Source organism: Nuphar pumila, chromosome 17 (genome assembly GCF_984573655.1).
Source record: "Nuphar pumila chromosome 17, dmNupPumi1.hap1.1, whole genome shotgun sequence".
Taxonomy (NCBI): domain Eukaryota; kingdom Viridiplantae; phylum Streptophyta; class Magnoliopsida; order Nymphaeales; family Nymphaeaceae; genus Nuphar; species Nuphar pumila.
This window is the reverse complement of record NC_143265.1, coordinates 44,692,078-44,764,166: the sequence shown is the minus strand read 5'-3', so window position 1 is coordinate 44,764,166 and position 72,089 is coordinate 44,692,078.

The following is a 72,089-nucleotide window of genomic DNA, read 5'->3' as shown; positions in this document are numbered from 1 at the left end:
AGAGGATGCATCCGAATATGGGCCTAGTAGGATTCTCCCAGTTGAAACACACTGCCCTACTATGGATAGGGTCAACAGGCCTCTGGGGTATCTAAAATACATAGAATAATCAACCCCCAGAACGTCGCGTTGATGCCCGGACAATAGCTCTACCTGCGTACCAAAGGCGGGAGCGGTTAATTATCAAACAATGCATTAGTTCTAGGTACAGCGATGCTTTGAATGTATGAGTGGATGACGTGTTGAGTCAGTCCTGCATAACCTTTGTGAAGGTGTCATGTTCGGTATACTACTGGACCGACTGGGCAAAGACCCGTGTTGTATCCGCACGACTAAGCGAAGCTCGAGGAGTTGTCCTTAGATGCGTGGGATACGGATGTGCCAAGTATGAAGACTTGAGCTAGACATCACTTTGAGACCCGGAAGAGGTCATGGCTAAGTCGTGGAGACTTATGCGGCTATTCAAATCACAGCCCTGAAAAGGCTTGCTCTAAGTCATGAAGACTCGAGCGGATGTTCAACTCATAGCCCTGAGGAGGCTCCTGCGATATACGCTAAGTCTTGGAGGCTTGAGCGTCGTTATTGCGCATTGCGACCCTGAGTGGTCATTATCGTGCTTGAGTTGAATGGTTACATGATTGCATGCTTACCAGACCATCAGTGGTTCTGACCCCGTTTTATGGGGATTTCAGGTGTTGGACCTGCGTGGCGATATGCGGAGCAAGACGGTATCGAGTTCCAGGATTTCTCTAGACAGAGTTGTACTGCTTCCTTTTTATTGAACCTACACTGCTCTCCTAAGCAGTAGTGTTGTAATAAACATATGTTTTCGATAAAATGGAACACTTTGGTGGTCAATGAGTTGCTTGGCCACATACCTGCAACGTGCTCGGAGTTTTCTAAAACTGACGACTCATTATCGTCTGATTCCGCTGCTAAAAGCTTTTCTAAGTTCCGCTGCAAAGAAAAAAAAAAGAAATTCATGAAAATTTTAACTTAGCTTTGTTTTGGAAATCCGGGGCGTTACAGAATTGGTATCAGAGCATGAGTCTGAGAAACCTGGTTCAAGATCCGTCATGGTCCCGATATCGCACTGTAAGTATATGTTTTTATACTTTTGTTCTGATCTGGGTGCATCTTTGTATAGATGGCAACTCATGACTCGCGTGGATATTGCTATCGCTGCATGGTCATGCACGATGAGTGGATATGCCCGTATGAAGTCCAAGACTGCCAATATTGTGGCGAAGATAGGCATTCTGCCAACGAATGCCAAAGGAAATATACCGCCGATATGGGTCGGCGGGCTTCAAAGGGTCTCAGGGATGAGACTTCGCGTGTCAGTGGACCGCATCACTCTAGTGTTGGGAGCAACCATACCCCAACATCTTTTGATGAATTACCAAGGCTGAGGGATTTTGATTTGAACTTCCCTGCAGAAGTCTATCACTCGCCAAGCTACCATCCGGCATCACATATGCCGAGCGTAAATGGCAGGAACAAAAGAGGGGATTCTTTCTGTTCGCCAATCATTATTCCAGACACCCAGAGTCTTGATCTTGCTGACTGGGAAAGTGGACTGGAGTCTCTCATATATCCCCAGTATTCGCTTGCTAGTGCGGAAGTGCCGCCCAAGCCAAAGCTAGTAGTACCTGCACCAAGGCCATGTGGCAATAGATGGACCTTTTGGAGTTCGTCTTCATCAAAGAAATCCAAGTCTTAAAGAGACTGGTGATGTTTTGGAGTCAGTAGACTCATGTATATAGTTTCTCAACGCCTAAAGTCTGCCAGTGCGATGCTTGTGTAAGGCGATGCTTGTGTAAATGTGATGTATATTAAGTAAATAAAGCTTTTTACTTCCTCATATACATCGAGAAACTAAAAACAAGTGCTTGTGTGTACATAGATAAATGGCTCCTACGACGAGGAGAACCATACCAAGCGAGGAGTCCTATACGCAAGGATTCCTATTGGAGACACTCAACAACCTGGTTACCGCCATCCGTGAAACGAGGCCAGAACCAGTCGCACCACGAAATGAGCACCTGGGAGGAGTGACTTATGAGAAGTTCCTCAAGCTTGACCCGCCAGTTTTCATTGGCAAAGCCGATCCTGAGCTCGCGGAGAGTTGGATCGAAGAGACAGAACGTGCCTTCTCAGTACTGGGAGTACCAGAAGAGAAGAAGACCAACTTTGGCACGTATCGATTAAAAGATAATGCACGGAAGTGGTGGGATACCACTAAACTTATCCAGTTCTCACAAGTCGAAGTCATTCCTTGGACTGACTTTCGGAGGACTTTTATGGATAACTACTTCCCATTGCATTCCAGAAACAAGAAAAAGATGGAGTTTCTGGAGTTGGAACAGGGCGGTATGAGTCTAATGGACTATACCACCAAATTTCAGAATCTAGAGCGCTACTGCTCTCGATTGTTCGAAACAGACCAAGAAAGGGCCGACAAATTTGTGAATGGTCTGCGCGAAGGGCTGCGATCTCGAGTGATAACAAGCATGCCTTCGACTTTTCAGGCTGCAGTAGCAGCAGCTTCAAAAATCCAAGAGGATTGGGCGCGATCTAAAGTGATCATAGCAAAGAAGCCCATATTGAATGGTGGGAATCGTAAAAGGACGTTCCCAAGTGGCCAGGGTTCACGACAACCCTTTCAAAAGAAGAAGTTCCAAGGAGGGAACAACACTCAGCAAGTCGTGAGGCCAAGACAGAACACAACTCTGAATGGTCAGCCGTCCAACTTCAGCTGCCCAAGGTGTCGTATTGTAACGCCCCGGATTTTCAAAACAAAGCTAAGTTAAAATTTTCATGGATTTCTTTTTTTTTTCTTTGCAGCGGAACTTAGAAAAGCTTTTAGCAGCGGAATAAGACGATAATGAGTCGTCGGTTTTAGAAAACTCTGAGCATGTTGCAGGTATGTGGCCAAGCAACTCATTGACCACTAAAGTGTTCCATTTTATCGAAAGCATATGTTTATTACAACATTACTGCTTAGAAAAGCAGTGAAGGTTCAATAAAAAGGAAGCAGTACAACTCTGTCTAGAGAAACCCTGGAACTTGATGCCGCCTTGCTCCGCATATTGCCACGCAGGTTCAACACCTGAAATCCCCATTAAACGGGGTCAGAACCACTGATGGTCTGGTAAGTAGGCAAACACCTATCTATTCAACTCAAGTAAATGCATAGACCACTCAGGGTCGCAGTTCGTAATACGACGCTCAAGCCTCCATGACTTAGCGTATATCGCACAAGCCTCATCAGGGCTATGAGTTGAACATCCACGCAAGTCGTCATGACTTCGCATAAGCCTCTTCAGGGCTGTGAGTTAGAATAACCTCTCAAGTCTCTACGACTTAGCCTTGACTTCCTTAGAGTCACGAATGGATGTCTAGCTCAAGCCTTTATGCTTGGCACATCCGTATCCTACGAATCTAAGGACAGCTCTCCGAGCTTCACTTAGTCGTACGGATATCAATGGGGTTCTTTCCCAATCGGTCCAGTAGTATACCGACCATGACACCTTCACAAAGGTTATGCAGGACTGACTCAACAACGTCATCCATTCAAAGTAGCGCTGTACCTAAGCTAATGCTTTGTTTCGATAATTGCACCTCCCCCTGGGCTTAGGGGACTCATATCTGGGCGACAACGCGACGATCTGGGTGTAAGACCCATAATTTTTCAGTATCTTTCTGAAGAAATTCACGAGGCATTTTCAAGTAAAAATAACATCTCAACCCGAAATACAAATCAGATCGATTTGTACGAACCAGTTATACTTGAGATATTCGTCGCTTTGCGAATATATGCTCAAACACTCTGGAAGCCATAACCTCTTAACTAAACAAAAACAAAGGATTTCCTCGAGCCAACTTTCTTAGTTACGTCAATACGAAGAGAATGGCGTACTCAGAATTTTTCGGAAAAAAATCGCCGGAAACCCGAAATTCTTGCGAGACCCACGGAAATATTGGTGGGACCCACAGAAATATTCCTCAGAAAATATCTTGTGGGACCCACAAAATATCCTATGGAAATATCTAGTGGGCCCCATAGTGCTGAAAGCACGGGCTGCCTAAATGGCATGCAGATTCTGTCCAAGTAATTGTAAGACTGGCAGACCCCTTCAGGAATTATGCTCACTGTGGAATGACAGTGATGGTACAGCCTTGAGTGACATGTATTTTACTTTGGACCTGATAGAGTCCACGATGGCCTCAGTCACTCATGGGTTTTGGGGTCGTGGTTATCCTTAAGATCTAAGGATTGAACCCAACTACTGCAAGTAGAGGATGCATCCGAATATGGGCCTAGTAGGATTCTCCCAGTTGAAACACACTGCCCTACTATGGATAGGGTCAACAGGCCTCTGGGGTATCTAAAATACATAGAATAATCAACCCCCAGAACGTCGCGTTGATGCCCGGACAATAGCTCTACCTGCGTACCAAAGGCGGGAGCGGTTAATTATCAAACAATTCATTAGTTCTAGGTACAGCGATGCTTTGAATGTATGAGTGGATGACGTGTTGAGTCAGTCCTGCATAACCTTTGTGAAGGTGTCATGTTCGGTATACGAGTGGACCGACTGGGCAAAGACCCGTGTTGTATCCGCACGACTAAGCGAAGCTCGAGGAGTTGTCCTTAGATGCGTGGGATACGGATGTGCCAAGTATGAAGACTTGAGCTAGACATCACTTTGAGACCCGGAAGAGGTCATGGCTAAGTCGTGGAGACTTATGCGGCTATTCAAATCACACCCCTGAAAAGGCTTGCTCTAAGTCATGAAGACTCGAGCGGATGTTCAACTCATAGCCCTGAGGAGGCTCCTGCGATATACGCTAAGTCTTGGAGGCTTGAGCGTCGTTATTGCGCATTGCGACCCTGAGTGGTCATTATCGTGCTTGAGTTGAATGGTTACATGATTGCATGCTTACCAGACCATCAGTGGTTCTGACCCCGTTTTATGGGGATTTCAGGTGTTGGACCTGCGTGGCGATATGCGGAGCAAGGCGGCATCGAGTTTCAGGGTTTCTCTAGACAGAGTTGTACTGCTTCCTTTTATTGAACCTATACTGCTTTTCTAAGCAGTAGTGTTGTAATAAACATATGTTTTCGAGAAAATGGAACACTTTGGTGGTCAATGAGTTGCTTGGCCACATACCTGCAACGTGCTCGGAGTTTTCTAAAACTGACGACTCATTATCGTCTGATTCCGCTGCTAAAAGCTTTTCTAAGTTCCGCTGCAAAGATAAAAAAAAGAAATTCATGAAAATTTTAACTTAGCTTTGTTTTGGAAATCCGGGGTGTTACAGAATTGGTATCAAAGCATGAGTCTGAGAAACCTGGTTCGAGATCTGTCGTGTTTGCGGTATCGCACTGTAAGTATAAATTTTATACTTTCTTTGATTTGGGTGTATTTGTGTGAATAGATAAAATGGCTCCTAGGACGAGGAGAACCATGCCGAGTGAGGAGTCCCATACACAGGGCTTCCTGCTGGAAACACTCAACAGGCTTGTGTCTGCCATTCATGAATCAAGGCAAGCACCAGCCCCACCTCGCAATGAGAATCTGGGAGGAGTGACTTATGAAAAGTTCCTCAAACTCGACCCACCTGTTTTCGTTGGTAGTGCCGATCCAGAGCTCGCAGAAAGCTGGATCGAGGAGACGGAGCGTGCATTCCTGGTATTGGGAGTACCAGAGGATAGAAAGACTAACTTCGGCACATATAGGCTGAAGGATAATGCACGAAAGTGGTGGGATACCACTAAGATAATCCAGTTCTCTCAGCTTGAAGTCATCCCTTGGGATGATTTTCGGAGAACTTTCTTGGATAATTACTTTCCGATACACTCCAGAAATAAGAAGAAGATGGAGTTTCTGGAATTGGAGCAAGGTGTTATGAGTCTGATGGACTATACCACTAAATTTCAAAACCTTGAACGATATTGCTCCACGTTATTCGATACTGACCAAGAGAGGGCCGATAAATATATCAATGGATTTCGGGAAGGGCTACGATGTCGAGTCATAACTAGCATGCCCCAAACATTTCAAGCCGCTGTGGCAGCAGCTTCAAAGATTAGTGCAGACTGGGAGCGATGCAAAGGGGTCGTAGTAAAGCGACCGGTAGCAAGTAATGGGAACAACAAGAGGACGTTTCCCGGTGGCCAAGAATCACGACCAACTTTTTATAAGAGGGATTTTCAGGAGAACAACTTTACTCCACCGGCCGAGCGGCCATTACAGATGGTAGAAGCCAATCAGCCCTACCGACAGTCTAATTTTCGATGCCCGAGGTGTAGCTCAGATCATCCCGGAGGGGTTTGTCCTCGCGATACAGGGGGTTGCCTGTATTGCGGCAAACCAGGGCATCGTGTAACAGAATGCCGCAAGAAGGCCTCAGATCTTCAACGAAGAAATATGGGATATGGAGGACCCTCTCAACAACAACGTCTGCCATTACCTGGGGCAGAGCAGAAACCCATGGCAGGTCGTGTCTATGCGGTGACAGCCGAACAACTCACGAATGATGACCATATCAAGGAATCTGGATACCTTGATAGATAGAGTTGTAATGGGTAAAAAGCGATTGAAAGACAAGATCCAATGAATGCTTGAGACAAGTGGCTTCTGACCCCGTTTTATGGGGATTTCAGGTGTTGGACCTGCGTGGCGATATGCGGAGCAAGGCGGCATCGAGTTTCAGGGTTTCTCTAGACAGAGTTGTACTGCTTCCTTTTATTGAACCTATACTGCTTTTCTAAGCAGTAGTGTTGTAATAAACATATGTTTTCGATAAAATGGAACACTTTGGTGGTCAATGAGTTGCTTGGCCACATACCTGCAACGTGCTCGGAGTTTTCTAAAACTGACGACTCATTATCGTCTGATTCCGCTGTTAAAAGCTTTTCTAAGTTCCGCTGCAAAGAAAAAAAAAAGAAATTCATGAAAATTTTAACTTAGCTTTGTTTTGGAAATCCGGGGCGTTACACTGGGGGTTGATTATTCTATGTATTTTAGATACCCCAGAGGCCTGTTGACCCCATCCCCCTAGTAGGACGGTACAACATACCGGAAGAGATCCTTACTAGGTATCCGAATGCATTCTGCTACTGCAGTAGTTGGGTTCAATCCTTAGATATTTAAGGATAACCACGACCTCCATACCTCTGAGTGACGAAGGCCATCAATGAACTCTATCAGGTTCGGGTGAAATATATGTCACTCAAGGCTGCGCCATCACCGTCTTCCTCGGTGAGAAATTCTGAAAGGGGCCTGCCGGTCTTACAATTACTTGACGAACATTGCATGCCTATAGGGCAGCCTTTGAGAAGTATGTACCCGACCCCAATCAACCACACGGTTTTCACCGTGGAACAAAGGTTTTATTCATATGCATGCTTAACTCTGCTCTCGGCACTTCGGCCTTGACGAGCACTTCACCTCTTTCGGTGGAAACAACACACTCCGGCTCAGCGGCCCTTACGAGTCTGGTTGTCTGATAATTCTCAATGAGCATGCACATGACTCGATCTCTACGGATCGGCTACTCGGCGTATTTTTACGCAACGAGCTCAGGACCTCGTCAAGGCGCTACCACTACTTTGGCGCAACGGCTCTTACAAGTATGATGCCCTTGCAGGTGTCAGGGAGACGAGTCATTCTGACATCGTTCCAACAAAGGACATCATTGTGCCACTTAACTGGTTTTGGCAGCTCTTCTGCCAACCATTCTGTCAACACCTTCTCTGCTCTACCGGCAGTGGTGCGACGAACCTTTCTACATTGTAGAAGGCGTTCCATAACTGGGTAGCACTTCTGCTACGTTCTTTCTGAGCCATTCTTAGCTCCTTCAGGAATTTTAGCAGCACTTCCTCTCTTTTACGGAGAAAGCGTGCGTTTCTTTTATCCGTTTCAGCGGCATCTCCCCTCTTTGGTGGGAAATCGCTACGCTTAACTCGGGAAATGGATGCGCACCGTTGTGCGTACTTTGCATCCATCAAGGTTGCAGGAACCTTGGGCCATAGCCAGGCCATACGTAATTGATTTAGTCTTTACGTAAAGAGCATTTTGCCAAAAGGCGAAGCCTTTCCAATAGGGGCTTCATTCGTCAAGCAGAATCTTGTACGAGAAGCGGTAAGGGAATCGCATGGGCGATTTTGGAGTTGATCTCCGTTTGAACGCTCACTTACGCGCCATATATGTAATATAAGCAGAAGCCTGTGCTTTATACAGCGGCGGCGTAAAGGAAATGCATATACTATTGTTCACGGTGTGTAACTGAACGAAATATTCTACATATATAACAAAACAGGAGCCTTGGCATCGTTCGACGCGACGGCGTAAGTAAATACATTGCAGAAAGCAGGAGCCTTGGCATCGTTCGACGCGACGGCGTAAGTAAATGCATAATCGGAAGTGCAGTAATCGGAAGTACAGAAAGCAGGGAGCCTTGGCATCATACGACGCGACGGCAAAGCTAAATTACATGGCCTGTGTGATATAAGACGCGTCGGCAGTATCAGCAGATATACACCTAGATCTGTATCCAACGATAGTTACAAGGCGAGCGAGTGAACACCGAAGTGTCCTAGAGGGCTCAACCAAGAACTAGGGTGAGATACTATTTTGAAGAACGCATATACTGCGTATTCGAACATATATATCCGACGATAGTTACGAGGCGAGCGCGTGAACACCGAAGTGTCCTAGAGGGCTCAACCGAGAACTAAAGCAAGATACTACTTCAGAAAGTATATGCTATATACAAACAATCAAATACTTGAGAGAGATGGTTTAATGAAGCGAACTTACTTCAATTTGAGGAAGAAACGACTCCGATTGCTTCAAACGCTTCGAACGAGGCTCGACTTCGAAAAAGGATCAACTTCGAACTTCGGACGAAAAAGGACTTGGACTTTGACTTTGAACCAAACCAGGTTCAAGTCAAGTCAACTGGGTTCAGACTTAGGTCAAGTAGGTTCAGACCTAGGTCAGGTGGGTTAGGACCAGGTCAGGCAGGCTCAGACCAGGTCAAGCAGGCTCAGGCTAAGTCAGGCAGGCTCAGACCAGGTCAGGTGGGCTAGGCTAGGTAGGGGAGGTTTGGAAAAGGAGGAGAGAGAGAGGGGTTGGCGATTTTCTAAAGGAGGGGGGGTCCTCTATTTATAGGTTCTGAAACTTGGGCCCCAAGTTTCAGAATCCCCTCTTTACCCTTGGGCTTTTCTGAGAATCCCTTCCATGGAAGGTGCTGGAAGGAGCTGGAAGGCTCTGGAAGGTGCTGGAAGGTGCTGGAATATTCTAGAATCTTCTAGAATATTTTCTGAGAAATATTTCTGTGGGTCCCACCCATATTTCTGTGGGTCCCGCAAGAATTTCGGGTTTTGGGCGATTTTTTCCGAAAAATTCTGAGTACGCCATTATCTTCGTATTGATGCCACTAAGAAAGTTGGCTCGCAGGAATCCTTTGATTTTGTTCAGATAGGAAGTTATGGCTTCCAGAGTGTTTGAGCATATATTCACGATTTGACGAATATCCTAAGTGTAACTGGCTCGCAGGAATTGATTCGTTTCGCATTCTGAGAAAAATGCCATTTTTACCGGTAAATGCCTCATGAATTTTATTCAGATATTTTCTGAAAAATTGCGGGTCTTACATCATTACCCCCTTAAAGGAATTTCGTCCGCGAAATTCAGCTAAGAGTACAAGGTGAAGAGTTCAGGATATTTATCCCGCATATCCGATTCGGGCTCCCAAGTGCAATCATCGACTCCGTGATGTTGCCATCTTACTTTGACAAGTGGAATGACCTTTGTCCTTAGCACTTGCTCCCGTCGGTCCATGATCTCTACTGGCCTTTCTTCCACCGTCATATCCTCCTGGATGTCAATATCTTCATGTTGGATGATGTGGGAAGGGTTGTGAACGTATTTTCTAAGCATTGACACATGAAATACATTGTGTATCTGTGTATACTGCAGTGGCAATGCTACTCTGTAGGCGGTCTCTCCTATCCGGCTCAAAACCTCGAAGGGACCAACGAATCTGGGGCTGAGCTTCCCCTTCTTTCCGAAACGAAACACACTCTTGGTTGGGGAGACCTTGATAAAAACCTTATCTCCAACCGCAAAAGTGAGTTCCCTACGCCGCTGATCAGCGTAGCTCTTCTGTCGACTCTGAGCAGTCAGTAGCTTCTTCCTGATCATGTGGACCTGCTCAGTATAATGCTGCAACACTATGGGCGAGTCCAAGGTTCGCTCACCCACTTCACCCCAATGGATTGGTGATCTACAGGGTCGCCCGTACAAGGCTTCATACGGTGCCATCCCAATGCTAGCGTGGTGGCTATTATTATAAGCAAATTCAGCCAACGCTAGGTGGGAATCCCAATCACCTTTCCATTCTAGCATACAGGCTCTTAGCATATCTTCGAGAGTCTGTATGGTTCGTTCTGATTGCCCATCTGTTTGGGGATGGAATGCTGTACTGAACTTGAGTTTCGTCCCCAGGGCTCTTTGAAGCTGCTCCCAAAAGTGAGAGGTAAATTTCGGGTCACGATCGGATATGATCGAAATCGGCACTCCATGGAGTCTAACGATTTCCCGAATGTAGATCTCCGCCAATCGTTCAGTTGAGTATCGAGTGTTGATTGGCAGGAAGTGAGCAGACTTTGTGAGTCTGTCTACGATCACCCATATTGAGTCATGTTGTCTCTTGGACCGAGGCAATCCAACGATGAAATCCATCGTAATGCCCTCCCATTTCCATTCTGGAATCTCGATCCATTGCATTTTTCCACCAGGTCGTTGATGCTCAATTTTTACTTGCTGGCAGATTAAACACCTTGAGACAAATGTAGCCACATCCCGTTTCATACCCCTCCACCAGTACTTTCTCTGTAAGTCCCGAAACATTTTCGTACCTCCAGGGTGAATGGTGTATTTGCTGTTATGAGCCTCCTGGAGTACTTCCTGTCTTAGCTCAGGGTTATTTGGGACCCAAATCCTTTCTTCCATCCATATTCCTCCATCTTCTTTTAAATGGAAGAAAGTGTCATCTCTTTCGGCACGAGCTTTTAATTCCAAGTACTGGGGGTCCTTGGACTGTTCAGCTACAATGCGATCGAGGATCTCGATATGGATTGTCAGGCATGACAATCGAATCTTTCCTGGGTCAGCCAGGAATGGCTTCCAACTGACAAAATCCTCCATCAGCTTCCATTGTCCGGTGAGGCTGGCCAGAGTGCCAACACTCTTGCGACTAAGGGCATCTGCTACAACATTCGCCTTTCCAGGGTGATAGGAAAGCGTGAATTCATAGTCTTTGAGGAATTCCAGCCATCGCCGTTGCCGCATATTGAGTTCTTTTTGAGAAAAGAGGTATTTTAGGCTTTTATGGTCCGACATGACCTCAAATTTCTCTCCATACAGGTAGTGTCGCCAGATTTTAAGCGCGAACACTACCGCGGCAAGCTCCAGATCGTGGGTTGGATAGTTTTTCTCATGAATTCTTAACTGACGGGATGCATCGGCGATTACTTTGCCATGCTGCATCAATACACAACCCAGACCCGTTCCCGAGGCATCGGTATAAGCAATGAAGCCTCCCTGATCAGAAGGTAAGGTAAGGACAGGGGCAGTGGTAAGCCTCTATTTGAGAACCTCAAAGCATTCCTTACACTGGTCAGTCCATTCAAACTTGACTCCCTTTTTCAGTAATTTCGTCATTGGTACGGCGATTCGGGAGAAGTCCTGTATGAACTTCCGATAATATCCGGCAAGTCCAAGGAAGCTGCGGACCTCAGTGATATTTTCTGGCTGCTTCCAGTCTATCACAGCTTCGACCTTCGCAGGATCTACTGCGATTCCATCTTTTGAGATCTCATGGCCAAGGAACATTACTTTGTCTAGCCAGAATTCACATTTTGAAAACTTGGCATATAACTGATTATCTTGAAGGGTTTTCAAGACGATTCTCAAGTGCTCCTTGTGTTGTTTCTCATTCTCTGAATACACGAGAATGTCATCAATGAAGACGATGACAAAAGTGTCTAAGTATGGTTTGAACATTCGGTTCATCAGGTCCATAAAGACAGCAGGCGCATTTGTAAGTCCGAAGGGCATTACTACGAACTCATAATGGCCATATCTCGTTCTGAAGGCAGTCTTAGGTATATCCTCCTCCTTAACTCTGAGCTGATGGTATCCAGACCTGAGGTCGATCTTGGAGAACACTCTCGCTGTTCTGAGCTGATCGAATAAGTCCTCAATCCGAGGCAACGGGTACTTATTTTTAATGGTTGCCTGGTTAAGCATCCGATAATCGATGCATAACCGAAGGGATCCATCCTTCTTCTTTACAAATAGTACCGGGGCTCCCCATGGTGACATACTTGGTCGGATGAACCCTTGTTCCATCAGTTCTTCCAACTGACACTTCAACTCACTGAGTTCAGCTGGTGCCATACGATAAGGGGCTTTGGATATCGGCGTTGTTCCAGGTAAGGATTGAATTCCAAATTCAACCTCACGAAGTGGCGGAAGTCCTGGCAATTCCTCAGGAAACAGATCGGGAAACTCCCGCACTACTTCCAAACTCTCAAGGGGTTGGTCGTTGGATTTTTCCACCGAGAGACTCAACAGGAAGGCCACACAACCCTTCCTAAGGTATTTTTGTACCTTAAGTGCTGATATGAGCCTTTTTTGTGGGACTGGTTTGGATAACCGGTATTCCATCTTAGGTAATCCGGGTCGAGATAGAATCACTCTGCCCTCGCGGCACAGAATCTTGGCATTATTCTGAGCCAACCAATTCATTCCCAGAATGACATCGTACTGTATCATATCGATCAGGATGGCATCAGTAGGCAAGTGTTGCCCTGCTATCTCAATATCCAAATTTTTCACACACCGGATACATTTGGTGCGTGAACCCAACGGGTTATATACTTCGATCATTTTATCAATCGGTTGCACCGAGGCGTGGAGTTGTTCGGTGAAATCGTCGGAGATAAACGTATGAGTAGCACCACAATCAAACAAGACGTAAGCTGCATGTCCATTAACAGGTACGGTGCCTTCAATGAGGTCACCGGTTTCGACTTGTTCAGTCGTTACAGCGTATACACGACCTGCAGCAGGCCTTTGTTCTACTCTAGGTGGGGGTCGTTGGACTTGTGTTCGTTGTGGTACTTGTTGAGAGGGTCCGGCAGATCCGGCATTCCTCCTCTGCTCATCAATAAGCTTCTTCCTGCATTGTCTTGCAATGTGGCCCACTTTGCCACAGTAGAAGCATCCACCTGTGTCATGTGGACATGGTCCTCTTGCGTGATTAACATGGCATTTTGGGCAGTTTGGGTTGGACTGCAGGTTGTTTGGAGCCGTGTTCTGCCTTGGCCTTACAACTTGTTGAGTGTTGTTCCCACCTTGGAACCTTTTCTTCTGAAAGGGTTGTCGTGAACCCTGGCCACTTGGAAACATTCTCTTCTTGTTCCCACCATCAACTATGGGCCTTTTTGCTATGATCACTTTTGATCGCTCCCAATCCACTTGTATTTTTGAAGCTGCTGCCACAGCCGTTTGAAACGTTTGGGGCATGCTGGTGATAACCGGTGACCTTAGCCCTTCTCGCAGTCCATTGATGTACTTGTCGGCCCTTTCTTGGTCGGTCTCAAATAACCGGGAGCAGTACCGTTCAATATTTTGAAATTTGGTGGTATAGTCAATCAGATTCATGCCACCCTGCTCCAATTCCAGAAACTCCATCTTCTTCTTGTTTCTGGAGTGTAATGGAAAGTAATTATCCATGAAAGCTCTCCGGAAGTCAGTCTAAGGAATGACTTCAACTTCCGAGAACTGGATAATCTTAGTGGTATCCCACCACTTCCGTGCGTTGTCTTTCAGCCTGTACGTGCCAAAGTTGGTCTTCTTTTCTTCTGGTACTCCCAGCACCAGAAAGGCACGTTCAGTCTCTTCGACCCAACTTTCTGCCAGTTCAGGATCGGCTCTACCAGCGAAGACTGGTGGATCGAGCTTGAGGAATTTTTCATAGGTTATTCCACCAAGGTTTTCGCTTCGAGGTGCGACTGGTTCTGGCCTTGTTTCTCGAATGGCAGTAACCAAATTGTTGAGTGTTTCCAGCAGAAATCCTTGAGTATGGGACTCCTCGCTTGGTATGGTTCTCCTCGTCGTAGGAGCCATTTATCTACCACATACAAACAACGTGTTTTAGTTTCACAATGTATATATCGAAGCAAAGTTTTATTTACTTAATATACATCACATTTACACAAGCATCGCCTTAAACAAAACGTCATGCCGCACTGGCAGACTTTTAGGCGTTGAGAAACTAGGTACATGAGTCTATTGACTCCAAAACACTACCAGTCTCTTCTAGGAACTGGATTTCTTTCTTGACCCAAAGAACCCAAAGTATCGTTTACTTCCACATTGCCTTGGTGCAGGCACAACTAGCTTTGGCTTGGGCGGCACTTCCGCACTCTCAAGCGACTCTTGTGGATAGATCAGTGATGCCGGTCCACTTGCCCATTCAGTGGCATCATGGCTCGGAGAATCCGAGACCATAACGGGATGATATAGGTTGTATCCCTCTTCCTGGCCATTCAGACTCGGCGTTGGTGTACCCGCTCTGTTCCCCCATATAATAGTACTTTGATTCGAGGAATCTGAAATCATAATGGGATTATAGAAGGAGTTGTTGCATCCCTCCTCCCAACTGTGCAAGCTAGGCGTACATGATGCCTGTTGATAGCCTTGCGATTGACCAAATCCCTCAAGGAAGTTCAAGTCAAATCCTACCAGAGATGGTAGTTCATCAGAAGTTGCTGGAGTACGGCTACTCTCTCTACTGGAGTAATGTGGCCCACTAACACGCGAGGTCTCATCCCTAAGACCAAGCGATCCCCGCCGACCCATATCGGCGGTATGCTTTATTTGGCATTCGTTGACGGAATGCCCTTCTTCGCCACAATATTGACAGTCTTGGACTTCATATGGGCATACCCACTCATCGTGCATGATCCCGCAACGATAGCAGTATCCTCGGGAGTCGTGAGTTGCCATCTATACAAAGATGCACCCAGATCAGAACAAGAAGTATAAAAACATATACTTACAGTGCGATATCGGGACCATGACGGATCTTAAACCAGGTTTCTCAGACTCATGCTCTGATACCAATTCTGTAACGCCCCGGATTTTCAAAACAAAGCTAAGTTAAAATTTTCATGGATTTCTTTTTTTTTTCTTTGCAGCGGAACTTAGAAAAGCTTTTAGCAGCGGAATAAGACGATAATGAGTCGTCGGTTTTAGAAAACTCCGAGCACGTTGCAGGTATGTGGCCAAGCAACTCATTGACCACTAAAGTGTTCCATTTTATCGAAAGCACATGTTTATTACAACATTACTGCTTAGAAAGCAGTGAAGGTTCAATAAAAAGGAAGCAGTACAACTCTGTCTAGAGAAACCCTGGAACTTGATGCCGCCTTGCTCCGCACATCGCCACGCAGGTTCAACACCTGAAATCCCCATTAAACGGGGTCAGAACCACTGATGGTCTGGTAAGTAGGCAAACACCTATCTATTCAACTCAAGTAAATGCATAGACCACTCAGGGTCGCAGTTCGTAATACGACGCTCAAGCCTCCATGACTTAGCGTATATCGCACAAGCCTCATCAGGGCTATGAGTTGAACATCCACGCAAGTCGTCATGACTTCGCATCTGGAATAATGATTGGCGAACAGAAAGAATCCCCTCTTTTGTTCCTGCCATTTACGCTCGGCATATGTGATGCCGGATGGTAGCTTGGCGAGTGATAGACTTCTGCAGGGAAGTTCAAATCAAAATCCCTCAGCCTTGGTAATTCATCAAAAGATGTTGGGGTATGGTTGCTCCCAACACTAGAGTGATGAGGTCCACTGACACGCGAAGTCTCATCCCTGAGACCCTTTGAAGCCCGCCGACCCATATCGGCGGTATATTTCCTTTGGCATTCGTTGGCGGAATGCCCATCTTCGCCACAATATTGGCAGTCTTGGACTTCATACGGGCATATCCACTCATCGTGCATGACCATGCAGCGATAGCAATATCCACGCGAGTCATGAGTTGCCATCTATACAAAGATGCACCCAGATCAGAACAAAAGTATAAAAACATATACTTACAGTGCGATATCGGGACCATGACGGATCTTGAACCAGGTTTCTCAGACTCATGCTCTGATACAAATTTTGTAACGCCCCGGATTTCCAAAACAAAGCTAAGTTAAAATTTTCATGAATTTCTTTTTTTTTTCTTTGCAGCGGAACTTAGAAAAGCTTTTAGCAGCGGAATCAGACGATAATGAGTCGTCAGTTTTAGAAAACTCCGAGCACGTTGCAGGTATGTGGCCAAGCAACTCATTGACCACCAAAGTGTTCCATTTTATCGAAAACATATGTTTATTACAACACTACTGCTTAGGAGAGCAGTGTAGGTTCAATAAAAAGGAAGCAGTACAACTCTGTCTAGAGAAATCATGGAACTCGATGCCGCCTTGCTCCGCATATCGCCACGCAGGTCCAACACCTGAAATCCCCATAAAACGGGGTCAGAACCACTGATGGTCTGGTAAGCATGCAATCATGTAACCATTCAACTCAAGCACGATAATGACCACTCAGGGTCGCAATGCGCAATAACGACGCTCAAGCCTCCAAGACTTAGCGTATATCGCAGGAGCCTCCTCAGGGCTATGAGTTGAACATCCGCTCGAGTCTTCATGACTTAGAGCAAGCCTTTTTAGGGTTGTGATTTGAATAGCTGCATAAGTCTCCACGACTTAGCCATGACCTCTTCCGGGTCTCAAAGTGATGTCTAGCTCAAGTCTTCATACTTGGCACATCCGTATCCCACGCATCTAAGGACAACTCCTCGAGCTTCGCTTAGTCGTGCGGATACAACACGGGTCTTTGCCCAGTCGGTCCAGTAGTATACCGAACATGACACCTTCACAAAGGTTATGCAGGACTGACTCAACACGTCATCCACTCATACATTCAAAGCATCGCTGTACCTAGAACTAATGCATTGTTTGATAATTAACCGCTCCCGCCTTTGGTACGCAGGTAGAGCTATTGTCCGGGCATCAACGCGACGTTCTGGGGGTTGATTATTCTATGTATTTTAGATACCCCAGAGGCCTGTTGACCCTATCCATAGTAGGGCAGTGTGTTTCAACTGGGAGAATCCTACTAGGCCCATATTCGGATGCATCCTCTACTTGCAGTAGTTGGGTTCAATCCTTAGATCTTAAGGATAACCACGACCCCAAAACCCATGAGTGACTGAGGCCATCGTGGACTCTATCAGGTCCAAAGTAAAATACATGTCACTCAAGGCTGTACCATCACTGTCATTCCACAGTGAGCATAATTCCTGAAGGGGTCTTCCAGTCTTACAATTACTTGGACAGAATCTGCATGCCATTTAGGCAGCCCGTGCTTTCAGCACTATGGGAGTATGTACCCGACCCCATTCAGTCTTCCCCAACACAGTCATTACTGAGGGGGTACCCCTAACACGATCTTCAACCGCGGGGTATGTGCGACCTTAAGTCTTATTCATATGCATGCAGAACACCGCTCTTTGGCACTTCGGCCACCACGAGCATCACACCTCTTTGGGTGGAAACAACACACTCTGGCTCTTCGGCCCTTACGAGTCTGGTTGTGTAACCGTTCTCAATGAGCATGCATATGACTCGATCTAAATAGATCGGCTACTCGGCGTAGTTTTACGCAACGAGTCCAAACCTAGCCAAGGCGCAACCTCTACTCCGGCTCAGCGGCCCTTACGAGCAAGGTGCCCTTGCAGGCACAAGGATACGAGCCGATCTGGCATCGTTCCATCAACGGACATCATTATGACGTTCCATTGGTTCCGGCAGCTCTTCTGCCAACCATTTCATCAGCACCTCCCCTGCTCTACCGGCAGTGGTGCGACGAACCCTTCTACGTTGTAGAGGGCAAACCATGAACTGGGTAGCACTCTGCTATATGTCAGAGTATCCTGCTACGTTCTTTCTGAGCTATTCTTAGCTTCTTCAGAAATTTCAGCAGCACTTCCTCTCTTTTACGGAGAAAGCGTGCGTTTCTTTTATCCATTTCAGCGGCATCTCCCCTCTTTGGTAGGAAATCGCCACGCTTAATTCGGGAAATGGATGCGCACCGTTGTGCGTACTTTGCATCCATCAAGGTTGCAGGAACCCTTGGCCATAGCCAGGCCATACGAAATTGACTTAGTCATTACGTAAAGAGCATTTTGCCAAAAACCGAAGCCTTTCCAATAGGGGCTTCATTCGTCAAGCAGAATCTTGAACGAGGAGCGGTCAAGGAATCGCATGGGCGATTTGGAGTTGATCTCCATTTGAACGCTCATTTATGCGCTATATATGTAGTATAAGCAAAAGCCTGTGCTTTATACAGCGGCGGCGTAAAGAAATGCATATACTATTGTTCAGGGTGTGTAACTGAACAAAATATTCTACATATATAACAAAGCAGAAGCCTTGGCATCGTTCGACGCGACGGCGTAAGTAATACAGTGCAGAAAGCAGGAGCCTTGGCATCGTTCGACGCGACGGCGTAAGTAAATTCATAATCGGAAGTGCAGTAATCGGAAGTACAGAAAGCAGGGAGCCTTGGCATCATACGACGCCACGACAAAGGTAAATTACATGGCCTGTGCGATATAAGACGCGTCGGCAGTATCAGCAGATATACACCTAGATCTGTATCCAACGATAGTTACGAGGCGAGCGAGTGAACACCGAAGTGTCCTAGAGGGCTCAACCAAGAACTAGGGTGAGATACTATTTTGAAGAACGCATATACTGCGTATTCGAACATATATATCCGACGATAGTTACGAGGCGAGCGTGTGAACACCGAAGCGTCCTAGAGGGCTCAACCAAGAACTAAAGCAAGATACTACTTCAGAAAGTATATTCTAGATACAAACAATCAAATACTTGAGAGAGATGGATCAACGAAGCGAACTTACTTCAAATCGTGGAAGAAACGGCTCCGGGTTGCTTCTTTGGCTTCGAGCCTTCCTTCGAGAGGTCAGACTAAGTCAGATGAAGCTGACTTAGTTGAGAAAGAGGTAGAGCAGGTCAAGCTACTCAACCTAAGTGGTTTGAACCAAACAGGGTTCGATCCAAGTCAACTGGGTTCAGCAGGTTCGAACTCAGCTCAAGTAGGCTAAGTCTGGGTTCAGAAATCCAAACCGGAATCTGGACCAAAAAGGACTTTGACTTTGACTTTAAACCCAACTAGGTTCAAGTCAAGTCAACTGGGTTTGGACTAGGTCAAGTGGGTTCAGACCCAGGTCAGGTGGGTTAGGACCAGGTCAGGCAGGCTCAGGCTAAGTCAGGCAGGCTCAGACCAGGTCAGGTGGGCTAGGCTAGGTAGGGGAGGTTTAGGAGAGAGAGAGAAGGCAAGAGAGAGAGGGGGTCGATTTTTATGAGAAGAGAGAGAGTGGGGAGGGCTATTTATAGCCCAAGCCCACCTCCTCTTGGATTTTCTCATGCCCCTTCTACCCCCTTGGCTTCTTTTTAATTCCAAGAGGTTCCTTGGTGTGGGGCCCACTTGGATATTCCATGGGATATTTTTGTGGGTCCCACCAGATATTTTCTGAGGAATATTTCTGTGGGTCCCACCAATATTTCCGTGGGTCCCGCAAGAATTTCGGGTTTCCGGCGATTTTTTCCGAAAAATTCTGAGTACGCCATTTTCTTCGTATTGACGTAACTAAGAAAGTTGGCTCGTAGGAATCCTTTGATTTCATTCAGGTAGGAAGTTATGGCTTCCAGAGTGTTTGAGCATATATTCGCGATTCGACGAATATCCTAAGTATAACTGGCTCGCAGGAATTGATTCGTTTTGCATTCTGAGAAGAAATGCTATTTTTACCGGTAAATGCCTCATGAATTTTATTCAGATATTTTCTGAAAAATTGCGGGTCTTACATCATTACCCCCTTAAAGGAATTTCGTCCGCGAAATTCAGCTAAGAGTACAAGGTGAAGAGTTCAGGATATTTATCCCGCATATCCGATTCAGGCTCCCAAGTGCAATCATCGATTCCATGATGCTGCCACCTCACTTTAACAAGTGGAATGACCTTCGTTCTTAGCACTTGCTCCCGTCGGTCCATGATCTCCACTGGCCTTTCTTCTACCGTCATATCTTCTCGGATGTCAATGTCTTCATGTTGAATGACGTGAGAAGGATCATGAACGTACTTTCTAAGCATTGATACGTGAAATACATCATGTATTTGCGCGTATTGTGGTGGCAATGCTACTCGGTAGGCAGTCTCTTCGATCCGGCTCAAAACTTCGAAGGGACCAACGAATCTTGGGCTGAGCTTCCCCTTCTTTCCAAAACGAAACACACTCTTGGTTGGAGAGACCTTGATAAAAACCTTATCTCCAACCGCAAAAGTGAGTTCCCTACGCCGCTGATCGGCGTAGCTCTTCTGTCGACTCTGAGCAGTCAGTAGCTTCTTTCTGATCATGTGGACTTGCTCAGTATAATGCTGCAACACAATGGGCGAGTCCAAGGTTCGCTCACCCACTTCACCCCAATGGATTGGTGATCTACAGGGTCGTCCATACAAGGCTTCATACGGTGCCATCCCAATGCTAGCGTGGTGGCTATTATTATAAGCAAATTCAGCCAACGCTAGGTGGGAATCCCAATCACCTTTCCATTCCAGCATACAGGCTCTTAGCATATCTTCAAGAGTCTGTATGGTTCGTTCTGATTGCCCATCTGTTTGGGGATGGAATGCTGTACTGAACTTGAGTTTCGTCCCCAGGGCTCTCTGAAGCTGCTCCCAAAAGTGAGAGGTGAACTTCGGGTCACGATCAGATATGATCGAAATCGGCACTCCATGGAGTCTAACGATTTCCCGAATGTAGATCTCCGCCAATCGTTCAGTTGAGTAACGAGTGTTGATTGGCAGAAAATGAGCAGACTTGGTGAGTCTGTCCACGATCACCCATATTGAGTCATGTTGTCTCTTGGATCGAGGCAATCCAACGATGAAATCCATCGTAATGCCTTCCCATTTCCATTCTGGAATCTCGATCCGTTGCATCTTTCCACCAGGGCGCTGATGTTCGATCTTAACTTGCTGGCAGATCAAACACTTCGAGACAAACGTAGCCACATCACGTTTCATACCCTTCCACCAGTACTTCCTCTGCAAATCTCGGAACATCTTCGTACCTCCAGGGTGAATGGTGTACTTGCTATTATGAGCCTCCTGGAGTACTTCCTGTCTTAGCTCAGGGTTATTTGGAACCCAAATCCTTTCTTCCATCCATATTCCTCCATCTTCTTTCAAATGGAAGAAAGTGTTATCTTTTTCAGCACGAGCTTTCAATTCCAAGTACTGGGGATCCTTGAACTGTTCGGCTACGATGCGATCGAGGAACTCAATGTGGATCGTCAAACATGACATTTGGATTCTACCTGAATCAGCCAAAAATGGCTTCCACTTGACGAAATCCTCCATCAACTTCCATTGTCCGGTTAGGCTGGCCAGAGTGCCAACAGTCTTGCGACTAAGGGCATCTGCTACAACATTCGCCTTTCCAGGGTGATAGGAAAGCGTGAATTCATAGTCTTTGAGGAATTTCAGCCATCGTCGTTGCCGCATATTGAGTTCTTTTTGAGAAAAGAGGTATTTTAGGCTTTTATGGTCCGACATGACCTCAAATTTCTCTCCATACAGGTAGTGTCGCCAGATTTTAAGCGCGAACACTACCGCGGCAAGCTCCAAGTCGTGTGTTGGATAGTTTTTCTCATGGACCCTCAACTGTCGTGATGCATAGGCGATTACTTTGCCATGCTGCATCAACACACAACCCAGACCTGTTCCCGAGGCATCGGTATAAGCAACGAAGCCTCCCTGACCAGAAGGTAAGGTAAGGACAGGGGCAGTGGTAAGCCTCTGTTTGAGAACCTCAAAGCACTCCTTACACTGGTCAGTCCATTCAAACTTGACTCCCTTTTTAAGTAATTTCGTCATCGGCACGGCGATTCGTGAGAAGTCTTGTATGAACTTCCGATAATATCCGGCAAGTCCAAGGAAGCTACGGACCTCAGTGATATTTTCTGGCTGCTTCTAGTCCATCACAGCTTCCACCTTCGCAGGATCCACTGCGATTCCATCTTTTGAGATCACATGACCAAGGAACATTACTTTGTCTAGCCAGAATTCACATTTTGAAAACTTAGCATAGAGTTGGTTATCTTGAAGGGTTTTCAAGACGATTTTCAAGTGCTCCACGTGTTGTTCCTTGTTCTCAGAATATACGAGAATGTCATCAATAAAGACGATGACAAAGCTATCCAAATATGGTCTGAATATCCGGTTCATTAGATCCATAAAGGCAGCAGGCGCATTAGTGAGTCCGAAGGGCATTACTGCGAACTCATAATGGCCGTATCTCGTTCTGAAGGCTGTCTTGGGTATATCCTCTTCCTTCACTCTGAGCTGATGGTACCCAGACCTGAGGTCGATCTTGGAGAACACCCTCGCTGTTCTGAGCTGATCGAATAAGTCCTCAATCTGAGGCAACGGGTACTTATTTTTAACAGTTGCCTGGTTAAGCATCCGATAATCGATGCATAACCGAAGGGATCCATCCTTCTTCTTTACAAATAGTACCGGGGCTCCCCACGGTGACACACTCGGTCGGATGAACCCTTGTTCCATCAGTTCTTCCAACTGACACTTCAACTCACTGAGTTCAGCTGGCGCCATTCGATACGGGGCTTTGGATATCGGCGCTGTTCCAGGTAAGGATTGAATTCCAAATTCAACCTCACGAAGTGGCGGAAGTCCTGGCAATTCCTCAGGAAACACATCGGGAAACTCCCGCACCACTTCCAAACTCTCAAGGGGTTGGTCATTGGATTTTTCCACCGAGAGACTCAACAGGAAGGCCACACAACCCTTCCTAAGGTATTTTTGTACCTTAAGTGCTGATATGAGCCTTTTCTGTGGAACTGGTTTGGATAACCGGTACTCCATCTTAGGCAATCCGGGTCGAGATAGAATCACTTTGCCCTCGCGGCACAGAATCTTGGCATTATTCTGAGCCAACCAATTCATTCCCAGAATGACATCGTACTGTACCATATCGATCAGGATGGCGTCAGTAGGCAAGTGTTGCCCTGCTATCTCAATATCCAAATTTTTCACACACCGGATACATTTGGTGCGTGAACCCAACGGGTTATATACTTCGATCATTTTATCAATCGGTTGCACCGAGGCGTGGAGTTGTTCGGTGAAATCGTCAGAGATAAACGTATGAGTAGCACCACAATCAAACAAGACGTAAGCTGCATGTCCATTAACAGGTACGGTGCCTTCAATCAGGTCACCATTTTCGACTTGTTCAGTCGTTACAGCATATACACGACCTGCAGCAGGCCTTTGTTCTATTCTAGGTGGAGGTCGTTGAAACTGAGAACGTTGTGGTGCTGGTCGAAAGGGTCCGGCAGATCCGGCACTACTCCTCTGTTCATCTGCAGCCTTCTTGGCGCAATCCCTTATAAAGTGGCCCATCTTGCCACAATACAAGCACCCACCAATGTCACGAGGACATGGCTTTCCAGGGTGGTTCATACGACACCTTGGGCAGCTGAAGTTGGACGGCTGACCATTCAGAGTTGTGTTCTGTCTTGGCCTCACGACTTGCTGAGTGTTGTTCCCTCCTTGGAACTTCTTCTTTTGAAAGGGTTGTCGTGAACCCTGGCCACTTGGGAACGTCCTTTTACGATTCCCACCATTCAATATGGGCTTCTTTGCTATGATCACTTTAGATCGCGCCCAATCCTCTTGGATTTTTGAAGCTGCTGCTACCGCAGCCTGAAAAGTCGAAGGCATGCTTGTTATCACTCGAGATCGCAGCCCTTTGCGCAGACCATTCACAAATTTGTCGGCCCTTTCTTGGTCTGTTTCGAACAATCGAGAGCAGTAGCGCTCTAGATTCTGAAATTTGGTGGTATAGTCCATTAGACTCATACCGCCCTGTTCCAACTCCAGAAACTCCATCTTTTTCTTGTTTCTGGAATGCAATGGGAAGTAGTTATCCATAAAAGTCCTCCGAAAGTCAGTCCAAGGAATGACTTCGACTTGTGAGAACTGGATAAGTTTAGTGGTATCCCACCACTTCCGTGCATTATCTTTTAATCGATACGTGCCAAAGTTGGTCTTCTTCTCTTCTGGTACTCCCAGTACTGAGAAGGCACGTTCTGTCTCTTCGATCCAACTCTCCGCGAGCTCAGAATCGGCTCTGCCAATGAAAACTGGCGGGTCAAGCTTGAGGAACTTCTCATAAGTCACTCCTCCCAGGTGCTGATTTCGTGGTGCGACTGGTTCTGGCCTCGTTTCACAGATGGCGGTAACCAGGTTGTTGAGTGTCTCCAATAGGAATCCTTGCGTATGGGACTCCTCACTTGGTATGGTTCTCCTCGTCGTAGGAGCCATTTATCTATGCACACACAAGCACTTGTTTTTAGTTTCTCGATGTATATGAGGAAGTAAAAAGCTTTATTTACTTAATATACATCACATTTACACAAGCATCGCCTTAAACAAAACGTCATGCCGCACTGGCAGACTTTAGGCGTTGAGAAACTATATACATGAGTCTACTGACTCCAAAACATCACCAGTCTCTTTAAGACTTGGATTTCTTTGATGAAGACGAACTCCAAAAGGTCCATCTATTGCCACATGGCCTTGGTGCAGGTACTACTAGCTTTGGCTTGGGCGGCACTTCCGCACTAGCAAGCGAATACTGGGGATATATGAGAGACTCCAGTCCACTTTCCCAGTCAGCAAGATCAAGACTCTGGGAGTCTGGAATAATGATTGGCGAACAGAAAGAATCCCCTCTTTTGTTCCTGCCATTTACGCTCGGCATATGTGATGCCGGATGGTAGCTTGGCGAGTGATAGACTTCTGCAGGGAAGTTTAAATCAAAATCCCTCAGCCTTGGTAATTCATCAAAAGATGTTGGGGTATGGTTGCTCCCAACACTAGAGTGATGCGGTCCACTGACACGCGAAGTCTCATCCCTGAGACCCTTTGAAGCCCGCCGACCCATATCGGCGGTATATTTCCTTTGGCATTCGTTGGCGGAATGCCCATCTTCGCCACAATATTGGCAGTCTTGGACTTCATACGAGCATATCCACTCATCGCGCATGATCATGCAGCGATAGCAATATCCACGCGAGTCATGAGTTGCCATCTATACAAAGATGCACCCAGATCAGAACAAAAGTATAAAAACATATACTTACAGTGCGATATCGGGACCATGACGGATCTTGAACCAGGTTTCTCAGACTCATGCTCTGATACCAATTTTGTAACGCCCCAGATTTCCAAAACAAAGCTAAGTTAAAATTTTCATGAATTTCTTTTTTTTTTCTTTGCAGCGGAACTTAGAAAAGCTTTTAGCAGCGGAATCAGACGATAATGAGTCGTCAGTTTTAGAAAACTCCGAGCACGTTGCAGGTATGTGGCCAAGCAACTCATTGACCACCAAAGTGTTCCATTTTATCGAAAACATATGTTTATTACAACACTACTGCTTAGGAGAGCAGTGTAGGTTCAATAAAAAGGAAGCAGTACAACTCTGTCTAGAGAAATCCTGGAACTCGATGCCGCCTTGCTCCGCATATCGCCACGCAGGTCCAACACCTGAAATCCCCATAAAACGGGGTCAGAACCACTGATGGTCTGGTAAGCATGCAATCATGTAACCATTCAACTCAAGCACGATAATGACCACTCAGGGTCGCAATGCGCAATAACGACGCTCAAGCCTCCAAGACTTAGCGTATATCGCAGGAGCCTCCTCAGGGCTATGAGTTGAACATCCGCTCGAGTCTTCATGACTTAGAGCAAGCCTTTTCAGGGCTGTGATTTGAATAGCCGCATAAGTCTCCACGACTTAGCCATGACCTCTTCCGGGTCTCAAAGTGATGTCTAGCTCAAGTCTTCATACTTGGCACATCCGTATCCCACGCATCTAAGGACAACTCCTCGAGCTTCGCTTAGTCGTGCGGATACAACACGGGTCTATGCCCAGTCGGTCCAGTAGTATACCGAACAGGACACCTTCACAAAGGTTATGCAGGACTGACTCAACACGTCATCCACTCATACATTCAAAGCATCGCTGTACCTAGAACTAATGCATTGTTTGATAATTAACCGCTCCCGTCTTTGGTACGCAGGTAGAGCTATTGTCCGGGCATCAACGCGACGTTCTGGGGGTTGATTATTCTATGTATTTTAGATACCTCAGAGGCCTGTTGACCCTATCCATAGTAGGGCAGTGTGTTTCAACTGGGAGAATCCTACTAGGCCCATATTCGGATGCATCCTCTACTTGCAGTAGTTGGGTTCAATCCTTAGATCTTAAGGATAACCACGACCCCAAAACCCATGAGTGACTGAGGCCATCGTGGACTCTATCAGGTCCAAAGTAAAATACATGTCACTCAAGGCTGTACCATCACTGTCATTCCACAGTGAGCATAATTCCTGAAGGGGTCTGCCAGTCTTACAATTACTTGGACAGAATCTGCATGCCATTTAGGCAGCCCGTGCTTTCAGCACTATGGGAGTATGTACCCGACCCCATTCAGTCTTCCCCAACACAGTCATTACTGAGGGGGTACCCCTAACACGATCTTCAACCGCGGGGTATGTGCGACCTTAAGTCTTATTCATATGCATGCAGAACACCGCTCTTTGGCACTTCGGCCACCACGAGCATCACACCTCTTTGGGTGGAAACAACACACTCTGGCTCTTCGGCCCTTACGAGTCTGGTTGTGTAACCGTTCTCAATGAGCATGCATATGACTCGATCTAAATAGATCGGCTACTCGGCGTAGTTTTACGCAACGAGTCCAAACCTAGCCAAGGCGCAACCTCTACTCCGGCTCAGCGGCCCTTACGAGCAAGGTGCCCTTGCAGGCACAAGGATACGAGCCGATCTGACATCGTTCCATCAACGGACATCATTATGCCGTTCCATTGGTTCCGGCAGCTCTTCTGCCAACCATTTCATCAGCACCTCCCCTGCTCTACCGGCAGTGGTGCGACGAACCCTTCTACGTTGTAGAGGGCAAACCATGAACTGGGTAGCACTCTGCTATATGTCAGAGTATCCTGCTACGTTCTTTCTGAGCTATTCTTAGCTTCTTCAGAAATTTCAGCAGCACTTCCTCTCTTTTACGGAGAAAGCGTGCGTTTCTTTTATCCATTTCAGCGACATCTCCCCTCTTTGGTAGGAAATCGCCACGCTTAATTCGGGAAATGGATGCGCACCGTTGTGCGTACTTTGCATCCATCAAGGTTGCAGGAACCCTTGGCCATAGCCAGGCCATACGAAATTGACTTAGTCATTACGTAAAGAGCATTTTGCCAAAAACTGAAGCCTTTCCAATAGGGGCTTCATTCGTCAAGCAGAATCTTGAACGAGGAGCGGTCAAGGAATCGCATGGGCGATTTGGAGTTGATCTCCATTTGAACGCTCATTTATGCGCTATATATGTAGTATAAGCAGAAGCCTGTGCTTTATACAGCGGCGGCGTAAAGAAATGCATATACTATTGTTCAGGGTGTGTAACTGAACGAAATATTCTACATATATAACAAAGCAGAAGCCTTGGCATCGTTCGACGCGACGGCGTAAGTAAATACAGTGCAGAAAGCAGGAGCCTTGGCATCGTTCGACGCGACGGCGTAAGTAAATGCATAATCGGAAGTGCAGTAATCGGAAGTACAGAAAGCAGGGAGCCTTGGCATCATACGACGCGACGACAAAGGTAAATTACATGGCCTGTGCGATATAAGACGCGTCGGCAGTATCAGCAGATATACACCTAGATCTGTATCCAACGATAGTTACGAGGCGAGCGAGTGAACACCGAAGTGTCCTAGAGGGCTCAACCAAGAACTAGAGTGAGATACTATTTTGAAGAACGCATATACTGCGTATTCGAACATATATATCCGACGATAGTTACGAGGCGAGCGTGTGAACACCGAAGCGTCCTAGAGGGCTCAACCAAGAACTAAAGCAAGATACTACTTCAGAAAGTATATTCTAGATACAAACAATCAAATACTTGAGAGAGATGGATCAACGAAGCGAACTTACTTCAAATCGTGGAAGAAACGGCTCCGGGTTGCTTCTTTAGCTTCGAGCCTTCCTTCGAGAGGTCAGACTAAGTCAGATGAAGCTGACTTAGTTGAGAAAGATGTAGAGCAGGTCAAGCTACTCAACCTAAGTGGTTTGAACCAAACAGGGTTCGATCCAAGTCAACTGGGTTCAGCAGGTTCGAACTCAGCTCAAGTAGGCTAAGTCTGGGTTCAGAAATCCAAACCGGAATCTGGACCAAAAAGGACTTTGACTTTGACTTTAAACCCAACTAGGTTCAAGTCAAGTGAACTGGGTTTGGACCAGGTCAAGTGGGTTCAGACCCAGGTCAGGTGGGTTAGGACCAGGTCAGGCAGGCTCAGGCTAAGTCAGGCAGGCTCAGACCAGGTCAGGTGGGCTAGGCTAGGTAGGGGAGGTTTAGGAGAGAGAGAGAAGGCAAGAGAGAGAGGGGGTCGATTTTTATGAGAAGAGAGAGAGTGGGGAGGGCTATTTATAGCCCAAGCCCACCTCCTCTTGGATTTTCTCATGCCCCTTCTAACCCCTTGGCTTCTTTTTAATTCCAAGAGGTTCCTTGGTGTGGGGTCCACTTGGATATTCCATGGGATATTTTTGTGGGTCCCACCAGATATTTTCTGAGGAATATTTCTGTGGGTCCCACCAATATTTCCGTGGGTCCCGCAAGAATTTCGGGTTTCCGGCGATTTTTTCCAAAAAATTCTGAGTACGCCATTTTCTTCGTATTGACGTAACTAAGAAAGTTGGCTCGTAGGAATCATTTGATTTCATTCAGGTAGGAAGCTATGGCTTCCAGAGTGTTTGAGCATATATTCGCGATTCGACGAATATCCTAAGTATAACTGGCTCGCAGGAATTGATTCGTTTTGCATTCTGAGAAGAAATGCTATTTTTACCGGTAAATGCCTCATGAATTTTATTCAGATATTTTCTGAAAAATTGCGGGTCTTACATCATTACCCCCTTAAAGGAATTTCGTCCGCGAAATTCAGCTAAGAGTACAAGGTGAAGAGTTCAGGATATTTATCCCGCATATCCGATTCAGGCTCCCAAGTGCAATCATCGATTCCATGATGCTGCCACCTCACTTTAACAAGTGGAATGACCTTCGTTCTTAGCACTTGCTCCCGTCGGTCCATGATCTCCACTGGCATTTCTTCTACCGTCATATCTTCTCGGATGTCAATGTCTTCATGTTGAATGACGTGAGAAGGATTATGAACGTACTTTCTAAGCATTGATACGTGAAATACATCATGTATTTGCGCGTATTGTGGTGGCAATGCTACTCGGTAGGCAGTCTCTCCGATCCGGCTCAAAACTTCGAAGGGACCAACGAATCTTGGGCTGAGCTTCCCCTTCTTTCCAAAACGAAACACACTCTTGGTTGGAGAGACCTTGATAAAAAGCTTATCTCCAACCGCAAAAGTGAGTTCCCTACGCCGCTGATCGGCGTAGCTCTTCTGTCGACTCTGAGCAGTCAGTAGCTTCTTTCTGATCATGTGGACTTGCTCAGTATAATGCTGCAACACAATGGGCGAGTCCAAGGTTCGCTCACCCACTTCACCCCAATGGATTGGTGATCTACAGGGTCGTCCATACAAGGCTTCATACGGTGCCATCCCAATGCTAGCGTGGTGGCTATTATTATAAGCAAATTCAGCCAACGCTAGGTGGGAATCCCAATCACCTTTCCATTCCAGCATACAGGCTCTTAGCATATCTTCAAGAGTCTGTATGGTTCGTTCTGATTGCCCATCTGTTTGGGGATGGAATGCTGTACTGAACTTGAGTTTCGTCCCCAGGGCTCTCTGAAGCTGCTCCCAAAAGTGAGAGGTGAACTTCGGGTCACGATCAGATATGATCGAAATCGGCACTCCATGGAGTCTAACGATTTCCCGAATGTAGATCTCCGTCAATCGTTCAGTTGAGTAACGAGTGTTGATTGGCAGAAAATGAGCAGACTTGGTGAGTCTGTCCACGATCACCCATATTGAGTCATGTTGTCTCTTGGATCGAGGCAATCCAACGATGAAATCCATCGTAATGCCTTCCCATTTCCATTCTGGAATCTCGATCCGTTGCATCTTTCCACCAGGGCGCTGATGTTCGATCTTAACTTGCTGGCAGATCAAACACTTCGAGACAAACGTAGCCACATCACGTTTCATACCCTTCCACCAGTACTTCCTCTGCAAATCTCGAAACATCTTCGTACCTCCAGGGTGAATGGTGTACTTGCTATTATGAGCCTCCTGGAGTACTTCCTGTCTTAGCTCAGGGTTATTTGGAACCCAAATCCTTTCTTCCATCCATATTCCTCCATCTTCTTTCAAATGGAAGAAAGTGTTATCTTTTTCAGCACGAGCTTTCAATTCCAAGTACTGGGGATCCTTGAACTGTTCGGCTACGATGCGATCGAGGAACTCAATGTGGATCGTCAAACATGACATTTGGATTCTACCTGAATCAGCCAAAAATGGCTTCCACTTGACGAAATCCTCCATCAACTTCCATTGTCCGGTTAGGCTGGCCAGAGTGCCAACAGTCTTGCGACTAAGGGCATCTGCTACAACATTCGCCTTTCCAGGGTGATAGGAAAGCGTGAATTCATAGTCTTTGAGGAATTCCAGCCATCGCCGTTGCCGCATATTGAGTTCTTTTTGAGAAAAGAGGTATTTTAGGCTTTTCTGGTCCGACATGACCTCAAATTTCTCTCCATACAGGTAGTGTCGCTAGATTTTAAGCGCGAACACTACCGCGGCAAGCTCCAAGTCGTGTGTTGGATAGTTTTTCTCATGGACCCTCAACTGTCGTGATGCATAGGCGATTACTTTGCCATGCTGCATCAACACACAACCCAGACCTGTTCCCGAGGCATCGGTATAAGCAACGAAGCCTCCCTGACTAGAAGGTAAGGTAAGGACAGGGGCAGTGGTAAGCCTCTGTTTGAGAACCTCAAAGCACTCCTTACACTGGTCAGTCCATTCAAACTTGACTCCCTTTTTAAGTAATTTCGTCATCGGCACGGCGATTCGGGAGAAGTCTTGTATGAACTTTCGATAATATCCGGCAAGTCCAAGGAAGCTACGGACCTCTGTGATATTTTCTGGCTGCTTCCAGTCCATCACAGCTTCCACCTTCGCAGGATCCACTGCGATTCCATCTTTTGAGATCACATGACCAAGGAACATTACTTTGTCTAGCCAGAATTCACATTTTGAAAACTTAGCATAGAGTTGGTTATCTTGAAGGGTTTTCAAGACGATTTTCAAGTGCTCCACGTGTTGTTCCTTGTTCTCAGAATATACGAGAATGTCATCAATAAAGACGATGACAAAGCTATCCAAATATGGTCTGAATATCCGGTTCATTAGATCCATAAAGGCAGCAGGCGCATTAGTGAGTCCGAAGGGCATTACTACGAACTCATAATGGCCGTATCTCGTTCTGAAGGCTGTCTTGGGTATATCCTCTTCCTTTACTCTGAGCTGATGGTACCCAGACCTGAGGTCGATCTTGGAGAACACCCTCGCTGTTCTGAGCTGATCGAATAAGTCCTCAATCCGAGGCAACGGGTACTTATTTTTAACAGTTGCCTGGTTAAGCATCCGATAATCGATGCATAACCGAAGGGATCCATCCTTCTTCTTTACAAATAGTACCGGGGCTCCCCACGGTGACACACTCGGTCGGATGAACCCTTGTTCCATCAGTTCTTCCAACTGACACTTCAACTCACTGAGTTCAGCTGGCGCCATTCGATACGGGGCTTTGGATATCGGCGTTGTTCCAGGTAAGGATTGAATTCCAAATTCAACCTCACGAAGTGGCGGAAGTCCTGGCAATTCCTCAGGAAACACATCGGGAAACTCCCGCACCACTTCCAAACTCTCAAGGGGTTGGTCATTGGATTTTTCCACCGAGAGACTCAACAGGAAGGCCACACAACCCTTCCTAAGGTATTTTTGTACCTTAAGTGCTGATATGAGCCTTTTCTGTGGAACTGGTTTGGATAGGTACTCCATCTTAGGCAATCCGGGTCGAGATAGAATCACTCTGCCCTCGCGGCACAGAATCTTGGCATTATTCTGAGCCAACCAATTCATTCCCAGAATGACATCGTACTGTACCATATCGATCAGGATGACGTCAGTAGGCAAGTGTTGCCCTGCTATCTCAATATCCAAATTTTTCACACACCGGATACATTTGGTGCGTGAACCCAACGGGTTATATACTTCGATCATTTTATCAATCGGTTGCACCGAGGCGTGGAGTTGTTCGGTGAAATCGTCAGAGATAAACGTATGAGTAGCACCACAATCAAACAAGACGTAAGCTGCATGTCCATTAACAGGTACGGTGCCTTCAATCAGGTCACCATTTTCGACTTGTTCAGTCGTTACAGCATATACACGACCTGCAGCAGGCCTTTGTTCTATTCTAGGTGGAGGTCGTTGAAACTGAGAACGTTGTGGTGCTGGTCGAGAGGGTCCGGCAGATCCGGCACTACTCCTCTGTTCATCTGCAGCCTTCTTGGCGCAATCCCTTATAAAGTGGCCCATCTTGCCACAATACAAGCACCCACCAATGTCACGAGGACATGGCTTTCCGGGGTGGTTCATACGACACCTTGGGCAGCTGAAGTTGGACGGCTGACCATTCAGAGTTGTGTTCTGTCTTGGCCTCACGACTTGCTGAGTGTTGTTCCCTCCTTGGAACTTCTTCTTTTGAAAGGGTTGTCGTGAACCCTGGCCACTTGGGAACGTCCTTTTACGATTCCCACCATTCAATATGGGCTTCTTTGCTATGATCACTTTAGATCGCGCCCAATCCTCTTGGATTTTTGAAGCTGCTGCTACCGCAGCCTGAAAAGTCGAAGGCATGCTTGTTATCACTCGAGATCGCAGCCCTTCGCGCAGACCATTCACAAATTTGTCGGCCCTTTCTTGGTCTGTTTCGAACAATCGAGAGCAGTAGCGCTCTAGATTCTGAAATTTGGTGGTATAGTCCATTAGACTCATACCGCCCTGTTCCAACTCCAGAAACTCCATCTTTTTCTTGTTTCTAGAATGCAATGGGAAGTAGTTATCCATAAAAGTCCTCCGAAAGTCAGTCCAAGGAATGACTTCGACTTGTGAGAACTGGATAAGTTTAGTGGTATTCCACCACTTTCGTGCATTATCTTTTAATCGATACGTGCCAAAGTTGGTCTTCTTCTCTTCTGGTACTCCCAGTACTGAGAAGGCACGTTCTGTCTCTTCGATCCAACTCTCCGCGAGCTCAGGATCGGCTCTGCCAATGAAAACTGGCGGGTCAAGCTTGAGGAACTTCTCATAAGTCACTCCTCCCAGGTGCTCATTTCGTGGTGCGACTGGTTCTGGCCTCGTTTCACGGATGGCGGTAACCAGGTTGTTGAGTGTCTCCAATAGGAATCCTTGCGTATGGGACTCCTCGCTTGGTATGGTTCTCCTCGTCGTAGGAGCCATTTATCTATGCACACACAAGCACTTGTTTTTAGTTTCTCGATGTATATGAGGAAGTAAAAAGCTTTATTTACTTAATATACATCACATTTACACAAGCATCGCCTTAAACAAAACGTCATGCCGCACTGGCAGACTTTAGGCGTTGAGAAACTATATACATGAGTCTACTGACTCCAAAACATCACCAGTCTCTTTAAGACTTGGATTTCTTTGATGAAGACGAACTCCAAAAGGTCCATCTATTGCCACATGGCCTTGGTGCAGGTACTACTAGCTTTGGCTTGGGCGGCACTTCCGCACTAGCAAGCCAATACTGGGGATATATGAGAGACTCCAGTTCACTTTCCCAGTCAGCAAGATCAAGACTCTGGGAGTCTGGAATAATGATTGGCGAACAGAAAGAATCCCCTCTTTTGTTCCTGCCATTTACGCTCGGCATATGTGATGCCGGATGGTAGCTTGGCGAGTGATAGACTTCTGCAGGGAAGTTCAAATCAAAATCCCTCATACGGTGTAATTCATCAAAAGATGTTGGGGTATGGTTGCTCCCAACACTAGAGTGATGCGGTCCACTGACACGCGAAGTCTCATCCCTGAGACCCTTTGAAGCCCGCCGACCCATATCGGCGGTATATTTCCTTTGGCATTCGTTGGCGGAATGCCCATCTTCGCCACAATATTGGCAGTCTTGGACTTCATACGGGCATATCCACTCATCGTGCATGACCATGCAGCGATAGCAATATTCACGCGAGTCATGAGTTGCCATCTATACAAAGATGCACCCAGATCAGAACAAAAGTATAAAAACATATACTTACAGTGCGATATCGGGACCATGACGGATCTTGAACCAGGTTTCTCAGACTCATGCTCTGATACCAATTCTGTAACGCCCCGGATTTCCAAAACAAAGCTAAGTTAAAATTTTCATGAATTTCTTTTTTTTTTCTTTGCAGCGGAACTTAGAAAAGCTTTTAGCAGCGGAATCAGACGATAATGAGTCGTCAGTTTTAGAAAACTCCGAGCACGTTGCAGGTATGTGGCCAAGCAACTCATTGATCACCAAAGTGTTCCATTTTATCGAAAACATATGTTTATTACAACACTACTGCTTAGGAGAGCAGTGTAGGTTCAATAAAAAGGAAGCAGTGCAACTCTGTCTAGAGAAATCCTGGAACTCGATGCCGCCTTGCTCCGCATATCGCCACGCAGGTCCAACACCTGAAATCCCCATAAAACGGGGTCAGAACCACTGATGGTCTGGTAAGCATGCAATCATGTAACCATTCAACTCAAGCACGATAATGACCACTCAGGGTCGCAATGCGCAATAACGACGCTCAAGCCTCCAAGACTTAGCGTATATCGCAGGAGCCTCCTCAGGGCTATGAGTTAAACATCCGCTCGAGTCTTCATGACTTAGAGCAAGCCTTTTCAGTGCTGTGATTTGAATAGCCGCATAAGTCTCCACGACTTAGCCATGACCTCTTCCGGGTCTCAAAGTGATGTCTAGCTCAAGTCTTCATACTTGGCACATCCGTATCCCACGCATCTAAGGACAACTCCTCGAGCTTCGCTTAGTCGTGCGGATACAACACGGGTCTTTGCCCAGTCGGTCCAGTAGTATACCGAACATGACACCTTCACAAAGGTTATGCAGGACTGACTCAACACGTTATCCACTCATACATTCAAAGCATCGCTGTACCTAGAACTAATGCATTGTTTGATAATTAACCGCTCCCGCCTTTGGTACGCAGGTAGAGCTATTGTCCGGGCATCAACGCGACGTTCTGGGGGTTGATTATTCTATGTATTTTAGATACCCCAGAGGCCTGTTGACCCTATTCATAGTAGGGCAGTGTGTTTCAACTGGGAGAATCCTACTAGGCCCATATTCGGATGCATCCTCTACTTGCAGTAGTTGGGTTCAATCCTTAGATTTTAAGGATAACCACGACCCCAAAACCCATGAGTGACTGAGGCCATCGTGGACTCTATCAGGTCCAAAGTAAAATACATGTCACTCAAGGCTGTACCATCACTGTCATTCCACAGTGAGCATAATTCCTGAAGGGGTCTGCCAGTCTTACAATTACTTGGACAGAATCTGCATGCCATTTAGGCAGCCCGTGCTTTCAGCACTATGGGAGTATGTACCCGACCCCATTCAGTCTTCCCCAACACAGTCATTACTGAGGGGGTACCCCTAACATGATCTTCAACCGCGGGGTATGTGCGACCTTAAGTCTTATTCATATGCATGCAGAACACCGCTCTTTGGCACTTCGGCCACCACGAGCATCACACCTCTTTGGGTGGAAACAACACACTCTGGCTCTTCGGCCCTTACGAGTCTGGTTGTGTAACCGTTCTCAATGAGCATGCATATGACTCGATCTAAATAGATCGGCTACTCGGCGTAGTTTTACGCAACGAGTCCAAACCTAGCCAAGGCGCAACCTCTACTCCGGCTCAGCGGCCCTTACGAGCAAGGTGCCCTTGCAGGCACAAGGATACGAGCCGATCTGGCATCGTTCCATCAACGGACATCATTATGCCGTTCCATTGGTTCCGGCAGCTCTTCTGCCAACCATTTCATCAGCACCTCCCCTGCTCTACCGGCAGTGGTGCGACGAACCCTTCTACGTTGTAGAGGGCAAACCATGAACTGGGTAGCACTCTGCTATATGTCAGAGTATCCTGCTACGTTCTTTCTGAGCTATTCTTAGCTTCTTCAGAAATTTCAGCAGCACTTCCTCTCTTTTACGGAGAAAGCGTGCGTTTCTTTTATCCATTTCAGCGGCATCTCCCCTCTTTGGTAGGAAATCGCCACGCTTAATTCGGGAAATGGATGCGCACCGTTGTACGTACTTTGCATCCATCAAGGTTGCAGGAACCCTTGGCCATAGCCAGGCCATACGAAATTGACTTAGTCATTACGTAAAGAGCATTTTGTCAAAAACCGAAGCCTTTCCAATAGGGGCTTCATTCGTCAAGCAGAATCTTGAACGAGGAGCGGTCAAGGAATCGCATGGGCGATTTGGAGTTGATCTCCATTTGAACGCTCATTTATGCGCTATATATGTAGTATAAGCAGAAGCCTGTGCTTTATACAGCGGCGGCGTAAAGAAATGCATATACTATTGTTCAGGGTGTGTAACTGAACAAAATATTCTACATATATAACAAAGCAGAAGCCTTGGCATCGTTCGACGCGACGGCGTAAGTAAATACAGTGCAGAAAGAAGGAGCCTTGGCATCGTTCGACGCGACGGCGTAAGTAAATGCATAATCGGAAGTGCAGTAATCGGAAGTACAGAAAGCAGGGAGCCTTGGCATCATACGACGCGACGACAAAGGTAAATTACATGGCCTGTGCGATATAAGACGCGTCGGCAGTATCAGCAGATATACACCTAGATCTGTATCCAACGATAGTTACGAGGCGAGCGAGTGAACACCGAAGTGTCCTAGAGGGCTCAACCAAGAACTAGGGTGAGATACTATTTTGAAGAACGCATATACTGCGTATTCGAACATATATATCCGACGATAGTTACGAGGCGAGCGTGTGAACACCGAAGCGTCCTAGAGGGCTCAACCAAGAACTAAAGCAAGATACTACTTCAGAAAGTATATTCTAGATACAAACAAACAAATACTTGAGAGAGATGGATCAACGAAGCGAACTTACTTCAAATCATGGAAGAAACGGCTCCGGGTTGCTTCTTTGGCTTCGAGCCTTCCTTCGAGAGGTCAGACTAAGTCAGATGAAGCTGACTTAGTTGAGAAAGAGGTAGAGCAGGTCAAGCTACTCAACCTAAGTGGTTTGAACCAAACAGGGTTCGATCCAAGTCAACTGGGTTCAGCAGGTTCGAACTCAGCTCAAGTAGGCTAAGTCTGGGTTCAGAAATCCAAACCGGAATCTGGACCAAAAAGGACTTTGACTTTGACTTTAAACCCAACTAGGTTCAAGTCAAGTGAACTGGGTTTGGACCAGGTCAAGTGGGTTCAGACCCAGGTCAGGTGGGTTAGGACCAGGTCAGGCAGGCTCAGGCTAAGTCAGGCAGGCTCAGACCAGGTCAGGTGGGCTAGGCTAGGTAGGGGAGGTTTAGGAGAGAGAGAGAAGGCAAGAGAGAGAGGGGGTCGATTTTTATGAGAAGAGAGAGAGTGGGGAGGGCTATTTATAGCCCAAGCCCACCTCCTCTTGGATTTTCTCATGCCCCTTCTACCCCCTTGGCTTCTTTTTAATTCCAAGAGGTTCCTTGGTGTGGGGCCCACTTGGATATTCCATGAGATATTTTTGTGGGTCCCACCAGATATTTTCTGAGGAATATTTCTGTGGGTCCCACCAATATTTCCGTGGGTCCCGCAAGAATTTCGGGTTTCCAGCGATTTTTTCCGAAAAATTCTGAGTACGCCATTTTCTTCGTATTGACGTAACTAAGAAAGTTGGCTCGTAGGAATCATTTGATTTCATTCAGGTAGGAAAATATGGCTTCCAGAGTGTTTGAGCATATATTCGCGATTCGACGAATATCCTAAGTATAACTGGCTCGCAGAAATTGATTCGTTTTGCATTCTGAGAAGAAATGCTATTTTTACTGGTAAATGCCTCATGAATTTTATTCAGATATTTTCTGAAAAATTGCGGGTCTTACATCATTACCCCCTTAAAGGAATTTCGTCCGCGAAATTCAGCTAAGAGTACAAGGTGAAGAGTTCAGAATATTTATCCCGCATATCCGATTCAGGCTCCCAAGTGCAATCATCGATTCCATGATGCTGCCACCTCACTTTAACAAGTGGAATGACCTTCGTTCTTAGCACTTGCTCCCGTCGGTCCATGATCTCCACTGGCCTTTCTTCTACCGTCATATCTTCTCGGATGTCAATGTCTTCATGTTGAATGACGTGAGAAGGATCATGAACGTACTTTCTAAGCATTGATACGTGAAATACATCATGTATTTGCGCGTATTGTGGTGGCAATGCTACTCGGTAGGCAGTCTCTTCGATCCGGCTCAAAACTTCGAAGGGACCAACGAATCTTGGGCTGAGCTTCCCCTTCTTTCCAAAACGAAACACACTCTTGGTTGGAGAGACCTTGATAAAAACCTTATCTCCAACCGCAAAAGTGAGTTCCCTACGCCGCTGATCGGCGTAGCTCTTCTGTCGACTCTGAGCAGTCAGTAGCTTCTTTCTGATCATGTGGACTTGCTCAGTATAATGCTGCAACACAATGGGCGAGTCCAAGGTTCGCTCACCCACTTCACCCCAATGGATTGGTGATCTACAGGGTCGTCCATACAAGGCTTCATACGGTGCCATCCCAATGCTAGCGTGGTGGCTATTATTATAAGCAAATTCAGCCAACGCTAGGTGGGAATCCCAATCACCTTTCCATTCCAGCATATAGGCTCTTAGCATATCTTCAAGAGTCTGTATGGTTCGTTCTGATTGCCCATCTGTTTGGGGATGGAATGCTGTACTGAACTTGAGTTTCGTCCCCAGGGCTCTCTGAAGCTGCTCCCAAAAGTGAGAGGTGAACTTCGGGTCACGATCAGATATGATCGAAATCGGCACTCCATGGATTCTAACGATTTCCCGAATGTAGATCTCCGCCAATCGTTCAGTTGAGTAACGAGTGTTGATTGGCAGAAAATGGGCAGACTTGGTGAGTCTGTCCACGATCACCCATATTGAGTCATGTTGTCTCTTGGATCGAGGCAATCCAACGATGAAATCCATCGTAATGCCTTCCCATTTCCATTCTGGAATCTCGATCCGTTGCATCTTTCCACCAGGGCGCTGATGTTCGATCTTAACTTGCTGGCAGATCAAACACTTCGAGACAAACGTAGCCACATCACGTTTCATACCCTTCCACCAGTACTTCCTCTGCAAATCTCGGAACATCTTCGTACCTCCAGGGTGAATGGTGTACTTGCTATTATGAGCCTCCTGGAGTACTTCCTGTCTTAGCTCAGGGTTATTTGGAACCCAAATCCTTTCTTCCATCCATATTCCTCCATCTTCTTTCAAATGAAAGAAAGTGTTATCTTTTTCAGCACGAGCTTTCAATTCCAAGTACTGGGGATCCTTGAACTGTTCGGCTACGATGCGATCGAGGAACTCAATGTGGATCGTCAAACATGACATTTGGATTCTACCTGAATCAGCCAAAAATGGCTTCCACTTGACGAAATCCTCCATCAACTTCCATTGTCCGGTTAGGCTGGCCAGAGTGCCAACAGTCTTGCGACTAAGGGCATCTGCTACAACATTCGCCTTTCCAGGGTGATAGGAAAGCGTGAATTCATAGTCTTTGAGGAATTCCAGCCATCGCCGTTGCCGCATATTGAGTTCTTTTTGAGAAAAGAGGTATTTTAGGCTTTTATGGTCCGACATGACCTCAAATTTCTCTCCATACAGGTAGTGTCGCCAGATTTTAAGCGCGAACACTACCGCGGCAAGCTCCAAGTCGTGTGTTGGATAGTTTTTCTCATGGACCCTCAACTGTCGTGATGCATAGGCGATTACTTTGCCATGCTGCATCAACACACAACCCAGACCTGTTCCCGAGGCATCGGTATAAGCAACGAAGCCTCCCTGACCAGAAGGTAAGGTAAGGACAGGGGCAGTGGTAAGCCTCTGTTTGAGAACCTCAAAGCACTCCTTACACTGGTCAGTCCATTCAAACTTGACTCCCTTTTTAAGTAATTTCGTCATCGGCACGGCGATTCGGGAGAAGTCTTGTATGAACTTCCGATAATATCCGGCAAGTCCAAGGAAGCTACGAACCTCAGTGATATTTTCTGGCTGCTTCCAGTCCATCACAGCTTCCACCTTCGCAGGATCCACTGCGATTCCATCTTTTGAGATCACATGACCAAGAAACATTACTTTGTCTAGCCAGAATTCACATTTTGAAAACTTAGCATAGAGTTGGTTATCTTGAAGGGTTTTCAAGACGATTTTCAAGTGCTCCACGTGTTGTTCCTTGTTCTCAGAATATACGAGAATGTCATCAATAAAGACGATGACAAAGCTATCCAAATATGGTCTGAATATCCGGTTCATTAGATCCATAAAGGCAGCAGGCGCATTAGTGAGTCCGAAGGGCATTACTACGAACTCATAATGGCCGTATCTCGTTCTGAAGGCTGTCTTGGGTATATCCTCTTCCTTTACTCTGAGTTGATGGTACCCAGACCTGAGGTCGATCTTGGAGAACACCCTCGCTGTTCTGAGCTGATCGAATAAGTCCTCAATCCGAGGCAACGGGTACTTATTTTTAACAGTTGCCTGGTTAAGCATCCGATAATCGATGCATAACCGAAGGGATCCATCCTTCTTCTTTACAAATAGTACCGGGGCTCCCCACGGTGACACACTCGGTCAGATGAACCCTTGTTCCATCAGTTCTTCCAACTGACACTTCAACTCACTGAGTTCAGCTGGCGCCATTCGATACGGGGCTTTGGATATCGGCGTTGTTCCAGGTAAGGATTGAATTCCAAATTCAACCTCACGAAGTGGCGGAAGTCCTGGCAATTCCTCAGGAAACACATCGGGAAACTCCCGCACCACTTCCAAACTCTCAAGGGGTTGGTCATTGGATTTTTCCACCGAGAGACTCAACAGGAAGGCCACACAACCCTTCCTAAGGTATTTTTGTACCTTAAGTGCTGATATGAGCCTTTTCTGTGGAACTGGTTTGGATAACCGGTACTCCATCTTAGGCAATCCGGGTCAAGATAGAATCACTCTGCCCTCGCGGCACAGAATCTTGGCATTATTCTGAGCCAACCAATTCATTCCCAGAATGACATCGTACTGTACCATATCGATCAGGATGGCGTCAGTAGGCAAGTGTTGCCCTGCTATCTCAATATCCAAATTTTTCACACACCGGATACATTTGGTGCGTGAACCCAACGGGTTATATACTTCGATCATTTTATCAATCGGTTGCACCGAGGCGTGGAGTTGTTCGGTGAAATCGTCAGAGATAAACGTATGAGTAGCACCACAATCAAACAAGACGTAAGCTGCATGTCCATTAACAGGTACGGTGCCTTCAATCAGGTCACCATTTTCGACTTGTTCAGTCGTTACAGCATATACACGACCTGCAGCAGGCCTTTGTTCTATTCTAGGTGGAGGTCGTTGAAACTGAGAACGTTGTGGTGCTGGTCGAGAGGGTCCGGCAGATCCGGTACTACTCCTCTATTCATCTGCAGCCTTCTTGGCGCAATCTCTTATAAAGTGGCCCATCTTGCCACAATACAAGCACCCACCAATGTCACGAGGACATGGCTTTCCGGGGTGGTTCATACGACACCTTGGGCAGCTGAAGTTGGACGGCTGACCATTCAGAGTTGTGTTCTGTCTTGGCCTCACGACTTGCTGAGTGTTGTTCCCTCCTTGGAACTTCTTCTTTTGAAAGGGTTGTCGTGAACCCTGGCCACTTGGGAACGTCCTTTTACGATTCCCACAATTCAATATGGGCTTCTTTGCTATGATCACTTTAGATCGCGCCCAATCCTCTTGGATTTTTGAAGCTGCTGCTACCGCAGCCTGAAAAGTCGAAGGCATGCTTGTTATCACTCGAGATCGCAGCCCTTCGCGCAGACCATTCACAAATTTGTCGGCCCTTTCTTGGTCTGTTTCGAACAACGAGAGCAGTAGCGCTCTAGATTCTGAAATTTGGTGGTATAGTCCATTAGACTCATACCGCCCTGTTCCAACTCCAGAAACTCCATCTTTTTCTTGTTTCTGGAATGCAATGGGAAGTAGTTATCCATAAAAGTCCTCCGAAAGTCAGTCCAAGGAATGACTTCGACTTGTGAGAACTGGATAAGTTTAGTGGTATCCCACCACTTCCGTGCATTATCTTTTAATCGATACGTGCCAAAGTTGGTCTTCTTCTCTTCTGGTACTCCCAGCACTGAGAAGGCACGTTCTGTCTCTTCGATCCAACTCTCCGCGAGCTCAGGATCGGCTCTGCCAATGAAAACTGGCGGGTCAAGCTTGAGGAACTTCTCATAAGTCACTCCTCCCAGGTGCTCATTTCGTGGTGCGACTGGTTCTGGCCTCGTTTCACGGATGGCGGTAACCAGGTTGTTGAGTGTCTCCAATAGGAATCCTTGCGTATGGGACTCCTCGCTTGGTATGGTTCTCCTCGTCGTAGGAGCCATTTATCTATGCACACACAAGCACTTGTTTTTAGTTTCTCGATGTATATGAGGAAGTAAAAAGCTTTATTTACTTAATATACATCACATTTACACAAGCATCGCCTTAAACAAAACGTCATGCCGCACTGGCAGACTTTAGGCGTTGAGAAACTATATACATGAGTCTACTGACTCCAAAACATCACCAGTCTCTTTAAGACTTGGATTTCTTTGATGAAGACGAACTCCAAAAGGTCCATCTATTGCCACATGGCCTTGGTGCAGGTACTACTAGCTTTGGCTTGGGCGGCACTTCCGCACTAGCAAGCGAATACTGGGGATATATGAGAGACTCCAGTCCACTTTCCCAGTCAGCAAGATCAAGACTCTGGGAGTCTGGAATAATGATTGGCGAACAGAAAGAATCCCCTCTTTTGTTCCTGCCATTTATGCTCGGCATATGTGATGCCGGATGGTAGCTTGGCGAGTGATAGACTTCTGCAGGGAAGTTCAAATCAAAATCCCTCAGCCTTGGTAATTCATCAAAAGATGTTGGGGTATGGTTGCTCCCAACACTAGAGTGATGCGGTCCACTGACACGCGAAGTCTCATCCCTGAGACCCTTTGAAGCCCGCCGACCCATATCGGCGGTATATTTCCTTTGGCATTCGTTGGCGGAATGCCCATCTTCGCCACAATATTGGCAGTCTTGGACTTCATACGGGCATATCCACTCATCGTGCATGACCTTGCAGCGATAGCAATATCCACGCGAGTCATGAGTTGCCATCTATACAAAGATGCACCCAGATCAGAACAAAAGTATAAAAACATATACTTACAGTGCGATATCGGGACCATGACGGATCTTGAACCAGGTTTCTCAGACTCATGCTCTGATACCAATTCTGTAACGCCCCGGATTTCCAAAACAAAGCTAAGTTAAAATTTTCATGAATTTCTTTTTTTTTTCTTTGCAGCGGAACTTAGAAAAGCTTTTAGCAGCGGAATCAGACGATAATGAGTCGTCAGTTTTAGAAAACTCCGAGCACGTTGCAGGTATGTGGCCAAGCAACTCATTGACCACCAAAGTGTTCCATTTTATCGAAAACATATGTTTATTACAACACTACTGCTTAGGAGAGCAGTGTAGGTTCAATAAAAAGGAAGCAGTACAACTCTGTCTAGAGAAATCCTGGAACTCGATGCCGCCTTGCTCCGCATATCGCCACGCAGGTCCAACACCTGAAATCCCCATAAAACGGGGTCAGAACCACTGATGGTCTGGTAAGCATGCAATCATGTAACCATTCAACTCAAGCACGATAATGACCACTCAGGGTCGCAATGCGCAATAACGACGCTCAAGCCTCCAAGACTTAGCGTATATCGCAGGAGCCTCCTCAGGGCTATGAGTTAAACATCCGCTCGAGTCTTCATGACTTAGAGCAAGCCTTTTCAGTGCTGTGATTTGAATAGCCGCATAAGTCTCCACGACTTAGCCATGACCTCTTCCGGGTCTCAAAGTGATGTCTAGCTCAAGTCTTCATACTTGGCACATCCGTATCCCACGCATCTAAGGACAACTCCTCGAGCTTCGCTTAGTCGTGCGGATACAACACGGGTCTTTGCCCAGTCGGTCCAGTAGTATACCGAACATGACACCTTCACAAAGGTTATGCAGGACTGACTCAACACGTCATCCACTCATACATTCAAAGCATCGCTGTACCTAGAACTAATGCATTGTTTGATAATTAACCGCTCCCGCCTTTGGTACGCAGGTAGAGCTATTGTCCGGGCATCAACGCGACGTTCTGGGGGTTGATTATTCTATGTATTTTAGATACCCCAGAGGCCTGTTGACCCTATCCATAGTAGGGCAGTGTGTTTCAACTGGGAGAATCCTACTAGGCCCATATTCGGATGCATCCTCTACTTGCAGTAGTTGGGTTCAATCCTTAGATCTTAAGGATAACCACGACCCCAAAACCCATGAGTGACTGAGGCCATCGTGGACTCTATCAGGTCCAAAGTAAAATACATGTCACTCAAGGCTGTACCATCACTGTCATTCCACAGTGAGCATAATTCCTGAAGGGGTCTGCCAGTCTTACAATTACTTGGACAGAATCTGCATGCCATTTAGGCAGCCCGTGCTTTCAGCACTATGGGAGTATGTACCCGACCCCATTCAGTCTTCCCCAACACAGTCATTACTGAGGGGGTACCCCTAATACGATCTTCAACCGCGGGGTATGTGCAACCTTAAGTCTTATTCATATGCATGCAGAACACCGCTCTTTGGCACTTCGGCCACCACGAGCATCACACCTCTTTGGGTGGAAACAACACACTCTAGCTCTTCGGCCCTTACGAGTCTGGTAGTGTAACCGTTCTCAATGAGCATGCATATGACTCAATCTAAATAGATCGGCTACTCGGCATAGTTTTACGCAACGAGTCCAAACCTAGCCAAGGCGCAACCTCTACTCCGGCTCAGCGGCCCTTACGAGCAAGGTGCCCTTGCAGGCACAAGGATATGAGCCGATCTGGCATCGTTCCATCAACGGACATCATTATGCCGTTCCATTGGTTCCGGCAGCTCTTCTGCCAACCATTTCGTGAGCACCTCCCCTGCTCTACCGGCAGTGGTGCGACGAACCCTTCTACGTTGTAGAGGGCAAACCATGAACTGGGTAGCACTCTGCTATATGTCAGAGTATCCTGCTACGTTCTTTCTGAGCTATTCTTAGCTTCTTCAGAAATTTCAGCAGTACTTCCTCTCTTTTACGGAGAAAGCGTGCGTTTCTTTTATCCATTTCAGCGGCATCTCCCCTCTTTGGTAGGAAATCGCCACGCTTAATTCGGGAAATGGATGCGCACCGTTGTGCGTACTTTGCATCCATCAAGGTTGCAGGAACCCTTGGCCATAGCCAGGCCATACGAAATTGACTTAGTCATTACGTAAAGAGCATTTTGCCAAAAACCGAAGCCTTTCCAATAGGGGCTTCATTCGTCAAGCAGAATCTTGAACGAGGAGCGGTCAAGGAATTGCATGGGCGATTTGGAGTTGATCTCCATTTGAACGCTCATTTATGCGCTATATATGTAGTATAAGCAGAAGCCTGTGCTTTATACAGCGGCGGCGTAAAGAAATGCATATACTATTGTTCAGGGTGTGTAACTGAACGAAATATTCTACATATATAACAAAGCAGAAGCCTTGGCATCGTTCGACGCGACGGCGTAAGTAAATACAGTGCAGAAAGCAGGAGCCTTGGCATCGTTCGACGCGACGGCGTAAGTAAATGCATAATCGGAAGTGCAGTAATCGGAAGTACAGAAAGCAGGGAGCCTTGGCATCATACGACGCGACGACAAAGGTAAATTACATGGCCTGTGCGATATAAGACGCGTCGGCAGTATCAGCAGATATACACCTAGATCTGTATCCAACGATAGTTACGAGGCGAGCGAGTGAACACCGAAGTGTCCTAGAGGGCTCAACCAAGAACTAGGGTGAGATACTATTTTGAAGAACGCATATACTGCGTATTCGAACATATATATCCGACGATAGTTACGAGGCGAGCGTGTGAACACCGAAGCGTCCTAGAGGGCTCAACCAAGAACTAAAGCAAGATACTACTTCAGAAAGTATATTCTAGATACAAACAATCAAATACTTGAGAGAGATGGATCAACGAAGCGAACTTACTTCAAATCGTGGAAGAAACGGCTCCGGGTTGCTTCTTTGGCTTCGAGCCTTCCTTCGAGAGGTCAGACTAAGTCAGATGAAGCTGACTTAGTTGAGAAAGAGGTAGAGCAGGTCAAGCTACTCAACCTAAGTGGTTTGAACCAAACAGGGTTCGATCCAAGTCAACTGGGTTCAGCAGGTTCGAACTCAGCTCAAGTAGGCTAAGTCTGGGTTCAGAAATCCAAACCGGAATCTGGACCAAAAAGGACTTTGACTTTGACTTTAAACCCAACTAGGTTCAAGTCAAGTCAAGTGGGTTTGGACCAGGTCAAGTGGGTTCAGACCCAGGTCAGGTGGGTTAGGACCAGGTCAGGCAGGCTCAGGCTAAGTCAGGCAGGCTCAGACCAGGTCAGGTGGGCTCAGGTGGGCTAGGCTAGGTAGGGGAGGTTTAGGAGAGAGAGAGAAGGCAAGAGAGAGAGGGGGTCGATTTTTATGAGAAGAGAGAGAGTGGGGAGGGCTATTTATAGCCCAAGCCCACCTCCTCTTGGATTTTCTCATGCCCCTTCTACCCCCTTGGCTTCTTTTTAATTCCAAGAGGTTCCTTGGTGTGGGGCCCACTTGGATATTCCATGGGATATTTTTGTGGGTCCCACCAGATATTTTTTGAGGAATATTTCTGTGGGTCCCATCAATATTTCCGTGGGTCCCGCAAGAATTTCGGGTTTCCGGCGATTTTTTCTGAAAAATTCTGAGTACGCCATTTTCTTCGTATTGACGTAACTAAGAAAGTTGGCTCGTAGGAATCCTTTGATTTCATTCAGGTAGGAAGTTATGGCTTTCAGAGTGTTTGAGCATATATTCGCGATTCGACGAATATCCTAAGTATAACTGGCTCGAAGGAATTGATTCGTTTTGCATTCTGAGAAGAAATGCTATTTTTACCGGTAAATGCCTCATGAATTTTATTCAGATATTTTCTGAAAAATTGCGGGTCTTACAGAGCACTTCTACCTTCTGGTTCCCGTGGGGCGAGATGACAGTACTGATAGATGAATTTTCAGAGATTATGGGATTGCCCGAGCCAGCCGGTCAGCCTGGAGATCCATTGGAGAAACAGTTTCTGATTAATGTTAAGGGTCTGGACCCTAAGGATGCATTAGCTCGCATGACAGGACGCAAGTCTTGGCCATTGATTGAAGAAGATGGAAATGAATATGTAGACCTGCTCGAAATCTACAGACAGCATGGGACATTTGTGGAAGTCAGTTCGTTGTCTAGGACAGCTCGAGAGAGAATTCAGCACGCGATGGTTCTGTGCACGGTGGGATTAGCTTTCTTTCCCGACGGACGGAATTACATGGATATCAGAATAGTTTAACTTATGAGGAGATGGGGAAGTCGACAGACAAGCCGCCTCTCGATAGCCATGGCCGCACTCGCTTTTCTATACCGAGGGTTGACTCGTTTCGCACTCGGAGAATCGATTCTAGTCGAAGGGTGCACCTATGCCTTGCAATCTTGGTTCCTCCGGCATGTGCCAGTCCGAGCCAGTTCATTCAGATACAATGGAGAGAAGCTTCTTCCAGTTGCGCGATACCGGTTCTTGATCGACAACCTTCAGGAGGAGGAAGTCGTATGGGACTACTTTGATCGTCAGGAATCACCTCCCAGATACACTTATACTTATGGCAAGCGATTTAGACTACTTGGCCCGTTCTTCTGCGCATACTATCATCCCGAGCGGTGTGTCAGGCAGTTCTCTCAGAGGCAGAAGCGCGTAGAGATTCGTCCACTAGCGGGGGTTCTGCCAGAATTCGATCTCGCATCAGATCAGTGGTCCGGAGCATACCATTCTACCAGACATGGCTGGGATTCCTTTGTCAATCTTACTATTTTTCCTGGTCCTCGTGTGTCTTCTGATTTTGTAGAGTGGTGGAAAATTGTTCGTCCCCCTCCCCTCTGTCAAGTGTATTATTGATAAAATCATGTTTTTCCCCTCAATAAAATTCTTTTACATTTCACTTTGGTTTGACGACCTCGCCTAGGTAACAAGGCATATTTTCAGTTGTTTATCTTGCAAAGAATAGCAACGCAATTGTCGTAATCCCAGCGACGACTCAATCCCTAGTAATGGGATATTATTTCAATTGTCTACCAAAATTCTCAACAAATATTTTCTTCCAAACCAAATTTCCTTCAGAAGCCTAACCATCAGTTCTGCCCTGCAGAGAGCATCAACAACATCCAAGAGAACATTTGCAATACCCAATGGTCAATACAAGATCCAGAAAGAAAACCACATCAGTTGAAGGTGTCGCATATTCAGTAGCTTCAGAAGAAGAGATGGACTCACCTCGATCAATCCAGAGTCAGGGTCAGCAGGCGGATGATGGCATCGATCCCCAAATGTATATCATGTTCAAAAAGATGATGACCAAGATGCTGGCAGAGCAAGCTGAGGCCAGTACTGAGCAAATTCAAACTAAACAGAAAGATAAGGGTCAGGCCGTCAAGAATGTGAAGATCAGCAAAAAGCAGAGTCGTCACGAGGAAATATCTGATGAGTCAGAATCAGCTGACGATGCTGACAAGGAATGTGAAAATAAATATGAATTCAGAAGGTCGACTCAGGGTCAGGGGTCAGCTTACAAATCCAAGAATCAGTCTGTTGACGACCCTACGCAGTCACAACTGAAAGATGTGATGAAAATGGTTAAGGATCTACAGGCCCGCGACAAGGGCAAGAAAATCTTCACCAGCGAAGACTTCTATGATGGATTGGATGGGGATGATGATCTCGATAACCTCCCCAATAAATTCATTAAGTTTGATGGTTCGGGTGATCCAAAGGCGCACCTCGCCCTTTTCTTCGCAGAGTGTTCCAAGTTCAGGAGGAATAACAGGGCCTTATTTCTTTGTTTCCCTCGCAGTTTGGAGGGTATTGCAGCAAAATGGTATTCAGAGCATATTAATCCCATAGAGCTGAAAGAGTTTGATAAAGTGGTCAATTTGTTTATTGAGCGCTTTTTATTCAACGCTGAGGCACTCCCGACCCTCAGCCACCTCTGTGGCCTGAAACAGAGAGAAAATGAAAAGGCCCGAGATTTTATCCACCGCTGGAGGTCAGCTTGTAATAAAATGAGAGATCCCATATCAGAGGGGCATGCTTTGTCCTTAATTCTAAGCAATTTCTCGCAGCCTCTGAAAGGCCTCATCTCCACCGCACCATCCAGAACCTTTATTGAATTAACAGAGCGAGCCGAATGGCTCGAATTAAGTCTGGAGAATGGCTTCTATGAAGGTTTCACTTTCACCAAGAACAGCGGCCAGAATGAGTCAAAAAAGAAGACTCACTTTACTAATTCTGTCAATAATAATAAATGGAATCATCGCAAGGGGCAGAACAGAGACTTCTGTTATGGGGCAGGAGGTTCAAACAGGAATGATCAGAAAGGGAAGTCGATCCCGCAATTCAATAATCCGCTTCAGCTGGAGCAGGGACCAAAACCCCGAGAAAAAGTGAAGCATGAAGGATGGAGCTATGACAGAAAATTCACTCCATTAGACCAATCACTCGAGACTGTGCTCGAGTACATGTTGACCAAGGAGATGGTCAAGTTGCCAAGGCTGGCCGATCCTCCCGTTCCTATGGGAAAATTCAAAGACCAATTCTGCAAGTTCCACAGAACAGTGGGGCACAATACTGAGAACTGCTTTGTTCTGAAGAATATTGTTCAGGACCTTATTGATAAAAATCTTCTGGTAGAAGGCGCGGAAGATGAAAATATAGATATTCTAAAAGAGCCATTTCCTCGTCATTCTACAGTAGTCATCACCGAACAGTCATTTCAACCACAGGAGCATATCAGGCCATGCTCTGAAAATGACATGCAAGCTCAGCATCAAGTCCTGGTATTGCAGCAGGCTCGGTCCAAGGCCCAGAAGATGGACCTTATTTCAGCTTTCGGCAAATTGAAAGTGTCTGACAAGTCCGCTGGGATATCTCCCGAGGTAGCCAGAAGTATGCCATGACTCCCTAAGCATCTCATTAAGTCCACCACAAAGAAAAGCGAGACATCAACTCTAAAGCCTATTACAGCATTATCAAATGTCTCAATTTTGGACTTAACTCAAGCCTCCGCCAAGCATCAGCAGGTGTTGAATGATCTGCTACAAAAAATCAAGGTGAAACCAAGCACAACTCCTGAAGACATGGCCCATATAGTCAATCAGGCCATGACTAATGCTCCAGTTACTTTCTCCGATGAGGATCTCCCTAAACCTCATGTATTTCACAACAATGCCTTGTATGTTGTGGTTCGAACCAGAGGGATGACAGTTCCTCATGTGCTGATCGATGGAGGCAGCAGCCTCAATATATGTCCGGAAATGACCGCCAAAGCTTTGGGCATAAAAGAAGAAGAATACATTTCAGATCCAATCACCATTTATGAGTTTGACAATCATGGCCAAACAGCGAAAGGAAAAATATTCCTAGAGATCTTCATTGACTACTCGGTCCATTCAATTCTCTTTCACGTGGTCAATGTGCCGCCCACTTACAATCTACTTCTCGGGAGACCATGGATCCACAACACAAACGCAGTACCGTCTACTCTGCATCAATGCATCAAGTGGTCAAAAGGTGGTATGATCACGACAGTCTTAGGCGAAGATCCGGAGCAGAGGCTAGCACAGCCCATGGTTCCCAGGCCCTCTTTCACTACTGATATCCCTAGCATTAGGGGTATTGAAGAGGTCAGCTTCGAAGAGGATTCAGGAATAATGCAGACGACAGAGCAGCCCGAGCATATAGTGGCTGCGACCCGATGGGGAGGTCCACAGTTCTTCAAGATTGGAGGACGAATTGATTACAGCACTCTTAAGGGTCATCCCTTATTCTCCCAATTTATGAAGGCTAAAAAAGGATTTGATTTACTAGTAAAGCATGGCTACCAGCCTTTTCGAGGCCTAGGCAAAAATGAAGATGGTCGTCTTGAACTAGTGATTCCTCAGCACTGCCCTAAAAGAGCCGGATTGGGCTTTAATGGTCGAAGGTCTCAGAAAGGGACTGTTTTCGTTAAGGGAGCACATTAGAAGAATTCCTTTGTCTTTCTTTTTCTATTCTGTTATCGGGATGATATCCCATTTCATTTTCATCATTGTCATTTTGATTAATTCTATCTTTCAATAAAGTTGCCAGTTTCCTTTGTGTATCTTGGTGCCATTTGTCTCTTTATTCCTCAGTATTAAATCTTCACAAAATCGAAATCATTTTGCTCTTTCATCTTTCCAATTATTTTCAATAAAAGCAATTTATTTCATGATGAGCAATTTCCCTAAATCAATTTATCCTCCAATTTTCAGAATGTCTTCCCGATCTATTAAGAAGCTCGTCTTTAATCCAAAAGCTTGTTCAAAATCAGCAATAATTCATCAGGTCAGAATAAGAACAGAATGCAGTCAGACTGCAAAACAGTCAGAAGAATCCGCAGAGTTCGATTCAGCTCTTCAAGAACTGCCAGAATTTGCATCGATTCAGAGGCAAGATGAGCCATCATCCTTAGTTCAAGATCCGACTGAGGATATCAATATCGGATTAGAAGACGATCCTAAAATTCTCAAGATTGGCAGTGGTTTGAGTCCAGGAGAGAAAGAAAGGCTCACTAATTTCCTCAAGCAGCATGAAGAAGTATTCGCATGGACTTATGAAGATATGCCAGGTTTAGATCCGAAATTGGTGGAACATCGCCTCGTTCTGAAGCCTGAGGCGAAACCAGTCAAGCAGAAGTTGAGAAAAATGGATCCTCGAATCGAGCAACAGGTCAAGGAAGGACTTGAGGATCTGCTTAAAGCAGGATTCATTCAAGCAATTGATTACCAGGATTGGTTGGCGAATATCGTAGCAGTTCCTAAGAAGAATGGGAAAGTGCGAATCTGTATCGACTTCCGTGATCTCAATAAAGCCACTCTGAAGGATGACTATCCGCTCCCAAACATTGATCTTCTAGTCGATAGCACAGCCGGGCATGCTATGTTCTCCTTTATGGACGGATATTCCGGATATAATCAAATCAAGTTGGCCGCTCGTGACCAATCCAAAACATCCTTTACCACGCCATGGGGCACTTTCTATTATACAGTCATGCCTTTTGGGCTCAAGAATGCTGGAGCCACTTATCAGCGCGCTATGGCCGTTATATTCCATGATCAGATGCACAAAATCATGGATGCATATGTTGATGATATTCTAGTGAAATCCAAAGAAGAGGAAGATCACATCGAAGCTCTCAATCAAGTTTTCAAGCGGCTCATTCTTTACAAGCTAAGACTCAATCCACAAAAATGTGTTTTTGGAGTCGAATCTGGCAAGTTGCTAGGCTTCTTGGTCAGCAAGAAGGGGATAGAAATGGATCCCGCTAAGGCCAAAGCTATCATTGGCATGCCGCCTCCGACTAATCTCAAAGAATTGCGTAGCCTTCAAGGACGCATGCAATCAATTCGGCGATTCATTTCTAATTTGGCCATGAGATGTGAGCCTTTCAATCATTTGCTCAGAAAAGGAGTGAAGTTTGAATGGGGACCAGAGTGTCAGCAATCGTTCGAACGCATCAAGAAATATCTTCTCAATCCTTCTGTTTTAAAGCCGCCAGAATTAGAGAAACCCCTATTGCTATACATTTCAGTTAATCAAGTTGCTTGCGGCGGATTCTTGGCACAATACGAAGAAGGCAGCTTGATAGAACATGCCATTTACTATGTGAGCAAGACCTTTATTGATTATGAGAAGAAATACTCTCAGATAGAGAAGACATGCCTAGCTTTGGTATGGATGTGTCAGAAATTGAGGCATTATCTATTGGCGTCTGAAGTCAAGATTCTATCTAAATTAAATCCTCTCAAGTACGTTCTTGAACAACCATTTCTCAGCGGACGGATCGCCAAATGGCAAGTCCTATTAATGCAATACGACTTGGAATATGTCTCTCAGCAATCTATCAAAGGCCAAGCAATTGCAGACCAATTAGCAGATTTTCCTCTAGTAGAGGATGTTAAAGCTGAGGATGATTTCCCCGATGAGCGGATCTGCAATATTCAACAATCCCCAATTTGGAATTTATTCTTCGACGGTTCCAAGAATATGGCAGGCATAGGAATCGAAATTCTGCTAATTACACCAGAGAAGGAGATGATTCCCTTTTCTCTTAAACTGGATTTTCAGTGCACTCATAATATGGCCGAGTATGAAGCTTTGATACAAGGTCTAAAAATTCTACAGGACTTCAATGTCAAAAGAGTGCATGCTTATGGCGATTCTTTGTTAATCGTCAATCAAGTTCTGGCCGAATGGCAAGTGAAAGATCAGAAACTACTTCCTTACCAGAAGATTGTCTCAGCACTTGCCAATAAATTCGAAGAATTCCAACTTTTTCATATCAAAAGAGATTTCAACCAAGTTGCAGACAGTTTAGCCAATCTGGGATCCATCATGTCTTTCAGGAGTGGAGAATCTTGTCACTCATTTGAAATTGGCAGACTTGATCAACCCGCTTTCGTTCCAGTAGAGCAGATAAACCAGGCTGAGCAGAAGAAGAAGCCTTGGTATCATGATATCAAAAATTTCATTAAAACTGGCGAATTTCCTCCAGAATTATCAAAGAGAGAGCAGCGAGCAATTCAACGCATGTCTGCTCGATATTTTATTCTTGCCGATGTCCTTTATCGTCGTGGATTCAGTTCTGAATATTCCAGATGTTTGGACGAAGAAGAAGCCAAAGAAGTTGTGCAAGAAGCACATGAAGGCATTTGCAGTGGCCATGTTGGCTATCAGACTCTCGTCAAACAAATCATCCGAGCAGGATATTATTGGAGAACTATGCAACAAGATTGCTATCGTTTTGTAAAGAAGTGCGTTCAATGTCAGATGCATGCGCCTTCCATTCATGCGCCAGCGACATACTTGCAATCTGTCGTCTCGCCATGGCCATTTTCCATGTGGGCTTTCGATGTTGTAGGCCCCATCACTCCTTCAGCCTCCAATGGTCATAAATATTTTCTTGCCGCAACAGAATATTTTACTAAATGGGTAGAAGCAGTCACTCTACGCACAGTAGAAGGTCGGCATGTGGTTTCTTTCATCCATAAGAATATCCTTTGCCGCTTCGGTATACCGCATGATATTGTGTCGGATAATGGCAGTCATTTCAAGAATGAGAGAATGAGGACATTCTGCTCAAAATTCAGAATTCATCATCATTTTTCCGCTCCTTATTATCCTCAAGGGAATGGTCAGGCAGAGGCCACCAACAAGGTTCTGATTCGAATCCTGGAGCGAACTTTAGAAATGGGCCGTGACTGGCATGAAAAGATTCATGATGCATTATGGGCATACAGAACCACCATTCGAACTCCAACGAATGCTACTCCGTCAGAACTTGTCTACAGAACTGAAGTAGTGTTGCCTCTACATGTTCAGAAACCTGCTCTGAAATTTGCATCACTTCTAGAATTACCTCTTGATCAATATCAGCAACAGCGACTGGTACAGCTTGATTTGCTTGATGAAAGAAGGCTCAGAGCAGCAGAGCATGCTCAATCCTATCACCAGAGGATAGCCCGACAATATGCAAAATCTGTCATTGAGAGAAAATTTCGGGTCAATGATCTAGTGCTCAGATCAACAACTTATCTCAGGCATCGCCCGGGTGGCAAATGGTCGCCAAATTGGGAAGGTCCTTATGTTGTCAAAGAGGCACTACCTCGCAATTCATATCGACTCATCAATGCAGATGGAATAGAATTACCAGATTCCATCAATGCTCGACATTTGAAAAAATTCTATACTTGAACAATTCTCTATTCTTTGTAATCCTTCCAAATTTTCTTCAATAATGATCAAAATTCTTTTCCCAGTTACACTGGGGCATTTTAAAATTTTGTTTTTATCTACAAATATTTCGTATGCAGGCAGGATAAACAAATCTCTCATTTCACACACTTGTGCACGCCTGTGCACCCATTTACATTCATTTGCATTTGCATGCATTCATTCGCATTCGTCTGCATCAATTTGCATTAGCATCGATTACCCATTCAGGATAAGGGATAAATCCTGAGACCCCGACAGTTGTCCGAGTCGTCGTGAGGGTGAAGACTGAAAATTTTCCATCAAAATCAATTAGTAATTCTTCAGGATCCAGTGTTCGTGCTGGTAAACTTTCAAAAATCCAGTGTTCGTGCTGGTAAACTTTCAAAAATCCAGTGTTCGTGCTGGTAAACTTTCAAAAATCCAGTGTTCGTGCTGGTAAACTTTCAAAATCCAGTGTTCGTGTTGGTAAATTTCCAAAACCCAGCGCTCGTACTGGTAACCATTTAAAATCCAGCGCTCGTACTGGTAACCATTTAAAATCCAGCGCTCGTACTGGTAACCTTTTAAAATCCAGCGCTCGTACTAGAAATCTTTCAAAATCCAGCGCTCGTACTGGTAATCTTCCAAAATCCAGTATCCAAACTGGTACATTTTTAAACCAGTATGCATACAGGTATCTTTTCAAAATCGAGCACTCGTGTCATGTCAGTCGACCTCTTGAGTTCAGTCCTCGTGCTGATCACTCATCAAATTCCCAATTTCCAAATTCCCAATTTCCAAATTTCCAATTTCCAATTTCCAATTTCCAATTATCAATTTCCAAATTTCCAAATTTCTAATTTCCAATTTTCCAATTTCAAATATCAAATTTCAAAATTCCAATTTCCAAAATTTGACCCTTTTGAGGCACCCAATACCAATTTCAATCATTTTCTCTTGCGAGAGACCCTTTGTATAGGGAGAGTTCGAGGGAGCTCGCTCTTTTCGCATGCTATCCAATTCGTTCACTTAGCCCCTTTTCAGGGAGAGTTTGAAGGGACTCGTGTCTTTGTGAACCGTTTGCAAAACAAAATTCCAAATTTCACACAAGAAACCCTTTTTATAGGGAGAGACTCGACGGAGACTTGCTTTCCTTGTGGCCCCATAATTTCAGACTAGGCCATTTCATCATGAAGGACCCTCTTTTCAGGGAGAGTGTGATGAACTCGTTCCTTCATGACCAATTTACCAACCTCACTAATTTCGGCCCCCTTTCCATAAGAGAAGCCTAATGTTAGGAAGTTTTGACGAAAGCTTAATTTCTCTTCGAAAGTTCGTTTTGCAAACACCTCCTCTTCAGGGAAGAGAGGAGTAATTCCCAATTCCAATTTTTGAATCTTCTCCTTTGGGGAAAGGAGAAGAGAATTTTTGTCACAAATGTGTTGCGTTGTGCTTCAAATGCTCGATTTCACAAAAGGATTTCAAGAAAGTTTTGCCAATTTGTCCTTAAATATTTGTTGATTTCAAAAATCTTTATTGCACAAAATTATTACTTCAGAATACCTCCATTATTACTTCCGAAAGGGTAATGCTTTCGCGAAAAAGGATTCAAAGTTCAAAATCTTTCTATTGGCCAACCAAAAGGATGAAGAATAAATCCTCGATATGGCCAGCAAAGAGAATTCAATGTTGTTGCAAAGCCATGAGTGATTGATATTGATCGCAGTCAATGGCACATTTTTAAAGACCATTCTTGAAAAATAAAGTAGTCGAAATATCCTGGGTGATACAAAGAAATCCACTCAATTTTCATATCTCCTCAATCTCCTAAGCTGTAATTAAATATCTGCAAAAGGGATCTCTCAATTGTCGTCGAGATGAAGGTGAATTAAGCGAGTCGACCCCCGGGGCCAAAGAAGATTTGGATCATCTCCAAGATGACGGAGTTTGTGACGAATCCTTCCAGGGAAAGTTCAGATCACCGTCGAGATGAAGGCGAGTGTGATGAGCCTACTGACAAACCCTAAAGGATATTTGATTTTAGCTATCATTAAGAGATTTCCTACCAAAGAGCCAATAACTATCAAGATAATCCCTGAGAGAAAAGAAGGATCGGAACATCTCTGAGATGAAGGAGTTTGTGACGTACCCTTCCCAAAAAGAGAGAAAAGTCAGGACATCTCCAAAATGAAGGATGATGTAATTCCCAAAAAAATCCAAGAGAGCTCTAATCTGCTAAAAAGAGAGTGCAGAAAGATCATCATGAGAAAAGAATCCCAGGATATCAGACTGCCGAATCTATCAAGAATCTTCTTTAATTTTGTGAAATTCTTTTATCAATATTCTTTCACTAATAGCTCTCACAATATCAAGAATACTTTCTTTCCCGTCCATATCAAGGAAATTGATAGCTTCCTTGAAAGAAAGCCAATTGCAAGCAATTTGAATTTGAATCTTGATTCTACGGAGTTAAGCCCAGTCGGAGGTAATACTTCAGGTAGAAAAGAGGGAATACTTTCAAAACAATGCGCATCACTTTTAATTATTTTGAATCAACAATAATTTTCAACATTTTGACAATATTTTCTAGCTATCCTGGCGTGAAGCGAGAGCTTGAGGTTCATCTTTGGCGCATCCTGACATCAGTTGTTATCCCTTTTAGGACTTGATAACGGGAGTTTTCAAGATTCCTTCCCTTCTTTGGTATAATCTGAGCGCACGAGCTCTCAGATTCGCACACTTCCCTGTGTCCCCACTGTCCCACCATAGACAGTCCAATTTCGGCTTGAGGTTAAGCCACCAATTCCAGCAAAAGGCAATTTCAAAAGTTAATTAGTCTCAGCAATGAGGCGCCCAAAATCAATCCCTTTTCAAACTTTAGGGACCCCAATTTCCTTCCTTTTGCAAAACCCCTATCGAATTCATTGTGCGGAAATCCGAAGGTTCCATCACGGTCTCTTCTTTCGAGGATTCCGTTCATTTTCTGCCCAATCAGGTTAAGGGTACAAACCTGAGCCTCCTTTGATGAGGTATTTCATTTTCAACCCGATCAGGTTAAGGGTACAAACCTGAGCCTCATTTGATGAGGTATTTTATTTTCAACCCGATCAGGTTAAGGGTATAAACCTGAGCCTCATTTGATGAGGTATTTCATTTTCAACCCGATCAGGTTAAGGGTACAAACCTGAGCCTCCTTTGATGAGGTATTTCATTTTCAACCCGATCAGGTTAAGGGTACAAACCTGAGCCTCCTTTGATGAGGTATTCCATTTTCATTTCCCGGTCAGGTTAAGGGTCAAACCTGAGCTTCGTTTCTACACGAGGTATTTTCTGTCCCATCCAGGTTAAGGGCAAAACCTGAATCTCACTTCTTTTTGAAATAAAATTTTCTCCTTATTCCCCATTTCATATCTATCATCATCACTTGAACTAATTCTTTCATACCCAGTCAGATTCATCTAACTGGGGCATTTTTATGATCCAAATTTGGTGTGTTTTCTTTGCCACTAAGCTCGGCTTTCAACCGGCTTAGCAGCAAAGAGGGGCATCTGTAAACACCCCAAATTTTCACCCTCATCCAGTGTTTGTCCATTTCATAAGTCATTACAGATCATTGCATGTATTCTGCATAGCATTGCATGTCATTGCATAGCATTGCAGGTCATTGCATCTCATTTTCGAGATCCAGCACTCCTATTTCAAAACATTCAATCCAGATTTGAATTTTAAAGCTTTTATTTCAAAATCAATTTCAAAACCTGGGTCTTTATTCAATACTCTGTCATTTTCCAACCCCAGGACTTTATATTTCGAAATATTTTCTCAAGGAAACAATCTGGATTCATTTCAAATTCAAATTTTAATCGATTTCAATTCACAGATGAGACCCATTGAGGTGGTGTCGCTTCTGAATTCCTCTATTCATCAAATTTCTCAAAATTTTGAAAGTTTCAGTCCGATCAGGACTCTGTCTCAGAGACCTGATCCGGTCAGGAGTCTGTTTTGAAGTCTGTTTTACTTCCATTTTTAATCTTTTTTGTTTGTTTTCCAAATTTAGGTCATTTTACAGAGTCCAGTTAGTTCAGGATTCTATTTTAGAGTTCGGTCGAGTTAGGAATCTAACCCTAACTGTGTTTTCTGACTTATTTCATCATTTCTTGATAAAATCTTTTGAAAATTCTTTCATTTGGCTTTTAAAATCTAAAATCTCAGAGTCCTAAGAGTTCAGGACTCTAACTCGGAGTTCCAGTTCGCATGAGACCCTATTTTCAAAAATCTTGAATTTCAAATGTCAATTTTAACCCTTTTTCAAAGCCATTTTCAGTGTTTATTTCAAAATTTCTAAAACTCGATGTGGGCCCACTCAGTTGGCACCATATCCAGAGGAATTCTAATTCAGTTAGGATCCTATATCATTTCAAAATTTTCAATTTCAAAGTTTGCTTTTGAAAAGCTTTTGAAAACTCCTTCAATTTCAAGTTTTAAAATCGTTTTTTTTTTTAAAACTCAAGTAGGGCCCACTCGAGGTGGTGCCATATTCGAGTCAGTCAGGGCTAGACTAGGGTTAGTTGATGTCTTGGTTAGTGTTAGAGGTTTAGAAGAGTCAAAACCATTTTGAAAAACTCATTTTGAAAGTTAGTTTTTAAAACTAGTATTTTTAAAGGTTTTTAAAGGTGTTTTAAAAACCCAATGTGAGAAAATGCCAAGTGGCACCACATTTGGGGGAATTTTAGGATTAGCTAGGGGTTAATTAGGCATTATTTAGGATAATTTAGACTAGGGGTAGTTAGGTAACTCCACCCCAAAATCGGCCCCCCCTTTAGAGTCCAAAATTTTCAAAATTGTCAATTTTTAAACCTAAAAAATTTTCTATAAATAGAGGCCATAGGGGGGTCGATTTTTCCAATTGGCTTTCCTTTGGATTCTTGGAGCTTCTCTCTCCTCTCCAGCCCTTCCTCCATTTCAGCAACCTCAAGGTAACTATTTTCTCTAATTTTTAGTTTTTATTTAATGTTTTTCATTGTTTTAAACATGATTTAGCCATTGGTACCATCATCTTCATGGATTAAACCATGGATTCAACCTCAAGAACCATCAAGAATCAGCAAGAACAATCCAAGAAGGTGATCCAACCCTGTTTTGGGTGATTTACAGAGATTTTAATCCATTAGAATTGATTTTAATATGATTCTTTGCATTAATAACCAATAAAATATATGATTTGCCCTTTTTAATGGGTTAAATCTATGTTTTAAAGGTGATATCAAATTCCAGCCATTGATTCCCTGTTTTTATTTTATTTTCATGGTTTATTCATGTTTGTTTTACATTCTATAGCATAGAAATAAGTTTTATTTATTGTTTTATGGTTTATTTTATTTATTTACATTAGTTAATGCATGGTTTTTCAAGTTTCTTAAATTTCTGTGTGTTCTAGGTTTAGAACAGTAAAGATGATGTTATTTCGGATGGAAGAACTCATTGTTTGTTTCTGATTTTTTTATATGTGGTGCATGCATGAGTTATTAAGTTACTGTAGAAAAATCAGAGGTTTTGGATCTCGGAAACCCTGTCAAAAAAATCAGACATCAAATCGGGTTTTTAAAGCTTTAAAATCGTGGTTAAAATCAAGAAGGTAACTTGCTGTGATGATATTTCTCTCATCTTATATCCGATTTTAGATCTGTAAAGTGCTATGGATGCAAATTGAGTATATCTGTCTGCTGTGAAATTTTCGGATTTTTTGATCACTATTTAGTATTTTTTACTTTTTAGAGAATCTGTTTTTAAATTTAAAGCTCGTTAGGGTTTACCAAAACCCTAATCAGATTTGTGTTAGTCATAAATCTCAAACCACAGATCCGATTTTAGATCTGTAAAAAGTGAGTATTGTTATTTTTTTGTCCACTATTCACCACTAAAATTTCATAAATTTTTGTTTAGTATTTCTATTTATTCCCGTATTTTCAATCTGGAATAGCTGTTTTAATCCCTGTTAAGAGTGATATATTTTAGCTCAGATTTCCGGAAGGGTTTCTCCCTAACCGAAGATGATTTTTATGATCTGTAAATTGGGAAATCTCTGTTTTTCTTTCTAGTTAGTCTATGTAAAATTTCATAAATTTCCATGGAGATGTGACCCCTGGTTCAGGTCTTGGACTGAAACTGGTTGGTGAATTAGGTCAAAATAACATATTTTTAGGGTTTAATGCAATTTTCGGATTAATTTAATGTCAAAAAATATTTTTTATAATTCCAATTCGACATTAGGGTTATAACAAGTGCATGTACCAATTTGTATGGATTTTGGAATCCATTTGATGGCTGAATTAAGCAAATTGCAAAACCGGGTTCCTAAAAGATCCAAAACACTGCTAAAATCACAGTTTTTGAGATATTATTGGATTTTCGTGCATAAGCATATGTTTTTAGGGTTTAATCATGTTCATAATCATATTAGGATGCTTTAGGTTTAATTTGATGCTCATTTGATTTCATTTAGTGCATAAAACCTAAGTTTTTACCAAAAATCTATTTCTAAAAACCCTGATTTCAAGGCCATAGTCTTGCTATCGGGGGTAATTTGGTCATTTGACCTAAATTTCAAAATCCCTTGCCCTAATTTTATATTTTTAATCATGTCATAGCATATTTGGTTTGAGTTTATTTCATTCAAATTTCAAAATTTGCATTTTATCAAAATATCTTTCTAAAAACCCTAATTTCAAGGCCATAGTCTTGTTATTAGGGGTATTTTGGTCATTTTGACCCCAATTTCGAAATTCCATATCTTCTCTTTCATATTTATTCCATTTTATTTCATACTTTATCATTTTTATTTAAGGGAATCAAGGAAGAGGCTTATATCTAGCAAAATCCAACAATTTCCTGATATTGTTGGATAAATCTAGAAAAGCCAACATATATTCATTAACCAAGTTTTCTAGTTTTGCAGGTACATTGAAGACTTTATTTTTCATGTATTTAAATTTCAATAGTGATGTAATTTGTAATTAAACTTTGGAATAAGAATTTACATTTCCTGCTTAGCTTAGGTTGCATTGCATATAGTTTATTTTTATAATTTTGATGTGTGATGGATGATGATTCATGCATATTTTTACAAATTCACCATGGTCTACACGAATGTCACATGCACTAGCTTCTATGAAGTTAATAAACTTGGTGGAATTTGTATTTATGGCCATAGTCAGAATATGAATGATACTTAGATTTATGATCTTCACATTAGCCACATTCAGCCTACACTCTTAGGCTAACTTCAAAAATGCACTGCACTTCTCAAAAATACAAAAAGTATTTCTCAATTCCTCAAAATCATATTCATTAATTTCATGCATTTGCCAATTCCAATTCCAATCTCAATTCAAAGAAGTTCATTTTCTCAAAATCTCCTAAGTCTTATAGCAAAATCGATTTTCCCAAAGACATTGAATTTCAAAGGATATTTCAAGTATTTCCCAAGTTCCAAATTCAAATTTTCTAAGTTAGAATTTCAATTTCCAAGTTTGAATTAAGAGAAACCAAGTCTCTCAGAATCGATTTTCACCAAATGTCAAGGATTCCTCAAAATCGATTTTTATTTCTCTCAGAAGTATATTTCAAATCCCATTTCACGATTTCTCATGTGATATCATTTCCAAGATTTACATTTTCTAAATATTTCAATCATTCAAAGCAAACATCATGTTTTCAAATGTGCATTTTCTGAAAATTCATAGCACATGCCTGATTCTTTGTGCATTTAGAAATTAGAATATGATTTAGACAAGCTGAATAGAGTAGAGCATAAGATTGATCCTTGGTTCAATTACCCCTGTTAAAGGTGGCAGGAACGGTTGAACCTCGTACCGACAGGCGAGTCCCATTCTACGGAATTTTCCCGCATTTTAAAAACGGAGGCGAGTTATTTTCAAAAATCTTTTTCAAAGATCAGTTTGATTTGCAAAAGTAAACATTTTGCGATGATAACAAAATCAAACTCAAAGTCAAGTGTTTTTAGAATTTGAGGTTAGAATTGATTTAAGAATCGAGATTGGGGTTTTGAGAGAAATAAGAAATAAATTTCAAAGTTGGAATGTAAAATTCAAAGATAAAATTGAAAATTGGGAATCAAAAATGGGTATTTGGAATGGGATTTAAAGTTAGAGGGAATCGAAAATGAAATTTAGGAAATAAGATTGAATTTATGAAGTAGAATGAAATAATGACTTGAAACTTTGGAATGGAAAACATCTTTTGAAAACTATTCCAAAATTCACTTGGAAATTTGAAAATGGCTTCAAAGAGGTGGAAAATGCTGATACAATTCTATCTTAAATGATGAATGCATTAAAAGAAATTTGAAATTAGGTTACGAAAAGCATATTTCATTCTTTAAGTGAATTGAAATAAGATTGAAGATATAATACATTTCTGACTATGGCCATAAAATATATTATATAATAATCGTATTTAAATTCATTTGAAGAATAAAATACATTTTGGTGCCTTTATAGGGTTTAAAATAAAATTAACTCTCAATATATCCTGACTATGGCCATTGATATATGTTTTGCGTTGATTTTAAATTAAACACTGATAAAGGAGGAAAATATTTAGAAAGACATGATGATTTTGGAAAGAGATCCAGTGTGGACCCAATGTTATTCTATAAAAGATGAAAACCCTAAGTTTTGTTCACATTTTGACTATGGCCATAAATGCAAATCATCAACTTAGGATTTAATCACCTTTTATTAGAATGGTGCTCGTGCCATTCGTGTTTCACCATAGTGTTATTGAAAATGAAGATAAAAATGCAACACATTGATCATGAGAAATGAAAAGTTAAACTATATGCTCATTCATTCTAAACTAAGCATAAAGTAAACTTCTCATTAATTGATTTATTACAATCTTTGAACTGATACAACAATTTGAAAAGGAAATAACAAAACAGAAAATCCTGTAAAATGAGCAAACTTGTTAGGAATAAGTGTAGGCTTTTATGGATTTTCCCTCAATTATTGAAAAATTGAAGGATACATCCAAAATTAGCCTTTTATGCCTCAAAGATAAAGAAAAATAAACAAAATAAACAAAATAAACACATATGATGCATGATTTTGTGAAGACATTTGAAAGGCATTTTTGGATAGATGGGAATCTTAAACAACTGAAGTTTAGCTTAAAATAAATTCATGGACTTACAGCTTAGTAAGAAAGCACTCTCTTTTTACAGAATATCAAAATCATTTCTGAAACTAGAGTTATAATCAAAATATCAGAGCATTAATTTCAAAAACAAGAAATTGGATTTTAACAGACAGGTTTCAGTAAACAGGATGTTACACAGATTAAACAGATTTGATTTCTCCCGAGTTTAATGAAAAAGTTGCTCAATTCAATCAAGAAACCAACCCAATTTACAGAATTGAAAAATCAATTTTGGTTTGAAAATGGCGACTTCGAGAAGTCACTGTTTTTAAACAGGAAATGAGCCTGTTACAGAATTTGAAATTATGTAACCAGTCTCGGTTTTTAGCAGACTTGAGATATCAAATGATCGTAGAAAGTTATAAAACTTTCCAAATATAAACTAGACACCTAGAGGAAGAGAACCTTTTTTACGGATTTAGAAAATGATCTCCCGTTGGGGAGATATGACTCTTACAAAATGAACTAAAAACTGTGTCACTTCAATAAGTCCGACTGATAGAGGTCTGGTTTTAGATCCAAATGGGGTATCAAATGATTATATAAATCGCTGAAAATTTACAGGATATAACTAGGCTCCATAACGAAGACACCACTTTTTTACGGATTTGGAATCCGATCTCTGGTTAGGGAGATATAGCCCTGACAAGTTGGTCCTGATTCGGATAGCGATTTACAGCGATTTGTATCACAAATCGCTGTAGTGTTTAGCGATAAACACTACAAATCGCTATAGCGATGTCTGGCAACACTACAAAGCGCTGTGGGTCTCGTTAGAGACCCAAAAACACTACAAATCGTAGTTAAAAGACCGGACAACACTATAAATCGTTGTAGGGGTCGTTGGAGACCCAAAAACACTACAAATCGTAGTAGGGACTCATTGAAGACCCCAAAAATTGTAACCACGATTTACTGGAAAATGTTGTCAACCAAATGGCGATTTGTTGAAGGGGTGCTACAGCAGTCATGATATGGGGGTCAAAATCAGAACATGTGTAAAATCTGGATACAGGGTGATGGTATTTAATCAAAATAAAATAGCAAACGACCATGAAAAATTCTGAAAATTTACAAGGATGAACTAGACATGTAAACAAAGGTAACCCATTTTACAGAATTGAAAAATGATCTCCCGTTAGGGAAATAAAATTATGACAAAATGGATCAAAATCTGGGCTGTTAAAATGACACAGGGTGACAGGGTTGTGGTTTTTTATCCGAAACAGGTATGAAAACACCATAGAAATCACTGAAATTTGGTATGGACAAACTAGATTGAATTTAAAAAACAAACCTTTTTACAGATTGAAAATATCATCTCTGGTTAGGGAGAAATCACTTCCGTAAGTTGATCCTGCTTCTGCTAAAATTGTGACGGTGAAAAATAACAGGTTCTGAATCTCGATTTTTAAAGTGGGTCAAACAAACTCAGAATGATCTGATTTTTGGTGGAGAGCATGAAGACATATGCATGAAGTTTCAGTAAAAAATTCAAGTTAAAATGAGCTCTGGTTATATACAAATTGATAGATATAAAATGCACCAGAATTCAAAGTATAATCTAGAGAAAAAAAAAAACTGAACATGATGAAAGCAAACTGCACATCCGTAGATGTTCAAAGATGAGATCTAATGCCTTAAAACATGAATGCATGCATGGATGATGAAAAATTAAGACAAAGAATGCATTAAAAGAAAACAAAAATGGTTGAGACACAAATCTAGCTCATTGTAGCCCATTTGAAAGAAGGATTTGATCTAAAAAGATCAAATCACTTTAATTCTTTTGGCTCAATCAAAATATATGAAACAAAGATTAAAAATGCAGCAAATAGGAAGATGAAAACTCAGATTCTAATCTATTAATCATGCTATGACAAGAAATTTTAAGGGAATACAGGAGGAATACTCACCTTGGCTGAAGGGGTCTGAAAGAAAGGGTTGGGAGCTTCTCCAAACTTACGTAAACTCAAAGTGAAGAGGAGAGATGAGAGAGAGAGAGAGAGCACCACCAATCGCTGAATGCCCTTTTTTTTTTTCGCTGACCCGCTTCTCTTCTTATCATTTTTTTTCCTCCTCCTTTTCCTGCATATTTTCTGCTCTTTTTCTTCCTTCTTTTATGCTTCTTTTCCTCCTTCTTTTCTTCCCATTTTTCTGGAGGGTCTTACGGCTGAGGCAGTATCGGGCGACCTTTCTTAGAAAAAAAAAATATTTTTATAATTTTAAAGGGTTTAAAATCTAAGTTAAATAGAATATAAAGGAGAATTTTAAAAATAACGAATTAAAAAGGAGGTTTTTGCAAAATGATGGTTGTTTTCAAAAGATTTTTCTGAAAATGAGCTCTTTGAGCTAAAAGAGGCTTTTAAAAAGGAGGTTTCTAAAATCGATTTGTATTACTTTTTTTTTTCTTTTTTGTATATTTTTTTTTGTGTTTTTGAAATAAAACTTTAAAAACTAAAGGGAAATAAAGGGGTTTACAACCATTTTTTTTTGTATTTTTGAGAAATATTTACAACATTTTGAAAAATTTGGGGTGTTCACAGAACTGTAGGTTGATCCCTTCCTTCCTCTGGTACCAAAATTTCTTTGTCGATGAAATCTTGTATGATGTTTTTGAGGACGAAGCAATGCTCTGCATCATGCCCCCTTACTTGATGAAATTTGCAAAAACACTCTTTCCATTTTCCCATGGTGACCGAAGGATCAACTCCCCTGGGAAGCTTGATCATATCTTCCGTGAGCAGGTATTCAAGAACCTCCTCGACTGGCTGACCTAAAGTGGAAAACTCGCGATCGTAACTCCAGCCATCATGCTTTGTCTCCTTTGGCTTGCCTGATTTTTGTCGAGAGCTGTCCCTTTCCTGAGCATGCTTGGTTAGGGGGATCGAGCACTTTTCTTCTTCGTCTTCAATAAAAAGATTCTTATCAATGCAGTCTTGAATAATATTTTTGAAGACAAAACAATGATCAGTGTCATGTCCTGTCGTCCGATGGAATTTGCAGAATTGGTTCTTGTATTTTCCCAAGATAGTGGAAGGACTCGTGGATTTTGGGAGCCTAACCAATCTCTTGGTCAACATGTATTCGAGAACTTTATCCAGCGGCTCATTCAAGGGAGTGAAATCTGGGTTACTACTCCAATCTTTACGTTTTAGCTTTTCCTTATTCTTCTCCTTCCGCGGAGGACTGAATTGAAGTGGTTCATCTTGGTTTCTGCTGAACTTTCCCTTCTGGTTTCTAGATGACTCCAAATTGCTGTTTTGATTGCCCGGGTTGCCTTTGTTGCTGCTCCTGCTGATTTTAGAACTTCTTACACTGCCATCGTTGTGCTTGCTCATTGGGAAGGTGACAGGTGTCTCTTCCTTGGTGGGAGCTTTTCCAAAACTGGCTTCAGCCTGCTCGGATAATATCTCAACCATCATCTTTTTAAACAACCGATATATAGCAGGATCAATCTCATTCTGGCTGTCCTGACCTCCTTCTCTGGCAAACCTCCGAGAGTCCATTTCAATTCTTGCTTCTGACTGGTGCGGTCTTTGATCTTAGCCTGAACCACCTGTTAATACCAAATGCTCTCTCTGTAGGACAGAATGGGACCCTTTTAGAAAGATTTTGGAGGAAACTTTGATAAAGAAAGAAATCAAATTGACAAAGAGATATCCCACTACTAGGGATTGAGTCCGCACGAGAGGCACGACAATCGTATTATTTCCCCGTGAGAAGAAACAAACAATTTAGAATATGATTAAAAGGACATCTCTTGATTGTAAACACCCCAAATTTTCACTCACCTCCCTGACATTTTCACCAAACATCATCATCCAGCCTCTGAAATCGCTGGAGAGCAAAATGGTCATTTTCTGAGCCCGGACCTTGCAAAAGTCCAAATTTCATCTGGAACTCTCAAAATTTCTCTATTTTTAACTTAGATGTTCAAAAATTTATTCCAGACAGGAGACAGACAGCTCCAAGTCTTGGTTCAAGATTGCATTTCATACGACATGGCATTGCATATCATTGCATGAGCATCTCATATCACTACACTGCACAGCATGTCATTTCGAGGTCCAGAACTCTTGATTTCAAAATTTTCAATCCAGATTAGAATTTTAACTCTCTTCAAAATTGATTTCAAAACCCTGGGTCTTCAAAATTATCAATTCTTCCCATTTTACCCCAAGGGCTCTGAATTTCAAAATATTTCGTCAGGAAAACAATCTGGATAATTTTCAATAAATTTCAACTCAGATTTGGCCTTTTGTCAGCTATTTCAACTATCATTCTTTTACAAAATCGCCCTACAGGGGCTAACTCTTTCCAAAAATTTATGTTTTACCAATTAGTCCAGATTTTATGAAAATTCCAAAAAGAAGTTGTTGTTTTATCCTTATTTCAATAAAGAAGCAATGTGGGACCCACACTGAGGTGGTGTCACATAGGCTTTTCTTTTGAAAAATTTGAATTTTGAAAAACCCAAAAATATAGGAGCCTTGTCCCCTGGATTGGTGCCACTTGTCTTTTCTCCCTCCTCCTATTTATCTGCCAAGTGTCAGTGTGGGGGTACCTTAAGAAGCCGCCACATGTCATCCCATTTATCTGCCATGTGTCAGTATCCAACATATCCATCCTGCGCCATGTGTCATTCCACAGATCACCAGGGAATGCCAAGTGTCATGTGTTGTCCTGTCCAAAAAAAGCAAAACTTGTCTCCTCTGAGGTGGCGCCATTTCAAGAGTGTCTCCTGCAGAGGACACGTGTCAACCTCTCCTTCTTTCAGAAAAGTAGACTGACACATGTCCCTTCCTACTTTTCTCAGAAAAGTAGGAGACACATGTCACTCCTAGCTTCCTCCAGAAAAGTAGGCTTGTCTCCTCTGAGGTGGCGCCATTTGAAGAGTGTCTCCTGCAGAGGACACATGTCAATCTCTCATCTCCTCAGAAAAAGCAAATGCCATGTTTCATCCTCTACTCTTTTCAGAAAAAGCAGGTGACATGTGTCATTCTCTGCTCTTCTCAGAAAAAGTAGATGCATGTGTCATTTCTTGCTTTCTTCAGAAAAGCTAGAATTCAAATATTCAAATCCCTCCAGAGGTGGCGCAAATCCTGAACTTCTACCTTTTTCATTCTGTCTGAGATGGCTACACATGGCTTGGACCTCCTTCTCTCCCCTCTGCCACGTGTCATTCTCTGCTTCTTTCAGAAAAAGCAGGTGACACATGTCTCCTTCTACCTTCTTCAGAAAAAGTAGAGGACACATGTCACTCTTGGCTTCCTTTAGAAAATCAACCATTCAAAAATTTTAAGACAAGAGCTAGGTGGCGAAAATCCTGGAGTTCTACCTTTTTCTACTTGGCCTAAGATGGTGCCACATATTCCTTGCCTTTCCCAAACTGCCACATGGCATTGTAGGAGCCATTCTGAGGAAATGCCACATCTTCATTCTCCATTCCTCTAAGGCCAACCTCCATTTGAAATTCAAATTCCCTTCTGAGGTGGCGCCATTTAAGAAGGCCTCTCCAGACAGCTGACACTTGTCTGCCACATGTCCAAACCTCCCTGTATTAGAAAAAGTAGAAACCCCCCCCCCCCTCTGAGGTGGCGCATTCTGCTTATTCCAGTCCTGTTCTCCTGCCACATGGCATTGTAGGAGCCACTCTGAGGAACCGCCACATGTCAGCCTCTCCTTTCTTGCAGAAAAGAAGAATTTGAATTCCTCTGAGGTGGCACAGTCAACTTCCTCCACTCCTGTCTGTGAACACCCCAAATTTTTCAAAATGTTGTAAATATCCCCTTTTTGCTTTTTCCCCCATCTTCTGGGTAATTGGGTCGGTTTTAAATCTAAATTCCATTTTTATTTCTCAAATTTTGTTGAAATTAAATTCATTTTACATATCTGACTCAATTTCGGATTCGGATCTACATCAAAATCCAAATCTGAGCTTCATTATCCAATTTTAAATTAAATTCTCAAAATTACTAAAATAAACTTTTGAAAAGCTCAGACACTTCGTCCGGTATCCGTTTGGATCCATCAAATTGTGTTTCTCGATTCGAGGTTTAAAACTCGAACATTTCCTCAAAACCTGGGTCCAAACCCCTTTGTCTGAAGAAATTTTCCCCAAGATGGCCCGAAATCCTTGAGAAAACATTTTTAAATATTCCTTAGAAAAATACAAAAATTTAGTGTTTAAACTTTAAATCTTAGTTTTTCTATTACAAAAATACAAAAAAATGGAAAAATACAAAAAAATTAGTTTTAATCCTTGTTTTCTTGCAAACTTTAGGATTTTATTCTAAAAATACAAAAAAATGGAAAATCATGCAAAAAACCAAAGAAATTAGGAAAAACTACGTGGTTTTTGAAAACTTTTTCCGAAAAACTCACCTTTAACCATCTTTTTAGAAAAATCTCAAAAGGAGGCCCCTTTCTGGAAAAACCGATTTTTGACGTTTAAGGGTCGAGTTAGGGTTTTGAAAACCCTAACTCGCCTTCCTTCCTCCGCCAGCCCCATGTGCGAAACCCCCTCTCGAAGCCCCCATGGCCTCCATTCGCCCTTCATCTGCAACGGCTTCGCACGCCCCGTTTCCATTAACCGCTCATTTTCTGCTTCAGGGCAACCCTTGATCGCCAACATCAGCTTCAACTTCCCCCACCTTCACGAAGCTTCCCCCGGCCAGCCCTATGCGCGACATCCATTTACAGCCTCCACCCTTCGTCCATCTGCAACGCCCTCCTTCTCCGCCCTTGATCCCCAACTTCCTCTGGATCCTTCTATGGTTCCCCTTCCCTGTTATAAATACAAGGGACCCCCTTTCTACAGGGGATCGGACCCTTTGTCGAGCACTCTTGTCATTAGCAACCAGAGATCCTGACTTCCCCATTTTTCTTAAAACTCATAACCCTTTCTCCTCCAGTGTATCGCATTCAAGAGATTGAAGGTAGATCTCTTATCCACAGAGTTGCAGAGGATTCTCCTCTCCCTTCCGGTGACAAGAGGTTTTCGCAGTTGAGAGAAAAGAATCCAATCCCCTCCTTGAGAATATCCGCAGAATTAGTAGCAGCATCGGCTAACATTTTCAGCTTAAAAAAAAAAAAATCAAATAAAAAGGAGCAAGACACTGATGATGGTGCGGTCGATGCTGATTATGGTGGATTTAAAGATTGATTCCTTGATCCTTGCAAATACACTGTGAGATCATCCGAAGGACCCAAAGGTTGGTGAGAAAGGGTGTACATTTTTTTTTTCCTGTAACAAAGTTAACATCCGTATGCTTCTTCACAGTTTTCATTGTAGATGAGTGTAATAAGATGCTTGTATTATAGTACTTTACTGTC